The sequence below is a fragment of the Bombina bombina genome, chromosome 1, assembly GCF_027579735.1.
Source record: "Bombina bombina isolate aBomBom1 chromosome 1, aBomBom1.pri, whole genome shotgun sequence".
NCBI classification, from domain to species: Eukaryota; Metazoa; Chordata; class Amphibia; order Anura; family Bombinatoridae; genus Bombina; species Bombina bombina.
In genome coordinates this window covers 42039188-42111276 of record NC_069499.1, presented here as the reverse complement: position 1 = coordinate 42111276, position 72089 = coordinate 42039188, and the positions used below count along the sequence as shown (strand labels likewise).

General features: G+C 39.8%; 1 protein-coding gene across 1 annotated transcript; it reads left to right on the top strand.

The window, feature by feature from the left end:
* The first annotated feature begins 14464 nt into the window (after nt 1-14464).
* On the top strand, nt 14465-60243 carry PSMA3 (proteasome 20S subunit alpha 3). The gene is made up of 11 exons (XM_053697319.1): nt 14465-14580; nt 18329-18411; nt 18514-18637; nt 29636-29737; nt 30618-30691; nt 34034-34106; nt 53033-53098; nt 55887-55933; nt 56016-56083; nt 58987-59051; nt 60054-60243. Exons 1-11 carry the CDS (start codon nt 14560-14562, stop codon nt 60096-60098), a joined length of 768 nt encoding a protein of 255 aa, XP_053553294.1. The 5' UTR covers nt 14465-14559; the 3' UTR covers nt 60099-60243.
* Nucleotides 60244-72089: the final 11846 nt, after the last annotated feature.

Sequence of the window (72089 nt, the reverse complement as noted above, 5' to 3'; positions counted from 1 at the left end):
CGGATCGGGGGCCTCCCCTTCATGCTGTCTTAGGACCAGCAGTGGGTTTTTTGGATTGTTTACCCTTATTCCAGTTCTGATTGGGTCTCCAGACTGACTTAGACTTAAAACTTAAAAATTCCCTTCCTGCTTTGTGGAAGAAGAAGAAGCGGGGGGTCCTTTAAAATTCCGAAAGGAACGAAAATTATTCTATTTACCCCTCATTTTAACCGACCTATCCTGAGGTAGGGCATGGCCTTTACCTCCTGTAATATCAGAAATGATCTTCTTCAATTCTGGCCCAAAAAGGGTCTTACCTTTAAAGGGAATAGCTAAAAGCTTATGTTTTTACGACACATCAGCAGACCAAGATTTGAGCCACAATGCTCTACGTGCTAAAATAGCAAAACCTGCATTTTTTGCAGCTAATTTAGCAATTTGAAAAGCGGCATCAGTAATAAAAGAATTAGCTAGCTTATTAGCCTTAATTCTATCTAGAATGTTATCTAATGGAGTCTCAACTTTAAGAGACTCTTCTAGAGCCTCAAACCAAAACGCTGCTGCAGTAGTTACTGGAACAATGCAAGCCGTAGGTTGTAAAAGAAATCCCTGATTAACAAATAATTTCTTTAGTAGACCCTCTAATTTCTTATCCATAGGGTCCTTGAAAGCACAACTATCCTCAATAGGTATAGTAATACGCTTAGCTAGGGAAGATATAGCTCCCTCTACGTTAGGGACCGTCTGCCATGAGTCCCAAATGGTATCTGATATAGGAAACATTTTCTTAAAATTAGGAGAGGGAGAAAACTGTATACCTGGTCTATCCCATTCCTTACTAATAATTTCCGAAATTCTCTTAGGAACCGGAAAAACATCAGTGTAAGTAGGAACTTCCAAAAATGTATCCATTTTACACAATTTCTCTGGAGGAATCACAATAGGATCACAATCATCCAGAGTCGCTAAAACCTCCCTAAGCAACAGGCGGAGATGTTCAAGCTTAAATTTAAATGACATAGCATCCGAATCTGTCTGAGGCAAAATATTCTGTGAATCAGAAATTTCACCCTCAGACAGTAATTCCCTGATCCCCAACTCAGAGCACTGTGAGGAAACATCGGAAATATCTAACAAAGCATTAGAGGATTCAGTATTAACATTAATACTTGACCTACTGCGTTTACCCTGCAACACTGGTAATTTAGACAATACCTCTGTAAGGGTAGTTGACATAACTGCAGCCGTCTCCTGCAGAGTAAAGGAATTAGACGCACTAGAAGTACTAGGCGTCGCTTGTGTGGGCGTTAAAGGTTGTGACACTTGGGGAGAATTGAATGGCATATCCTGATTCTCTTCAGACTAAGAATTATCCCTAGGCACACTTACTTTATTTAAAATATGCTTTTTACATTGTAAAGCCCTTTCAGTACAAAAGTTACACAATGTTAGAGGGGGTTGCACCATAACTTTTAAACACAAAGAACAATGAGAAACCTCAATGTCAGACATGTTGAACAGACTAGTAGTACCACAAAAGTCGTTTAAACACTTATTTATAGCATAAAATAAGCATTAGAAAAAATGTGTACTGTGCCTTTAAGAAAAGAAAAAATTAAAAAAATTTCCAAAATGCACAAAAAACGTTAAATTATTCCCAAATTTAACTTAATATCGTTGGTTAATCCAAAAATTACTGCACCCAGAAGCAAAGGCAGAAATAAGGCTTTAGAAGTACTTATATCAACATCTAGTCAAAAGATAGATAAAAATACCCCCTGCACCACGCCACAGCTCCGCTGCCCCCAGAGTACTTTGAATCAAGTTTCCAACCCTTCAGACCAGCTACACAGTCCAGGATCCACCGAGTTACTGTTTGCTGCTGCTATGCCTCAAGGAAGTGTGCCAAAATAGGCTCCGCCCCTTCAGGTAAAAAAATCAGAGTAGGCCCAAACAACACCACATGGGAATGTGGTTTTGCACTAAAGTAGAAATACACACACAATACAACCCTCAAGCATAAAACCAATAAGTTTTAAGTGCCAAAAGAATAAAAAACATAAAACATCGTTTTTTACATTGTCTCCCATGTCACATAATGCCCAAATATCAACTAATGATAAATAAAATATAGGGAATCCAGTATCACCCCTCTTATTAAAATAGGATTACTGCTTACCCCATTCCCATAATGCCAGCCAGTTCTGATACACCAAGGCGGCACATACCTTAATGCTGCTTACAGAATGAAACCGGTCTCCACACTGAAGATTTCTCATGGTTACCTTCAGAAGTCTTGTGGGAACCAGCGTGGATCTTAGTTACAAATGCTAAGATCATCAAACCTCAGGGCAGAAATCTTCTTCCATATCCCCCTGAGGAAAATAGTACGCACCGGTACCATTTAAAATAAAAAACTTCTTGATTGACGAAACTAAAACTAACACCTCACTTTACCATGTCTTCCTAGTATAACACAGGCAAAGAGAATGACTGGAGGGGAAAGGAAGGGGCTATATATACAGCTCTGCTGTGGTGCTCTTTGCCACTTCCTGTCAGCAGGAGGTTAATATCCCACAAGTAAGGATGAAATCCATGGAATCATCATATCTTTGTAAAAGAAAGGGACATAGCACAGTAAGTGCCAATAGCCGACTAATAACGTAATAGCCTCATAACAATGTCTAGTTTCCTAGTGATCAAAGCCTAAAGACACATACAGAAGATTTATTAGTCATTTCAGCTGCAGGGGAAGATATGTCTGTTTGCAGATGATGCAAAAATCTGTAGTAGAGTTGATGTTTGGAGAGGGGACGAATCTAATAAGAAGTGACATAAAAAATGGGAGGAATGGACAAATTACATTACAAAGTCCAAAATTATAACTGTGGGGAAGAAAGATCCAAAGGATAATGAAAGAGTTAAAGGGACAGTACACTTTAAAAAAAAAAAATTATATTAATTTATTTTCAATGACTTGTTATACCAGCTGTGACGACCAAGGTTAACCAACCCTGTGCCAGTCACTTGTTTGGCACCGAAAGTGTTATCAGACCCCTTCTACTGTCACTAATAATCGGTCACAATCTAGCCACGCCAGGCAAGCTTGTGACGTAGTTCAGTGGGTGCAAGGGTTAACAACACTCTCTAGTCTGTACTAGACGTAAAAGAAATGCCCAACACTCCCCTTTAATGCCACCCACACTAAACTAAAAACCATATAGCTCCAAGCTGCCACCACTTATGATTTATTAAAGGGAAAATCCTAAGGAAAAACCCAGACTTACACATTAACTCTCAGAATACAATTTAGCAGTCTATTTCCGTAACGTGGTTCAAATATTAGACAAAGGCCAAAGCTTAATAAATGAATTATTTATTATGCCAAACATTATTATGCACAATGCATTATTAATAAAAAGTTGTTACAAATAAAATTACACACAAGCAAACAGTTTTTTAAAATAAAAAGAAGAAAATAGAAACCTTATACTGTACTAGTCTTTGGAATCTGTGCCCGGGGGATGGCATGAAGCAATTGGTCCTTACTCTGTAGAACCGCTTCCCTTGTAAGAATGACAATTTCATTGTTAAAACACAGGATTCTTATACATATTTTCCAGAGATCAAGTTGCCTGACCCCACCCCCTTTGCAGGGGCTGGGAAGCCCACTATCTTTTACGACAGTCAATAAACTCTAAGTCATTGCCTGAAATTAGAGAACACATTATAATTTCTGCTAGATACATCCATTTTCATATAAGCAGAAAAGGCAATCTCTTAGTTACATTGTGAGAATCAGTTTGATACCAAATATGACAGGGTTGTCCTATTTCCCTTCATCTAATGTCATAACCTGTTTTAAACACATCTTACATTGTACCAATGTCCTTTTATTGGCCATATCAGGATCTGGGGAGAGGGCACTGCTTATTGACTCTGGAACTGACACTTTTATGTGCTTGCTGCCTTAATGACTATACAATAACAGTTATTCAAGTGGAACTCTGAAACAATTTATAATGGGGTCTGGTTTTATCACAAAAAAAACAAACAACATAAACACAGGACACAGTTCTTGAAAAAAACAGTATAAAATGTATGTGAAATTGCATTTTCGGGTTTTATTTGTGCTTTTAAATCACAGCCTATTACAATGGGTTGAGCTTCAGGTAATATCATATCTCATTATGTTATCACTTTGTGTATACACACTAGCTTCCTTATCTTATATTTGTCTGGAAACCAAAGCTCAATACTTAGAGAGAACAATAGAAAATTATAATTGTATTACTTAACTATCCTGCATCCCACTGAGAGTGTCATTTATTCTGCTGGCTGTGTTTACTTAGGCTATTCAATAGCTGAGACTCCAGTATCAAAACTTTCAGTATAGTTTGGGATACCACAGGCTAAAGCAGCTATTTCAAATGACAAAATAGGGGTAAAGGAGCTACTAACAATTTAATACACTCCAGCAGGTAAAATGGATCATTGGGAACAATTTAAAGGGACAGTCAAGTCCAAATTTTTTTTTCATGATTTAAATAGGGAATGTAATTTCTTCTGTTATGTGTGATCAGTCCACGGGTCATCATTACTTCTGGGATATAACTCCTCCCCAACAGGAAATGCAAGAGGATTCACCCAGCAGAGCTGCATATAGCTCCTCCCCTCTACGTCAGTCCCAGTCATTCTCTTGCACCCAACGACTAGATAGGATGTGTGAGAGGACTATGGTGATTATACTTAGTTTTTATGACTTCAATCAAAAGTTTGTTATTTTACAATAGCACCGGAGCGTGTTATTACTTCTCTGGCAGAGTTTGAGGAAGAATCTACCAGAGTTTTTTACTATGATTTTAACCGGAGTAGTTAAGATCATATTGCTGTTCTCGGCCATCTGAGGGAGGTAAAAGCTTCAGATCAGGGGACAGCGGGCAGATGAATCTGCATTGAGGTATGTAGCAGTTTTTATTTTCTGAATGGAATTGATGAGAAAATCCTGCCATACCGTTATAATGTCATGTATGTATACACTTCAGTATTCTGGGGATGGTATTTCACCGGAACTACTCTGTTAAAAGTCACTAATCCTTTTAATAAGTATTTATCATGTTAAACGTTTTTGCTGGAATGTAGAATCGTTTACATTTCTGAGGTACTGAGTGAATAAATATTTGGGCATTATTTTCCACTTGGCAGTTGTTTGGTTTTAATTATGACAGTTTCGTTTCTCTTCACTGCTGTGTGTGAGGGGGAGGGGCCGTTTTTGGCGCTCTTTGCTACGCATCAAAAAATTCCAGTCAGTTACTCTTATATTTCCTGCATGATCCGGTTCATCTCTGACAGATCTCAGGGGTCTTCAAACTTCTTTAGAGGGAGGTAGATTCTCTCAGCAGAGCTGTGAGAATTTTATATTGACTGTGAATAAAAACGTTGCTCTGTAATTTTTATGTCAAATTTAATTATTGTTATTTTTCTAATGGGAACAAACCTTTGCTAAAAGTTGTGTTGTTTTAAAGTTTGATGCTATAACTGTTTTTCAGTTCATTATTTCAACTGTCATTTAATCATTTAATCGTTTAGTACCTCTTTGAGGCACAGTACGTTTTTGCTAAAAAAGATTATAACCAAGTTGCAAGTGTATTGCTAGTGTGTTAAACATGTCTGACTCAGAGGAAGATATCTGTGTCATTTGTTCCAATGCCAAGGTGGAGCCCAATAGAAATTTATGTACTAACTGTATTGATGCTACTTTAAATAAAAGTCAATCTGTACAATTTGAACAAATTTCACCAAACAGCGAGGGGAGAGTTATGCCGACTAACTCGCCTCACGCGGCAGTACCTGCATCTCCCGCCCGGGAGGTGCGTGATATTATGGCGCCTAGTACATCTGGGCGGCCATTACAGATAACATTACAAGATATGGCTACTGTTATGACTGAAGTTTTGTCTAAATTACCAGAACTAAGAGGCAAGCGTGATCACTCTGGGGTGAGAACAGAGTGCGCTGACAATACTAGGGCCATGTCTGATACTGCGTCACAGCTTGCAGAGCATGAGGACGGAGAGCTTCATTCTGTAGGTGACGGTTCTGATCCAAACAGATTGGATTCAGATATTTCAAATTTTAAATTTAAATTGGAGAACCTCCGTGTATTACTAGGGGAGGTCTTAGCAGCTCTCAATGATTGTAACACCGTTGCAATACCAGAGAAACTGTGTAGGTTGGATAAATACTTTGCGGTACCGGCGAGTACTGACGTGTTTCCTATACCTAAGAGACTAACTGAAATTGTTACTAAGGAGTGGGATAGACCCGGTGTGCCGTTCTCACCCCCTCCAATATTTAGAAAGATGTTTCCAATAGACACCACCACTCGGGACTTATGGCAAACGGTCCCTAAGGTGGAGGGAGCAGTTTCTACTTTAGCTAAGCGTACCACTATCCCGGTGGAGGATAGCTGTGCTTTTTCAGATCCAATGGATAAAAAATTAGAGGGTTACCTTAAGAAAATGTTTGTTCAACAAGGTTTTATATTGCAACCCCTTGCATGTATCGCGCCGATTACGGCTGCGGCAGCATTTTGGATTGAGTCTCTGGAAGAGAACCTTAGTTCATCTACGCTAGACGACATTACGGACAGGCTTAGAGTCCTTAAACTAGCTAATTCATTCATTTCGGAGGCCGTAGTACATTTAACCAAACTTACGGCTAAGAACTCAGGATTCGCCATACAGGCACGTAGGGCGCTGTGGCTAAAATCCTGGTCAGCTGATGTTACTTCTAAGTCCAAATTACTTAATATACCTTTCAAGGGGCAGTCTTTATTTGGGCCCGGTTTGAAAGAAATTATCGCTGACATTACAGGAGGTAAGGGCCACGCCCTACCTCAAGACAAAGCCAAAGCTAAGGCTAGACAGTCTAATTTTCGTCCCTTTCGGAATTTCAAAACAGGAGCAGCATCAACCTCCACTGCACCAAAACAGGAGGGAGCTGTCGCTCGTTACAGGCAAGGCTGGAAGCCTAACCAGTCCTGGAACAAGAGCAAGCAGGCCAGGAAACCTGCTGCTGCCCCAAAGACAGCATGAACCGAGAGCCCCCGATCCGGGACCGGATCTAGTGGGGGGCAGACTTTCTCTCTTCGCCCAGGCCTGGGCAAGAGATGTTCAGGATCCCTGGGCGCTAGAGATCATATCTCAGGGATACCTTCTAGACTTCAAATTATCTCCCCCAAGAGGGAGATTTCATCTGTCAAGGTTGTCAACAAACCTGATAAAGAAAGAAGCGTTTCTACGCTGTGTACAAGATCTGTTATTAATGGGAGTGATCCATCCGGTTCCGCGGTCGGAACAAGGACAAGGGTTCTACTCAAACCTGTTTGTGGTTCCCAAAAAAGAGGGAACTTTCAGGCCAATCTTAGATTTAAAGATTCTAAACAAATTCCTAAGAGTCCCATCGTTCAAAATGGAAACTATTCGGACAATCTTACCCATGATCCAAAAGGGTCAGTACATGACCACAGTGGATTTAAAAGATGCTTACCTTCACATACCGATTCACAAAGATCATCACCGGTATCTAAGGTTTGCCTTCTTAGACAGGCACTACCAGTTTGTAGCTCTTCCATTCGGATTGGCTACGGCTCCAAGAATCTTCACAAAGGTTCTGGGTGCCCTTCTGGCGGTACTAAGACCGCGAGGGATTTCGGTAGCTCCGTACCTAGACGACATTCTAATACAAGCTTCAAGCTTTCAAACTGCCAAGTCTCATACAGAGTTAGTTCTGGCATTTCTAAGGTCGCATGGATGGAAAGTGAACGAAAAGAAGAGTTCTCTTTTTCCTCTCACAAGAGTTCCATTCTTGGGGACTCTTATAGATTCTGTAGAAATGAAGATTTACCTGACAGAAGACAGGTTAACAAAGCTTCAAAATGCATGCCGTGTCCTTCATTCCATTCAACACCCGTCAGTAGCTCAATGCATGGAGGTGATCGGCTTAATGGTAGCGGCAATGGACATAGTACCTTTTGCACGCCTACACCTCAGACCGCTGCAATTGTGCATGCTAAGTCAGTGGAATGGGGATTACTCAGATTTGTCCCCTACTCTGAATCTGAATCAAGAGACCAGAAATTCTCTTCTATGGTGGCTTTATCGGCCACACCTGTCCAGGGGGATGCCATTCAGCAGGCCAGACTGGACAATTGTAACAACAGACGCCAGCCTACTAGGTTGGGGCGCTGTCTGGAATTCTCTGAAGGCTCAGGGACTATGGAATCAGGAGGAGAGTCTCCTTCCAATAAACATTCTGGAATTGAGAGCAGTTCTCAATGCCCTTCTGGCTTGGCCCCAATTATCAACTCGGGGGTTCATCAGGTTTCAGTCGGACAACATCACGACTGTAGCTTACATCAACCATCAGGGAGGGACAAGAAGCTCCCTAGCAATGATGGAAGTATCAAAGATAATTCGCTGGGCAGAGTCTCACTCTTGCCACCTGTCAGCAATCCACATCCCGGGAGTGGAGAACTGGGAGGCGGATTTCTTGAGTCGCCAAACTTTTCATCCGGGGGAGTGGGAACTTCATCCGGAGGTCTTTGCCCAAATACTTCGACGTTGGGGCAAACCAGAGATAGATCTCATGGCGTCTCGCCAGAACGCCAAACTTCCTCTCTACGGGTCCAGATCCAGGGATCCGGGAGCGGTTCTGATAGATGCTTTGACAGCACCTTGGAACTTCGGGATGGCTTATGTGTTTCCACCCTTCCCGCTGCTTCCTCGATTGATTGCCAAAATCAAACAGGAGAGAGCATCAGTGATTCTAATAGCGCCTGCATGGCCACGCAGGACTTGGTATGCAGATCTAGTGGACATGTCATCCTGTCCGCCTTGGTCTCTACCTCTAAGACAGGACCTTCTGATACAGGGTCCATTCAAACATCAAAATCTAACTTCTCTGAAGCTGACTGCTTGGAAATTGAACGCTTGATTTTATCAAAACGTGGTTTTTCTGAGTCGGTTATTGATACCCTGATACAGGCTAGGAAGCCTGTTACCAGAAGGATTTACCATAAAATATGGCGTAAATACCTATACTGGTGCGAATCCAAAGGTTACTCCTGGAGTAAGGTTAGGATCGCTAGGATATTGTCCTTTCTACAAGAAGGTTTAGAGAAGGGTCTATCAGCTAGTTCATTAAAGGGACAGATTTCAGCTCTGTCCATCTTGTTACACAGGCGTCTGTCAGAAAATCCAGACGTCCAGGCCTTTTGTCAGGCTTTAGCTAGGATCAAGCCTGTGTTTAAAGCTGTTGCTCCGCCATGGAGTTTAAACTTAGTTCTTAAAGTTTTACAGGGTGTTCCGTTTGAACCCCTTCATTCCATTGATATAAAATTGTTATCTTGGAAAGTTCTGTTTTTAATGGCTATTTCCTCGGCTCGAAGAGTCTCTGAGTTATCAGCCTTACATTGTGATTCTCCTTATCTGATTTTTCACTCAGACAAGGTAGTTCTGCGTACTAAACCTGGGTTCTTACCTAAGGTAGTCACTAACAGGAATATCAATCAAGAGATTGTTGTTCCATCCTTGTGTCCAAATCCTTCTTCAAAGAAGGAACGTCTTCTACACAATCTGGATGTAGTTCGTGCCCTCAAGTTCTACTTGCAGGCAACTAAAGATTTTCGCCAAACTTCTTCCCTGTTTGTCGTTTATTCTGGACAGAGGAGAGGTCAAAAAGCTTCTGCTACCTCTCTCTCTTTTTGGCTTCGTAGCATAATACGTTTAGCCTATGAGACTGCTGGACAGCAGCCTCCTGAAAGAATTACAGCTCACTCCACTAGAGCTGTGGCTTCCACTTGGGCCTTTAAGAATGAGGCCTCTGTTGAACAGATTTGCAAGGCTGCAACTTGGTCTTCGCTTCATACTTTTTCCAAATTTTACAAATTTGACACTTTTGCTTCTTCGGAGGCTATTTTTGGGAGAAAGGTTCTTCAGGCAGTGGTTCCTTCTGTATAATGAGCCTGCCTATCCCTCCCGTCATCCGTGTACTTTTGCTTTGGTATTGGTATCCCAGAAGTAATGATGACCCGTGGACTGATCACACATAACAGAAGAAAACATAATTTATGCTTACCTGATAAATTCCTTTCTTCTGTTGTGTGATCAGTCCACGGCCCGCCCTGTTTTAAGGCAGGTAAATATCTTTTAAATTATACTCCAGTCACCACTTCACCCTTGGTTACTCCTTTCTCGTTGATTCTTGGTCGAATGACTGGGACTGACGTAGAGGGGAGGAGCTATATGCAGCTCTGCTGGGTGAATCCTCTTGCATTTCCTGTTGGGGAGGAGTTATATCCCAGAAGTAATGATGACCCGTGGACTGATCACACAACAGAAGAAAGGAATTTATCAGGTAAGCATAAATTATGTTTTTAAATAACTTTCCAATTTAATTTTATCACAAATTTTGCTTTGTTCTCTTGGTATTCTTAGTTGAAAGCTAAACTTAGGAGGTTCATATGCTAATTTCTTAGACTTTGAAGACTGCCTCTAATCTGAATGCATTTTGACCACTAGAGGGCGTTAGCTCATGTGTTTCATATAGATAACATTGAGCTCATGCATGTGAAGTTACCCTGGAGTAAGCACTGGCTAAAAGGCAAGTCTATCAAAAAACTTTAAATAAGGGGGCAGTCTGCAGAGGCTTAGATACAAGATAATCACAGAGGTAAAAAGTATATTAATATAACTGTATTGGTTATGCAAAACTGGGGAATGGTAATAAAGGGATTATCTTTCTTTTTAAACGACAATAATTCTGGTGTTGACTGTCCCATTAAATGGGAGAAGAGAGACAATGCAAAGGGTATGGTTCTACTGGATAGACAGACAAGAACAAACACCTAAAGTCTGAAACTCACATGAGCAGATGCGGGGTTGACGGGGGTGCGCCGTGGGAAGAAGTGTCTCTACTTTTCAGGTACGGTACTACTTTCAGAGAGAGATACTGTTTTATATGAACAGGGGAGAAGAAGCTGGTTTAGTTATAGTTGTTGTTCTGGTCATCGACCTTATTATGTTTGATGTGATTATTACTCATCCCACCACTATGCAGCCCGTTTATATGGAGGTACAAGAGTGGTTAAGTATAAGAGAAAAATACGCTATGAAATGATAGACCCACTCAGCAGTAGATATTCTGATATGGGGGAGGGTATGCATGCGGGTGGATGGATTATTGATATGTCTTAAATATCTGTATTTCAGAAGGGATGAGAATGTAAGGATAAAAGTACTTTTTTCTTTGTATGTAAACTGCTAAAATTTTCAATAAAAAGCACTTTAAAATAAATGGGAGAATTTTTTGGGTAAACTGTCCCTTTAATGACACTTTTCTGTTATAAGAGAGAGCTAGGACTAGGGAATGAATGAGCTTTGGTAAACAATGCCAGGGGCAGAACTACCATTGGTGCAGCAGGCGCAGTGGCACCAAGACTCAAGTGCTGGGGGGGGGGGGGGGGACCACATAGCAATTAGTCTATACATAGGTGTGTGTCTATGTGGTCATCTGTGTATAGATACATTATACGCATTAGAGTTAAATACTAGTCAGATTTATAGGAGTGTACTGCCTGGGATAAGCATAAGGCTATCCTACACACTAATGCATGGGATAAGCATAAGGCTATCCTACACACTAATGCCTGTGATAAGCATAAGGCTATCCTACACACTAATGCCTAAGATCAGCATAAGGCTATCCTACACACTAATGCCTGGGATAAGCATAAGGCTATCCTACACACTAATGCCTGGGATAAGCATAAGGCTATCCTACACACTAATGCCTGGGATAAGCATAAGGCTATCCTACACACTAATGCCTGGGATAAGCATAAGGCTATCCTACACACTAATGCATGGGATAAGCATAAGGATATCCAACACACTAATGCCTGGGATAAGCATAAGGCTATCCTACACACTAATGCCTGGGATAAGCATAAGGCTATCCTACACACTAATGCATGGGATAAGCATAAGGCTATCCTTCACACTAATGCCTGGGATAAGCATAAGGCTATCCTTCACACTAATGTCTGGGATAAGCATAAGGCTATCCTACACACTAATGCCTGGGATAAGCATAAGGCTATCCTACACACTAATGCATGGGATAAGCATAAGGCTATCCTACACACTAATGCATGGGATAAGCATAAGGCTATCCTACACACTTTTAACCCCTTATGCGGTGCATTGCCTATATAACGTACATATACATTGCAGCTTTAGGAAGCTACGGCAGCCTTGGCTGTACCTGAGCTGCAGGCATCTCTCTTCATATGGTAACGATTCTCACAATTGGTAGAGCATGATCAGTACAGCAAGATCGGTGCTCCGGTTCCATATGAAGGCAGATACCTGATCATTACACACTGTGTGTTTGTCTCCGTCTGTAATGATCATCTGCTGGTGTTGGCGTAAAGGTATAGAAGGGAAGGTGGGAGGCGGGTGGTCGGTCCAGCGGCAGTGGGGGGAGGGAGAGGCAGGGACTCTACTTACAGAAAAAAACTTTTGAAGGGAGAGGGAGGGATGGGGCACTGCACTACAGAAAATAAATGAAATAAGGGGTTGGGGGCGCCCTACATAATGATCCGAGAGAGGGGGAGGTGGGGGAGCACTACACTACAGAGAAAAGATATATATTTATTAAATTAAAGGACCATTAAACTTGACATTTCAACAACGCATAAAATGTTTCATTATTGCAATGTACATTCATTATATTTGCAGTAAAATACATATAAAAATGTGCATGTTTTACTTTCTCCCAGGGAGGTTTGGGTTAATACTTTTAGGCAATTTATGCAAGCTTTTGTTTACTTCACCATCCCCCCCGAAGGTATCAGTTTTGCATCAACAATCATAAGAGAAACATTTGTTGCAATAGTAAATATGTTGAATCAGTGCTAAGCCACCTTAAGGGAAGAGATAAGGGAAGGCTCTACAGTCTCTCTCAACTGCACATAGGGTTACCACCAAGCCAGTATTTTACCGCCACAGCTAGTAATCGGCGATTAGGAGCTGGTGCTGGCATTAGTAAAATACCGGCAAAACAAAAGCCGATTTTTGTTGTTTTGGGTTTTTTGCAGCTTTTTATTAAGTGACCATCCGTGGTGCGTGCCGGATGCGCATTGCACGTGTGCCGTCAGTGCCAAATAAGTCCAGGGACTCCTTTCCAATTTAGTGGAGCATCTTAGAGCAAAATAAATTTTGGCCGTGTAACCAATTAACAGTTTTTCCGCTCAGGTTTCAGCTTGCCCTTAGGTGTGTTCCTTTACTACGTACAGCCAATCAGATTCCACATCTGCGTAACGTTATGACGTCAATAGATGTTGCGCAAACCAAGGTAGTTTTGATTTTATCTCCATATTAGTAAAAGTAATTTGTGTATTGGAAATGTGTACAGGTGACTGGTTCTCAATTGTTGTCAACATAAAATTAATTGGATTTAAACTAAATCAATACATCCATATAGTGTTTGTACATGTGCTTAAAGGGACAGTATACACCAATTTTCAGATAACTGCATGTAATAGACACTACTATAAAGAATAAGATGCACAGATACTGATATAAAAATCCAATATAAAACTGTTTAAAAACTTACTTAGAAGCTCCCAGTTTAGCTCTGTTGAAAAGGCTAGCTGGAACACCCACTGAAAGTGGTTGTATACCAAAAAGAGAAGACATTCCCCAACTCCCCCTTCCTCTGTATATGAAAATACCCTTTACATAAATAGGAGCAAGCAGGAGTAGGTATACATCAGTATACTTCTAAAACTTTGGGGCTTGGTTAGCGTCTGACAATCAGCGTAATGTTATTTAAAAATAAGCAAAACTGTCCATTTATACAAAAACACTACCAGGTGTGCGATATAAATGGATCATCTACAAAACATTTATGCAAAGAAAAAATCTAGAGCATAATGTCCCTTTGAAGATGCTCTGGAACTTTGGTTACTTCCCTTAGTTTTATCAAATTTTGAATACAAATATACACTTTACACTTTTTGTTTTACAGTTCGTATGTGTTGTGAAATATAAATAAAATAATTATATTAATCTGCTGGGTATGCTGAAAAAACCCAATATATAATTTGTTGGTTTCTCCTTCAGTAAGGGTTAAATGTATGCAGCATCTAGAAACTCCAAAACAGCTTAGCAAAGGGTGGACATGGCTCAGCAGTTAAGTGGTTAAACAGGGGACAACATAGGATAAGTCTAGTAGAGGCAGGTGATGATCCCCCTGTTAAACTAAATGTGTCCCTACTATAACATGGTGCGTTGCGCTACAATGTTAGTGCCACTGGGGTCGCTGTCACCTATGGGCATTGGGCATTTATTTTCTGGTATTTCCGCCCTGTGTATAGATTGAACGCATGCGCAGCTAAAGTCGGTAGCTGATTGGCTCTCTCAGGTCTCGCGTTGTTAGTCGACTGACGTGAGTTAGAACTCCATCCACAAAGTGCAGTCTCACTACTAGCCGGTGCGCATTGTTAGCGGAGAGATGAGTTCCATCGGTACCGGGGTGAGTAAGAGCTGATGTGCGGGGTGACCGAGGGCCGCCACTCAGTGCACAGTCCCCACGCTCTGTTACTGCGCTGCCGCCTCTGGCTGGAAGCTGAGTCATTGCCGAGTGTGAAAATGAAAGTGGCTGGACCCGAAGGCCCATTCTAATGAGAAGCTGCAGCTTTATTTAACAGGAATGGAGGCATCGTGCAGCCCTTCTGTGTGACTATTTAGTCCTGTCAGGCTGTGGCAGAGATCTAGTCCGCCTGTCTGGCTGAGGCAGAGATCTAGTCCCCCTGTCTGACTGAGGCAGAGATCTAGTCCCCCTGTCTGACTGAGGCAGAGATCTAGTCCCCCTGTCTGGCTGAGGCAGAGATCTAGTCCCCCTGTCTGACTGAGGCAGAGATCTAGTCCCTCTGTCTGACTGAGGCAGAGATCTAGTCCCCCTGTCTGACTGAGGCAGAGATCTAGTCCCTCTGTCTGGCTGAGGCAGAGATCTAGTCCCTCTGTCTGGCTGAGGCAGAGATCTAGTCCCTCTGTCTGGCTGAGGCAGAGATCTAGTCCCTCTGTCTGGCTGAGGCAGAGATCTAGTCCCTCTGTCTGGCTGAGGCAGAGATCTAGTCCCTCTGTCTGGCTGAGGCAGAGATCTAATCCCTCTGTCTGGCTGAGGCAGAGATCTAGTCCCTCTGTCTGGCTGAGGCAGAGATCTAGTCCCTCTGTCAGGCTGTGGCAGTGATCTAGTCCATCTGTCTGGCTGTGGCAGATATCTAGTCCCTCTGTCTGGCTGTGGCAGTGATCTAGTCCCTCTGTCTGGCTGTGGCAGAGATCTAGTCCCCCTGTCTGACTGAGGCAGAGATCTAGTCCCCCTGCCTGGCTGAGGCAGAGATCTAGTCCCTCTGTCTGGCTGTGGCAGTGATCTAGTCCCTCTGTCTGGCTGTGGCAGTGATCTAGTCCCTCTGTCTGGCTGTGGCAGAGATCTAGTCCCCCTGTCTGGCTGAGGCAGAGATCTAGTCCCCCTGCCTGGCTGAGGCAGAGATCTAGTCCCTCTGTCAGGCTGTGGCAGTGATCTAGTCCCTCTGTCTGGCTGTGGCAGATTTCTAGTCCCTCTGTCTGGCTGAGGAAGAGATCTAGTCCCTCTGTCTGGCTGAGGCAGAGATCTAGTCCCCCTGTCTGGCTGAGGCAGAGATCTAGTCCCCCTGTCTGGCTGAGGCAGAGATCTAGTCCCCCTGTCTGGCTGAGGCAGAGATCTAGTCCCCCTGTCTGACTGAGGCAGAGATCTAGTCCCCCTGTCTGGCTGAGGCAGAGATCTAGTCCCCCTGTCTGGCTGAGGCAGAGATCTAGTCCCCCTGTCTGGCTGAGGCAGAGATCTAGTCCCCCTGTCTGGCTGAGGCAGAGATCTAGTCCCCCTGTCTGACTGAGGCAGAGATCTAGTCCCCCTGTCTGGCTGAGGCAGAGATCTAGTCCCCCTGTCTGGCTGAGGCAGAGATCTAGTCCCCCTGTCTGACTGAGGCAGAGATCTAGTCCCCCTGTCTGACTGAGGCAGAGATCTAGTCCCCCTGTCTGGCTGAGGCAGAGATCTAGTCCCACTGTCAGGCTGTGGCAGAGATCTAGTCCCCCTGTCAGGCTGTGGCAGAGATCTAGTCCCCCTGTCTGACTGAGGCAGAGATCTAGTCCCCCTGTCTGACTGAGGCAGAGATCTAGTCCCCCTGTCTGACTGAGGCAGAGATCTAGTCCCCCTGTCTGACTGAGGCAGAGATCTAGTCCCCCTGTCTGACTGAGGCAGAGATCTAGTCCCCCTGTCTGACTGAGGCAGAGATCTAGTCCCCCTGTCTGACTGAGGCAGAGATCTAGTCCCCCTGTCTGACTGAGGCAGAGATCTAGTCCCCCTGTCTGACTGAGGCAGAGATCTAGTCCCCCTGTCTGACTGAGGCAGAGATCTAGTCCCCCTGTCTGACTGAGGCAGAGATCTAGTCCCCCTGTCTGACTGAGGCAGAGATCTAGTCCGCCTGTCTGGCTGAGGCAGAGATCTAGTCCGCCTGTCTGGCTGAGGCAGAGATCTAGTCCGCCTGTCTGGCTGAGGCAGAGATCTAGTCCGCCTCTCTGGCTGAGGCAGAGATCTAGTCCGCCTGTCTGGCTGAGGCAGAGATCTAGTCCGCCTGTCTGGCTGAGGCAGAGATCTAGTCCGCCTGTCTGGCTGAGGCAGAGATCTAGTCCGCCTGTCTGGCTGAGGCAGAGATCTAGTCCGCCTGTCTGGCTGAGGCAGAGATCTAGTCCGCCTGTCTGGCTGAGGCAGAGATCTAGTCCGCCTGTCTGGCTGAGGCAGAGATCTAGTCCGCCTGTCTGTCTGACTGTGGCAGAGATCTAGTCCCTCTGTCGTGCAGGTACCTGCAGAAGCCATCACCTGACAAGACCCAGTGCAGTATTGAGGTGTCAGACTTTGACGTGTGTGTAACTTTTTTAGGGATAGTGCACACCTGTACAGTAAGTCTTCATGTGAACAAACTGAAAACACAAAGGGACATAAACCTACATTTTTTCCTTTCAGATCTTATTTTAAACAACTTTCCAATTTACTTGTATCTATTTTGTTTTGTTCTCTTGATACCCTTTGTTGAAATGGATACCTAGGTAGACTCATGGGGGGCCAATTTATCAATGTCCGACAGACATCGTTGAATACTGTCAGCATTTATCATTGTACAAGCAGTTCACCAGAACTGCTTGTGCAATCCCGCCCCTGCAGATTCACGCCCAATTGGCCGCTAGCAGGGGGTGTCAATCAGCCTGACCATATAGGATCGGTCGGATTGAAGACCGCAGCCTCAGAGGCAGCGGATCAGTTATGGAGCAACGGTCTTTAGTCCGCTGCTTCATAACTGCTGTTTCCGGCGAGCCTGAAGGCTCATGCAGAAACAGGGGCATCAAGCTCCATTCCGAGCTTGATAATTCGGCCCCATGGGCTGCTGATTGGTGGCTGCATAATTATGCTTTTTGTCATTGGTACTCAGCTAGCTCCCAGTAGTGCATTGCTGCTTCTTCCACAAAGGGTACCAAGAGAATTAAGCAAATTAGATAATAGAATTACATTGGAAAGTTGTTTAATAGCTTTGAGAAATGTTTTTTAAGTTTCTGCATACACCTGTGTACATTGCTGTGTACGTTCACACCTGTGTACATTGCTGTGTACGTTCACACCTGACACAATATACATTTTTTTGAACTATTTTTCTTTATGAAGAGCTGTATAGTGATAGTTAAATGGTTTGTGTTAAACACCAACCCTAGCTATTCTGTGAGGATATGATGCAGTATCTGTAATATGTTTTTACTTTATTTTACTGCATTCTTTTTTATGGGGATGGTTAATACAGAGGCTTTTATAAAAAAAATTGGAAATAAAGCTAATGTGCTTCATGTGTGAAAGTTTAAAGTTCTGATAACTGTATGTGTAATGTAAGCACCTGGCGGCTGCATGTGGCCCTATCTTGGTTATTGATACAAGATTTGGGTTTTACCTCTAGTATATAGTTGTCTGTTTTGCCTCACAAAACATTTAGTTCTTGCTGTCTTTCTGCTTTTTAAACATTATTAATTTTCTCTCAAACACAACAGTTTATACTACATGACCAGTGAGATAAATGCATCATATTTAAGAGATGGTCACATATTAGTGTGGTTGTTATCCTATTAACAATATGTCATTCTGTTAAATACAGACACATTTTCTTGTGATTAATTTACCTGTGTATGATTTTGTTTTGCTACAGTATGATCTATCAGCTTCCACGTTCTCTCCAGATGGCAGAGTGTTTCAGGTTGAATATGCAGCTAAAGCAGTTGAGAACAGCAGGTAACGTATTTCTTTACGCTGTACACATGCTTACTAAAACCATATACAATTAAACAGCTGATTGCTACAGAGAATACAATGTGTGCTTTGTTTGCTTTGCAGCACGGCCATTGCTATCCGGTGTAAGGATGGTGTTGTGTTTGGTGTAGAGAAACTTGTCCTGTCTAAGCTCTATGAAGAAGGTTCAAACAAAAGGATCTTTAATGTTGATCGACATGTTGGAATGGTAATACTTTTTTTAAATCAATTTAGAAGTTGTTGTATGTTGACCTTTTAATTTTATTTTCTTAGCTAATGTTGGCATTCAACAAACAAGTTGGTTATATTTTGTTATGCCAAATTAGCCCATTAATTGTCAGTAGTAGGCAGATCTCAGTCTTGTCCTGGTGAATCTCTGGTTTTCATATTAAATATTTAAAGGGACATCATACCCAAATGTTGAATCACTTGAAACTAATGCAGCATATCAGTCTAGAAACCTCAGTTTACTCAGTAGCCACATTTCACTGTAAAGGGACACTGAACCCAATTTTTTTCTTTCCTGATTTCAGATAGAGCATGCAATTTTAAGCAACTTTCTAATTTACTCCTATTATCACATTTTCTTCATTCTCTTGGTATCTTTATTTGAAATGCAAGAATGTAAGTTTGGATGCCGGCTCATTTTTGGTGAACAACCTGGGTTGTTCTTGCTGATTGGTGGATAAATTCATCCACCAATAAACAAGTGCTGTCCATTGTTCTGAACTTAAAAATAGCTTAGATGCCTTCTTTTTCAAATAAAGATAGCAGGAGAACGAAGAAAAATTGATAATAGGAGTAAATTAGAAAGTTGCTTAAAATTGCATGCTCTATCTGATTCATGAAATAATTTTTTTTGGGTTCAGTGTCCCTTTAAGGAAATTGTGCAAGATGACAGTGAAAACAAAGTGTGAGCTCAGCACTGGTGACCTTTTTCCCACCATGCTGATGACTGTAATAAAGCGTAGCTCTGGAGCACTTACTGTAATGAACTAAATACATTTTTATGTCAAATAACATAATTTATGTAAGAACTTACCTGATAAATTAATTTCTTTCATATTAACAAGAGTCCATGAGCTAGTGACGTATGGGATATACATTCCTACCAGGAGGGGCAAAGTTTCCCAAACCTTAAAATGCCTATAAATACACCCCTCACCACACCCACAAATCAGTTTAACGAATAGCCAAGAAGTGGGGTGATAAGAAAAAAAGTGCGAAGCATATAAAATAAGGAATTGGAATAATTGTGCTTTATACAAAAAAATCATAACCACCACAAAAAAAAGGGTGGGCCTCATGGACTCTTGTTAATATGAAAGAAATGAATTTATCAGGTAAGTTCTTACATAAATTATGTTTTCTTTCATGTAATTAACAAGAGTCCATGAGCTAGTGACGTATGGGATAATGACTACCCAAGATGTGGATCTTTCCACACAAGAGTCACTAGAGAGGGAGGGATAAAATAAAGACAGCCAATTCCTGCTGAAAATAATCCACACCCAAAATAAAGTTTAACAAAAAACATAAGCAGAAGATTCAAACTGAAACCGCTGCCTGAAGAACTTTTCTACCAAAAACTGCTTCAGAAGAAGAAAACACATCAAAATGGTAGAATTTAGTAAAAGTATGCAAAGAGGACCAAGTTGCTGCTTTGCAGATCTGGTCAACCGAAGCTTCATTCCTAAACGCCCAGGAAGTAGATACTGACTTAGTAGAATGAGCTGTAATTCTCTGAGGCGGAATTTTACCCGACTCAACATAGGCAAGATGAATTAAAGATTTCAACCAAGATGCCAAAGAAATGGCAGAAGCTTTCTGGCCTTTCCTAGAACCGGAAAAGATAACAAATAGACTAGAAGTCTTACGGAAAGATTTCGTAGCTTCAACATAATATTTCAAAGCTCTAACAACATCCAAAGAATGCAATGATTTCTCCTTAGAATTCTTAGGATTAGGACATAATGAAGGAACCACAATTTCTCTACTAATGTTGTTGGAATTCACAACTTTAGGTAAAAATTCAAAAGAAGTTCGCAACACCGCCTTATCCTGATGAAAAATCAGAAAAGGAGACTCACACGAAAGAGCAGATAATTCAGAAACTCTTCTAGCAGAAGAGATGGCCAAAAGGAACAAAACTTTCCAAGAAAGTAATTTAATGTTCAATGAATGCATAGGTTCAAACGGAGGAGCTTGAAGAGCTCCCAGAACCAAATTCAAACTCCAAGGAGGAGAAATTGACTTAATGACAGGTTTTATACGAACCAAAGCTTGTACAAAACAATGAATATCAGGAAGAATAGCAATCTTTCTGTGAAAAAGAACAGAAAGAGCGGAGATTTGTCCTTTCAAAGAACTTGCGGACAAACCCTTATCTAAACCATCCTGAAGAAACTGTAAAATTCTCGGTATTCTAAAAGAATGCCAAGAAAAATGATGAGAAAGACACCAAGAAATATAAGTCTTCCAGACTCTATAATATATCTCTCGAGATACAGATTTACGAGCCTGTAACATAGTATTAATCACGGAGTCAGAGAAACCTCTATGACCAAGAATCAAGCGTTCAATCTCCATACCTTTAAATTTAAGGATTTCAGATCCGGATGGAAAAAAGGACCTTGTGACAGAAGGTCTGGTCTTAACGGAAGAGTCCATGGTTGGCAAGATGCCATCCGGACAAGATCCGCATACCAAAACCTGTGAGGCCATGCCGGAGCTATTAGCAGAACAAACGAGCATTCCCTCAGAATCTTGGAGATTACTCTTGGAAGAAGAACTAGAGGCGGAAAGATATAGGCAGGATGATACTTCCAAGGAAGTGATAATGCATCCACTGCCTCCGCCTGAGGATCCCGGGATCTGGACAGATACCTGGGAAGTTTCTTGTTTAGATGAGAGGCCATCAGATCTATCTCTGGGAGCCCCCACATTTGAACAATCTGAAGAAATACCTCTGGGTGAAGAGACCATTCGCCCGGATGCAACGTTTGGCGACTGAGATAATCCGCTTCCCAATTGTCTACACCTGGGATATGAACCGCAGAGATTAGACAGGAGCTGGATTCTGCCCAAACCAAAATTCGAGATACTTCTTTCATAGCCAGAGGACTGTGAGTCCCTCCTTGATGATTGATGTATGCCACAGTTGTGACATTGTCTGTCTGAAAACAAATGAACGATTCTCTCTTCAGAAGAGGCCAAAACTGAAGAGCTCTGAAAACTGCACGGAGTTCCAAGATATTGATTGGTAATCTCACCTCCTGAGATTCCCAAACTCCTTGTGCCGTCAGAGATCCCCACACAGCTCCCCAACCTGTGAGACTTGCATCTGTTGAAATTACAGTCCAGGTCGGAAGAACAAAAGAAGCCCCCTGAATTAAACGAAGGTGATCTGTCCACCACGTTAGAGAGTGCCGAACAATCGGTTTTAAAGATATTAATTGATATATCTTCGTGTAATCCCTGCACCATTGGTTCAGCATACAGAGCTGAAGAGGTCGCATGTGAAAACGAGCAAAGGGGATCGCGTCCGATGCAGCAGTCATAAGACCTAGAATTTCCATGCATAAGGCTACCGAAGGGAATGATTGAGACTGAAGGTTTCGACAGGCTGTAATCAATTTTAGACGTCTCTTGTCTGTTAAAGACAGAGTCATGGACACTGAATCTATCTGGAAACCCAGAAAGGTTACCCTTGTTTGAGGAATCAAAGAACTTTTTGGTAAATTGATCCTCCAACCATGATCTTGAAGAAACAACACAAGTCGATTCGTATGAGACTCTGCTAAATGTAAAGACTGAGCAAGTACCAAGATATCGTCCAAATAAGGAAATACCACAATACCCTGTTCTCTGATTACAGACAGAAGGGCACCGAGAATCTTTGTGAAAATTCTTGGAGCTGTAGCAAGGCCAAACGGTAGAGCCACAAATTGGTAATGCTTGTCTAGAAAAGAGAATCTCAGGAACTGATAATGATCTGGATGAATCGGAATATGCAGATATGCATCCTGTAAATCTATTGTGGACATATAATTCCCTTGCTGAACAAAAGGCAATATAGTCCTTACAGTTACCATCTTGAACGTTGGTATCCTTACATAACGATTCAATAATTTTAGATCCAGAACTGGTCTGAAGGAATTCTCCTTCTTTGGTACAATGAAGAGATTTGAATAAAACCCCATCCCCTGTTCCGGAACTGGAACTGGCATAATTACTCCAGCCAACTCTAGATCTGAAACACAATTCAGAAATGCTTGAGCTTTCACTGGATTTACTGGGACATGGGAAAGAAAAAATCTCTTTGCAGGAGGTCTCATCTTGAAACCAATTCTGTACCCTTCTGAAACAATGTTCTGAATCCAAAGATTGTGAACAGAATTGATCCAAATTTCTTTGAAAAAACGTAACCTGCCCCCTACCAGCTGAACTGGAATGAGGGCCGTACCTTCATGTGAACTTAGAAGCAGGCTTTGCCTTTCTAGCAGGCTTGGATTTATTCCAGACTGGAGATGGTTTCCAAACTGAAACTGCTCCTGAGGACGAAGGATCAGGCTTTTGTTCTTTGTTGAAACGAAAGGAACGAAAACGATTGTTAGCCCTGTTTTTACCTTTAGACTTTTTATCCTGTGGTAAAAAAGTTCCTTTCCCACCAGTAACAGTTGAAATAATAGAATCCAACTGAGAACCAAATAATTTGTTTCCCTGGAAAGAAATGGAAAGTAGAGTTGATTTAGAAGCCATATCAGCATTCCAGGTCTTAAGCCATAAAGCTCTTCTGGCTAAGATAGCCAGAGACATAAACCTAACATCAACTCTAATAATATCAAAAATGGCATCACAGATGAAATTATTAGCATGCTGGAGAAGAATAATAATATCATGAGAATCACGATTTGTTACTTGTTGCGCTAGAGTTTCCAACCAAAAAGTTGAAGCTGCAGCAACATCAGCCAATGATATAGCAGGTCTAAGAAGATTACCTGAACATAGATAAGCTTTTCTTAGAAAAGATTCAATTTTTCTATCTAAAGGATCCTTAAACGAGGTACCATCTGACGTAGGAATGGTAGTACGTTTAGCAAGGGTAGAAATAGCCCCATCAACTTTAGGGATTTTGTCCCAAAATTCTAACCTGTCAGGCGGAACAGGATATAATTGCTTAAAACGTTTAGAAGGAGTAAATGAATTACCCAATTTATCCCATTCCTTAGAAATTACTGCAGAAATAGCATTAGGAACAGGAAAGACTTCTGGAATAACCGCAGGAGCTTTAAAAACCTTATCCAAACGTATAGAATTAGTATCAAGAGGACTAGAATCCTCTATTTCTAAAGCAATTAGTACTTCTTTAAGTAAAGAGCGAATAAATTCCATCTTAAATAAATATGAAGATTTATCAGCATCAATCTCTGAGATAGAATCCTCTGAACCAGAAGAGTCCAAAGAATCAGAATGATGGTGTTCATTTAAAAATTCATCTGTAGAGAGAGAAGATTTAAAAGACTTTTTACGTTTACTAGAAGGAGAAATAACAGACAAAGCCTTCTTTATGGATTCAGAAACAAAATCTCTTATGTTATCAGGAACATTCTGCACCTTAGATGTTGAGGGAACTGCAACAGGCAATGGTACATCACTAAAGGAAATATTATCTGCTTTAACAAGTTTGTCATGACAATTATTACAAACAACAGCTGGAGGAATAGCTACCAAAAGTTTACAGCAGATACACTTAGCTTTGGTAGATCCAGCAGGCAGTGGTTTTCCTGTAGTATCTTCTGGCTCAGATGCAACGTGAGACATCTTGCAATATGTAAGAGAAAAAACAACATATAAAGCAAAATAGATCAAATTCCTTATAAGACAGTTTCAGGAATGGGAAAAAAATGCCAAACATCAAGCTTCTAGCAACCAGAAGCAAATGAAAAATGAGACTGAAATAATGTGGAGACAAAAGCGACGCCCATATTTTTTGGCGCCAAATAAGACGCCCACATTATTTGGCGCCTAAATGCTTTTGGCGCCAAAAATGACGCCACATCCGGAACGCCGACATTTTTGGCGCAAAATAACGTCAAAAATGACGCAACTTCCGGCGACACGTATGACGCCGGAAACGGAAAAGAATTTTTGCGCCAAAAAAGTCCGCGCCAAGAATGACGCAATAAAATGAAGCATTTTCAGCCCCCGCGAGCCTAACAGCCCACAGGGAAAAAAGTCAAATTTTTGAGGTAAGAAAAAAAATATGATAATTTAAAGCATAATCCCAAATATGAAACTGACTGTCTGGAAATAAGGAAAGTTGAACATTCTGAGTCAAGGCAAATAAATGTTTGAATACATATATTTAGAACTTTATAAATAAAGTGCCCAACCATAGCTTAGAGTGTCACAGAAAATAAGACTTACTTACCCCAGGACACTCATCTACATGTTTGTAGAAAGCCAAACCAGTACTGAAACGAGAATCAGTAGAGGAAATGGTAAATATAAGAGTATATCGTCGATCTGAAAAGGGAGGTAAGAGATGAATCTCTACGACCGATAACAGAGAACCTTATGAAATAGATCCCGTAGAAGGAGATCACTGCATTCAATAGGCAATACTCTCTTCACATCCCTCTGACATTCACTGCACGCTGAGAGGAAAACCGGGCTCCAACTTGCTGCGGAGCGCATATCAACGTAGAATCTAGCACAAACTTACTTCACCACCTCCCTTGGAGGCAAAGTTTGTAAAACTGATTTGTGGGTGTGGTGAGGGGTGTATTTATAGGCATTTTAAGGTTTGGGAAACTTTGCCCCTCCTGGTAGGAATGTATATCCCATACGTCACTAGCTCATGGACTCTTGTTAATTACATGAAAGAAATCTTCATTTTCTTAGATATTCAGGTGATATTTTCTGGTTTGCTTTTCACAGTTATGCTGCATCACTTTCAACATTTTGTGTATCATGTTCCTCGTATATATCCTTACTATTGGCTTCCTTATAATTTATATTAATGAGGAGACAGCAGTGTGCAGGATACAGCTTGTAGCTCTGGAGCTAATCTGTCTGGTATGATTCCTGGTTAGCCCTTCACTTCTATGAAGAGTGGGCCCATGTGTACCTGTGTCGCAACTTCCCTTTAAGTTCTTTCAACTGCTTACATGTGCATGACGAGCCCTTCTCATCATGCAGGGGGATCGCAGATCAAATGCTATTTTAGACAATCTTCCTCGCTACAGGCCTGGGATCATTGGTGGTCTAATGGGCAGCACTCCCAGGCTTCATGGGATTGTTGGTAACTTCACCAGAAACATATATGGTGAAGTCACTTAGGGGGGCAGAACCAGGACACTTAGTGTAGCTGAAAAGGAGCAGGATGGGGAGGGCTTCAAACCCCTCAATCTCAGCTCCCTTAGCAGCTACAAACATACAAGACCCCTTGTTTGAAAGAGAATTGCCTTCTCTTTAAAATTGGCATTGGAGCAGTAATACAAAGATGTTTAAAAATAAAGTCGGAAATAAAAATATACAGGGATTTGCTTGGGAATGGGACATTACATGATCAATAAAAAAGTTTATTTTCTATTAGACAAGTCCCTCTCTAAAAAAAAAATAATATGAATTTTGGTTGTATAGTCAGTGTGACGACCAGGGTTAACCAACCCCTCACCAGTCACTTGTTTGGCACAGAAAGGGTTAACAGACTCTCCCCACTTTAACCAATCTGTCACAGTCTAGCCACTCCAGGCAAGCCTGTGACTTAGTTCAGTGGGTGGAAGGGTTAACAACTCTCTAGTCTATCCTAGACTTAGAAATAATGCCCAAAACTCCCCTTTAATGCCACCCACACTAAACTGTCTCTAAGCTGCCACCACTTTAAGATTTATTATATGGGAAAACAAAGACTAACAAATTTAAATCCCAGAATACAATATAGCAAAACAATAATCTAAAAACACAGTATAAATACTACCAGTCTCTTTCAGTAATGTGGTTCAGATATTAGACAAAAGCTTAATAAAGGAATTATTTATTATGCAAAAAATGATGCACAGTGCATTATTAATAAAAATGTTAACAAATAGAATTATACACAAGCAAACTGTTTTTAAAAATAAAAAGGAGAAACAGACCTAATACTTTTGCTAGCTTTAGATGTCTTTGCCAAGGAAATTGTCTGTCTGGAAAAGATGGTCACTCACTCTGTTGGTATACAGCCTCCCATGTAGAATGAACAACTTGTATTGTTAGACACATTTTATACCTGTTTCTCTGATATCAAATTGCTTCACCCATCCTTATTACAGAGGGACCAGAAATATCCACTCCCCTCTTTTTACAACGTCAGAAAGTTGTTGGCTGAAATTATAGAACACCTTATAACTTCTGTTATGTATATCTAACCCATACATGCAGATAGAAAATCCTTTTTTGATGTCATTAGAAGTATTTTGATACCAAACACCATATATTTTGCATTCTTTATGTTTCTGAGGCATCAAGACTTGTAAAATTATATTTATTTGCAAGGCTGGTTGTCCTGTCAATGACCTCAGGCTAGTTCCTGGATAGAGGCACTGTGTTCAATCATCCTCTGGGCTGAAAGGTTGCGGCCAATAAATTGACCAATTAGACCATAAAGTTCTCTCTTGTGGATCTTAAAACTATGAGGCATTGGCTTATCTAAGGGAAAACACAGCAACACATTTCTTCTAAAAAAACAAACAAATGTTTTTAGCACACAAGCTAAAGGAAAATAAATTAACCCATTAGCATCTAAATAATGAGGTGTTCATGACAGTCAGGTGATAACTGTGGTAACAAGGAACACCTTGCAAGTACTGTACTGTACAATGGGGCTCTCTAATCTATATTATAACCCCCAGAAGTTCGGATGGGACCCTATTTGACATGTGACTATCCTTGATGACAATTTAGTACAGTGACCACAGGCACACGCAAGTTTTTGTTGCAGCTATCTCACATGTTGTGAATTAGAGGTATAATGGTATATTGTGAATCTGCTGGGCTGCTGAAAAGAAACTAAACAATATATCATTTGTGGGGATAGTAAACACCCAAAATGTTTAAAAAGATAATCCCTTTTATTTACCATTCCCCACCAACGCTGTTATAGAAATATTCTTTTTACCTCTGTAATTACCTTGTATCTAAGCCTCTGCTGACTGCTTCCTTATCTCAGATCTTTTGACAGACTTGCATTTCAGGCAATTAGTGCTGAATCTTAAATAACTTTATGTGCGTGAGCACAATGTTATCGATATGAAACACATTAACTAATGCCCTCTAGCTGTGAAAAACTGTCAAATGCATTCAGATAAGAGGCGGCCGTCAAGGGCTTAGAAATTAGCATATGAGCCTACCTAAGTTTAGCTTTCAACTAAGAATAACAAGAGAACAAAGCAAATTTGATGATATAAGTAAATTAGAACGTTGTTTAAAATTACATTCCCTCTCTGAATCATGAAAGTTTAATTTGGACTTTACTATACATTTAAATGTAGGTAGTAAAAAGGCTCAAAAAGACTTGGCAACAAAAGGGTTCAAATGTGGCACAGTGTGTGACGATAATCTTAACTTAGTAACCCAGTAGCTCTAGCATTTTCCAGCCAATCAATCACTCACCAGCCATTTTATTAGTACACCTTGCTAGTACAGGGTTGGACCCCCTTTTGCTTTCAGAACTGCCTTAACTCTTCGTGGCATAGATTCAACAAGGTGTTGGAAACATTCCTCAGACATTTTGGTCCATATTGACATGATAGCATCACGCAGTTGCTGCAGATTTGTCGGCTGTACATCCATGATGTGAATCTCCCTTTCCAACACATCCCAAAGGTGCTTGATAGAGATCTGGTGGCTGTGAAGGTCATTTGAGTACAGTGAACTCATTCTCATGTACAAGAAACAAGTTTGAGATGATTTGAGCTTTGTGACATGGTGCATTATCCTGCTGGAACTAGCCATCAGAAGATGGGTACACTGTAGTCATAACGGGATGCACATGGTCAGCAACAATACTCAAGTAGGCGTGGCGTTTAAACGATGCTCAATTGGTGCTAAGGGGCCCCAAAGTGTGCCAAGGAAATATCCCCACACCATTACACCACCACCAACAGCCTGAACTATTGATACAAACAAGGCAGGATCGATCGATGCTTTCTTATTTACGCCAAATTCCGTTCCTACCATCTGAATTTCGCAGCTAAAATCGACTCATCGGACCAGGCAACGTTTTTCCAATCTTCTATTGTCCAATTTTTGTAAGCCTGTGCAAATTGTAGCCTCAGTTTCCTGTTCTAAGCCAACAGAAGTGGCACCCGGTGTGGTCTTCTGCTGCTGTATCCCATCTGCTTCAAGGTTCAACGTTTTATGCGTTCAGAGATGTTATTCTGCATACCTTGTTTGTAACGAGTAGTTATTTGAGTTACTGTTGCCTTTCTAACATCTCAAACCAGTCTGCCCATTCTCCTCTGATCAACAAAGCATTGTCGTCCACACAACTGCCGCTCACTGGATATTTTCTCTTTTTCTGACCATTCTCTGTAAACCCTAGAGATGGTTGTGCGTGCAAATCCCAGTAGATCAGCAGTTTTTGAAATACTTAGACAAGTCCATCTGGCAACAACAACCATGAAATGTTCATAGCCACTTAAATCCCCTTCCCCATTCTGATGCTCGATTTGAACTTCAGCAAGTTGTCTTCACCACATCTAGATGCCTAAATGCATTGAGTTGCTGCCATGTGATTGGCTGATTAGCAATTTGTGTTACCAAGCAATTGAACCGGTGTACCTAAGATGAAAGTGGCCGGTGAGTGTATATGTATGTATAATAAATATTTCTTACATTTCCGGTCTAATGGAAATTGCCAGTCATTTTGTGTTAGTAAATACATCGTTTTGCAATATAATTATAAAGGCAAAATGCTTCTAGCAAAACCTCTTTCGGCAACGTATGCTCCACATTCATACACATTTACTACACAAATTGCTTCCTGTTACATGTACAAGTGTGCTGCTTAAATAAAGGTGCAGTGGGCACTAGCAACAAATGCTTCTGAAACTGTAATACCTGGTTGTGCTTAAAACAGGACAGAAAGCACCTAGCTATCTCCCCCAACATGTGAATCTTTTGATGCACTTTAATATTACTTTTTTTGGTTATGTTTTAGGCAGTGGCCGGACTCCTTGCAGATGCCCGATCCTTAGCAGATATAGCTAGAGAAGAAGCTTCCAACTTCAGGTCAAACTACGGTTATGATATCCCATTAAAGGTGAGTTTATATATAGCCCATTAAAGGTAAGTTTATATATAGCCCATTAAAGGTGAGTTTATATATAGCCCATTAAAGGTGAGTTTATATATAGCCCATTAAAGGTAAGTTTATATATAGCCCATTAAAGGTGAGTTTATATATAGCCCATTAAAGGTGAGTTTATATATAGCCCATTAAAGGTAAGTTTATATATAGCCCATTAAAGGTGAGTTTATATATAGCCCATTAAAGGTGAGTTTATATATAGCCCATTAAAGGTGAGTTTATATATAGCCCATTAAAGGTGAGTTTATATATAGCCCATTAAAGGTGAGTTTATATATAGCCCATTAAAGGTGAGTTTATATATAGCCCATTAAAGGTGAGTTTATATATAGCCCATTAAAGGTGAGTTTATATATAGCCCATTAAAGGCGAGTTTATATATAGCCCATTAAAGGCGAGTTTATATATATAGCCCATTAAAGGCGAGTTTATATATATATATATATAGCCCATTAAAGGTGAGTTTATATATAGCCCATTAAAGGTGAGTTTATATATAGCCCATTAAAGGTGAGTTTATATATAGCCCATTAAAGGTGAGTTTATATATAGCCCATTAAAGGTGAGTTTATATATAGCCCATTAAAGGTGAGTTTATATATAGCCCATTAAAGGTGAGTTTATATATAGCCCATTAAAGGTGAGTTTATATATAGCCCATTAAAGGTGAGTTTATATATAGCCCATTAAAGGTGAGTTTATATATAGCCCATTAAAGGCGAGTTTATATATAGCCCATTAAAGGTGAGTTTATATAGCGTATCAATAAAGAAACTTATTGATTGTACAAATAAAATGAATCCTTTTTCACTACTATTCCCATTTTTGGCAGCACCTTGCGGACAGAGTAGCTATGTACGTGCATGCGTATACGTTGTACAGCGCTGTCAGACCATTTGGCACAAGGTAATATTTCTAAAAAAATGTTTTCTAAATGCTATGTAAAGTCACTTGTTTTGATTTATATTATGTTTTTTTATTTGTTTTGAGGGTAGATAATTGTAGTTGGTTATAAGGATCATATATAGCAAAGGGAAGTGGAAAGGGCACGTCAATATAGCAGTGTCATTAGGCATTATTGTACAAAGGTTATGTCCCCATTCTATGGGTTGGGACAGCAGCTTATGTTTGTGTTTAATGTCTGAAGTAAAATAAACTACACACTAAAGTGTCTGGAGAATTGATAGGAGCCAGTGTTTTACGTCCCCTAAATTCTTAAAGGGACAGTTTACTCAAATGTTCTCCCCTTTAATTTGTTCCCAATGATCCACTTTACCTGCTGGAGTGTATTAAATTGTTTACAAGTATTTCCATTACCCTTATATTTGCATTTGAAATAGTTTATTTAGCCTGTGGTATTTCCACCCATCCTGAAGGTTTTTGGCCACTAGAAGAAATTACACTCCCAGTGGGGTATAGAAGAGATAAGGTAACAAAATGTTAATTTTCCATTGTTCTCTCCAAGTATTAGTGATTGGTTTATGGACAGATATAAGATACAGAAGCATGTATATGTACACAATGTGATAAAGTAATGAGATCTGATTATACCTACAAGTTTAACCCATTTTATTAGGCTGTGGCTTCAAAACACAAAATCAGAGCTTTAATATACACAAATAAGCCTTAAAAAAAGCAAATCTCATACATTTTATACTCTGCAGCTGGTAATAAAAGTAATTGGAAACACATTAAGGGAAAAACTATTTTACAGTATACTGTCCCTTTAAAGGGGAATTAAAGGGTCACTGGACTATATCTCTTCCGACCCTCCCCCCCCCCCCCCCATAATGTGCTCACTCTGACTTGTTATACCTGCTGTAGAGTATTAAAGGGACAGTCTACTCCAGAATTGTTGTTGTTGTTTAAAAAGATAGATAATCCCTTTTTAGCCATTCCCCAGTTTTGCACAACCAACACTGTTATATTAATACGTTTTACCTCTGTGATTACGTTCTATCTAAGCCACTGCAGATTGACCCCTTATCTCAGTTCCTTTGTCAGACATGCAGTTTAGCCAATCAGTGCTAACCCTCAAATAACTCCACAGGAGTGAGCACAATGTTATCTATATAACACACACAAACTAGCGGTGTGTAACTGTCAAAATACACTGAGATAAGAGGCAGTTCAATGTCTTAGAAATGAGCATATGAGTCTATCTAGGTTTAGCTTTCCGCAAAGCAAATTGATGATGATAAAAGTAAATTGGAAAGTTGTTTAAAATTGCATGCCCTATCTGAATCATGAGTTTAATTTTGATTAGACTGTCCCTTTTTTTTTTTTTAAATGCATTTTAAATTTTATCTTTATTCTTGTAGGTGAATTAACTTTTTCCTAATTGAAACCCCATCCATATGTAGCTGGTTCTGGCAATTTGCAGTATACGTTGACTTCAACTATTAGACTGTTCACAGACCAGCAAATTAGTTTGAGTATAATGTCCCTTTAATTTAACTAAACATTCTATGATGCATATAATAGAGCAGCATTCGCATATGGCAAAATAAAAAAATGTAGCGGGAGTGAGCTACATTCAGTTTAATGGTGCGATCGCTTAGGAAAAAAACGACCCGCTCAGTAGAGCCAGAAGCAGCGTTCTGCAAAATTGAACTTCATAATAAAATATCTCTGCAATACTTTGTTGTATAAAGTTAGCGCTAAGCTAATGTTATATAATTCTGCACTATGTGCAGCATTATATCACATTATGTTGTAGGTTTACTGGCCCTTTAAAAAAAAAATTATACAGAAAACCAAAAAATAACTGCAGTGTATTTTTAAAGGGACAGTCTACTTGAAAATGTTTGTTTTAAAAGATAGATAATCCCTTTATTACCCATGCCTTAGCTTTGCATAACCAACACTGTTATATTAATATACTTTTTACCTCTGTGATTACCTTGTATCTGACCCTCTGCAGACTGCCCCTTATCTCAGTTATATTAATACACTTTTTACCTCTGTGATTACCTCGTATCTGACCCTCTGCAGACTGCCCCCTTATCTCAGTTATATTAATATACTTTTTACCTCTGTGATTACCTCGTATCTGACCCTCTGCAGACTGCCCCCTTATCTCAGTTATATTAATATACTTTTTACCTCTGTGATTACCTTGTATCTAAGCCGCTGCAGACTGCCCTCTTATCTCACTCCTATTGACAGACTTGCATTTTAGCCATTCAGTGCTGACTCATGGGAGTGAGCACCGTGTTATTTATATGGCTCACATGAACTAGCGCTGTTTAACTGTGAAAAGCTAATAAAATGCTCTGAGATAAAAGCATTGTGCAGGGGCTTAAAAACAAGCAGAGATTTAGAGGTTATAAAGTATTTTAATGACACTGTTGTGCAAAGCTGGGGGTTTGCTAGTAAAACTGTTATCTATCTTTTTTTAAACAATAGAAAAATCAAGTAGACTGACCCTTTAAGGTCATTTTACACTCTTACTTTATTCCAGATCAAGGAACTGTTATCCACATATTCTAGATATTGTACTCAAAAGAATCCTATTATTATCAGTAGGTGCCCATCAGCCAGCAAGAATTAGTAGCAGGCGTCAGTGCGCATTATTAGGAAATATACAACTGTTGAGTTTAAACCGGTTTTACTTGACATTTTTCAGGCAAAACCATTTCAGTCTTTTAAATACTGTCTTTCATATGTCAGGGCTCGACAAACCCAGGTAGCCACTGACTCCTAGAATTTTACCCCTGGCTCCTAACTTTTTGGTTTATTCTCCATATTTCTATATACAAATACCACTGTCTGGCTTCTAAATTGTAACCAAATGTGTCGACCCTTGATATAAGTGATAGTAAAGTGTTTGATACAGTGTACAATGTCTCTTTAAGAGAGTAGCATAATGCTTTGCATCAGTCAGTATGAGAATATTATTATTATACTTTATTTATAAAGAGCCAACAAGTTTTGCAGTGCAGGGTGCATCTTCTCTTCCTTGCTGTGCTCCACTGGGCCGTTCCCAGGAGCCATGATCTTCATTTTGACCTCCAAATCCACATCATATTGCTTCAGTACACAATGTAGCACCAGCAGATAAAACGTTCTATTTAACCCATTCATGGAGACATTGTCTGGTTAAGACTCGCTGTGAGCCACTTTATATTTTTACATTTTAACATATTACATTTTCTTAATTTCTTTTAACCTGAGGACAAAAAGAAAAATACTGTATTATTCACTTATTTGTTTTCTATCATTTAAATATTGTATCTTTTTGTTCAGTTTCATGATGGGATCTTACAACGAAGATGATGGTTCTCAGCTGTATATGATCGATCCATCTGGTATTTCCTATGTAAGTAACAGCAATGTAAAAAAGATAACTTCTGTTTTGTCTGTGTGACTGTTGGTAGAAGATTAGTGAGAGATAAGTATTTTGTATAGACAGGTATGTTTAATATATCTAAAAATATATATTTAAAGGGACAGTGTATGTATATATATATATATATATATATATATATATATATATATATATATATATATATATATATATATATATATATATATATATATATATAAATAATATTATTGTTTAAAATATAGATAACGACATTACTACCCATTCCCCATATTTGCATAACTAACATTATTTTAATATACTTTATAACCTCTGTTTGCCTGTTTCTATTCCCCAGCAGGCTGCCCTTTTATCTCAGTGCTTTTGAAAACTTGCAGCTAGACAGCACTGGTTCATGTGTGACATATAGATAGCATTTTGCTCATTTCCGTGGAGAAAGCACTGAGATAAGTGGCTTAGATACAGGTAATCATAGAAATAAAAAGTATAAATTGAGGAATTGGAAATTAATTAAATATATTTCTAAACAATAGCAGTTTTCAATTAGACTGGCCCTTTAATTCATAACTTTTATGTATATATTTTTTTTATTTGTGCAAATCCCAGAACAGTTCAGGGATACACTTTCTTGAAAATCTGCTTCATTATTTTCCTGCTGTTTTTAGCTATGACCAGTCAGGGGCCAGGTATAATTGAGCTTGTGGAATAATCAATTGCAAGCAGCAATTGAGAGAATGTACATATTTAGCAATCAACAGCAAATAAAGGGTAAATGGCCATGAATACCTAGGTAGAAGGCCCAAGAAAGGCAAATTAAAACTTAACTTTTATTAATTTCTTCAAATAAAAAAAGGGGGGGTGAGGTATTTTAAAATTCCAACCAGTGTGAAGATAGGAGAATGCGACCAATAAGTGGTATGCTCTCCAAGTGATATACACTCAAGAATGGGGTAAGGTATATGCAATTATATATAGATATAGATTCAGGATATGCCCATAAATTCTGAAATTATATTAATTGCCAAGATATTGTACCCCCTATTTTTAGGTAATCTTCTTATATCGAGAGGATGAGTGATAATACTAGTATTTAGAGAACCACGGATTGAAATGTCCCTATTGGGTATTGTAGTATCAGAGTATTAAACCTAGGTGTAATGCTCTGAACTGTCCTGCAGTTGTGTGATCAGACCAAAGTAAATACACACTAAAGGTTACTAGGATCTTGTATTAATACATTAAGATAAATATTGTTGCAAGACTAGGAAATAGTAAATATGCCCTTGGTAATATATTTATTGGGTGCTGGGTACTGAAAGGTTTTTAACCTCTATATAACAAACTTACTCTAAATGCAGTAGCATATAGACTGCTTAACTTCTTGTAACATAACAGGCGGAGGAATAATCCAATGTTGTTTAGCTATATTCAGTATTGGTTGTGGTTTGTCAAATTATTGTATTAATTGTGTTCCTGAGAACGTTATAAAATTGGAAAAATTCACTCTGTATGTCCTCCCATTTCTATTTAGGTGATACTTTTATTATAGCATTGCACTCCGTTTGTGCTTTAGAATTTAAATAGACAACTGGTTATCCCCTGTTCAGGTGGGAAGCTGTTTTTGAAGCAGCAGCTATAATATCAGGATATTATTGAAATGTTTTCCTTTTACACAGCCCTCGTTGTGATACCGCCAATTTCTTGGATTAATACTGCAGATTATACTGTGCAAAGTCCGCTTAGCTATAAGAGGATTGAATTATTATTATAAAAAGTTAGTACCAGTATCTTTGTCAGTGTGTTTGGTGCACTGTAGAGGTAACCCCTGTATTATGGTTTAAGTAGTACTCCAGGATATTAAATAAAATATATACGTAATAGGATTATTTTAGAACCAATAAGGGACACTCCGGTATTAAAGTTAATATATTAATAATTACCGGTTTTGGAACTTAACAGGGTCTCTATACGATTGAGACCTAGAGAGATCAGAGCTGAACTTGCTCACGGCTTAGGATAAAAAGTACACATACTGAATCTCAAATTAGACTCCTATAGGTAAGGTACTTGTAGAAATATGTGGAATTGAGCAGCTCGGTTTCCCTAGGTAACACTCACACACAGAGAATTACCATTTTTAAATTAAATTCTAATAAAGCATTCTACCACAATTCACACAGTTGTTTAAAAATGGAGAATATTCTCCAGCTTCCCTGACATGTTTCGCCAAAAAAGGCTTTGTCAAAGGTGGGGCGCCCGCCATTCTTGGGACTTTATTGGCTGACATGTTGGAGGCTTGTCTCAATCGTCAGCATTGATTGGTTGCCTTCCCTGCTATACTATTGGTTTAGGGAAGGGTGTATATTCGTGACGTAGTCTGTTAGACATTCATCGGTTCGTGAGGCATATTCCATTACTTATTATATATACCATGAGCTAAAACCGATCTTCCTGCGTACATATGAAAATAAAGAAGGGATACCAAGGAGATAAAAGAGGGAGGTTACTGAGTTGCCGATTATATAACCCTCTTAAGGGACGTTATTCGAGTGTCTCAGATGTTCTCAGGTTGGGCATAGTAAGCAATATATTATTATCATTAGAGGAGCCTAGCAGTGTGATTGACCCAAATAAGGGAAAAACTTCCTTATAATTTTTGCATAGTGATTGTTGCACAAGTGAAAAAGAGAGGGGAGTGTCCAAATACGTGCTAAAGGAGAAAACCTTTTTAGGGTAATAGTGTAAAAAAATGTGAAAAGAACACAAGTGCGAGTAAAACAGTAATGAATTCATGGAGTGACATGTGATGAATAGTGCTAGCATAAAGGGTTTCTAGATCTAAAGGACCTTTTATTGATATTAGTATATTTGCCCCTGTTTATATTTAGGAGGTGAAAGGGGGAAGAGAACATTCTAGGATAATATACTATTTATCCTAATTCAATTGAAAATGACCGTGAAGGTGATAGGCTGGCACACTGATCCATATGGGATCATAGTTTAGCAATGGTGTACGTGATAAAAAGTGTGAGTGCTATTCTCGCATTTGGGCAGAAAAAGAATTATTGCCCTGTTTGATTACTTGTTTATTTAATGAGGGAAAATAAAATATATATTAGTGCTCAAAAAAGTGTGTATGACATCACTAAAAGTACGACTTTTGCATAACCGGCTATTTTATGAACAAGAAGAAAATTATATTTATTTACATTTCTTTAGTGTGGCTCCTACCCTTTGGATTATTTCTATTTTGTCAAAATTCTCCCGTCATGGACTTTATAGTATGTGTAATTCTATCCCACATTGGATAATGTTTGATATAATATATTTTAATACATATGTCCCTTGATCTTCTCTATCTGTGGTAACACTTCTGGGTTTGTTCTTTTTATAAAAAACAATAATAATTGTTTTGTTCATTTAATCCCTTTGGGTGTACACTATCTAATAGATAGATCCACCTGCACTCAGCTCTTAATAGTGCTTGTTCCATAATCCCCCCTCTGATACCCAGGGATATTTTTTCTACTCCTTGGCATTTCAACTCTTTCGGGTTTGCACGGTGATATGTTAGGAAGTGAGATGCCACTGAGGTTATAGTTTTTCCATCTTCCAAATCTTTTGCTGCATTTTTGATGTTTCTTACATGCTCCTGTAATCTGACTCTGAGTTGTCGGCTGGTCATCCCAACATAGATCTTACGACAGCTACAGGATAATACATATATTATATTCTCAGATGTGCAGCTGATATAATTCTTCTTCATTTTGTGTGTGCGGCCGAACCGATCCTGAATCATATCTGTTTTACGGATATATTTACAAGATGAGCAAGTGCCGCAAGGGAAACATCCTGCCTGTATGGCTTTCCTTGTTTTCCCCACTTGGTAATGGCTGCGGGAAACCATGTCCTTGATATTCTGGGTTCTCCTGTATCCTATTTGTATCTTATCCCCTACGATAGACTTCAGATCTTGGTCTAAAGTGAGAATATGCCAGTGCTTGTTTAGTATATCATTTATTAATTGTACTTGTGGATTGTAGGTCAGGATCAATCTAGTTTGTTCATCTTTCCTTTTGATCTTTTTGCAGAGTAACTCAGATCGGTTAGTTTGGATTGCCCTGTATTTGGCTCTTTTAATATTCCTTTTACTGTATCCTCTGTCCTGTAAACGCTTTTCCAGCAAATTGGCTTGGTCATTGAATAGATGTGTATTGCTGCAGTTTCTTCTTATCCTTAAAAATTCACCAACTGGTAATGATTTGGTGGTTCCGGGAGCATGAGAACTGTTATTGTGTAGTATGCTGTTGGTTGCTGTTTCTTTTCGATAGAGATTGGTCTGTATCCGTCCCTCCTGATCTTTAAATATCTTAAGATCCAGGAAATCTATCTCTGTTTGACTCATTGTATATGTCAATTTTATGTTCAGATCATTCTGATTTAAGTCCTGAAGGAAAATACCTAGTTCTTCCTTGGTTCCTTCCCACATAAACAGAATGTCATCTATGTACCTTATCCAAAAAGGTATTTTGTCTGTTTCAGTTGAATGGATATCATTGAATACCACATGCTTTTCCCAGAACCCCAAAAATAGGTTGGCATAGGTAGGGGCACAAGCTGTGCCCATCGCCGTCCCTTGAACTTGAAGGTAAAACTGATTGGCAAAAGTAAAGAAATTGTATTTAAGGACAAATTCCAATAACTTTAAGATGAACAAGTCATGATTTTAATTTTCAGAAGATCCTTGATTGAGAAAGAATTGGACTGCCCTAAGTCCCTTATCATGTTCTATGGAGGTATATAGGGACTCTACGTCCGCTGTGACAAGCCAGGTATCTTTTCTGGTGTTGATATTTTCTAATCTCTGTAAAACCTCCATGGTGTCTTGGACATAAGAGGGAAGGGCCTCCATGAATTCTCTCAGCCTGTGATCAACATACTGACTGGCATTTTCCGATAGGCACTCATTGCCAGAAACAATGGGCCTACCCGGAGGATTAGTAAGGTTTTTGTGAACCTTTGGTATAAGATAGAAGGTCGCAACCCTGGGGTGTTTAACTGTGAGGAACTTGATTTCACCCGCATTTATAATGCCTTTGCTGCTGGCTTCTTTAATGATCTTATTGTAGATTTCACTGTATTTCTCACTTGGGTTGTTAAATAGTTTTTCATAGCATTGGCGATTTTTTTAATTGCTTTTCCACTTGTTTTAAATACATAGGTAAAGGCCAGAGGACGATATTTCCGCCTTTATCAGCTTCTCTTATTATTATGTCCTTCCATGTCTGTATTTCTTTAAGGGCCAATTTTTCAGTTCTTGTCAAATTCTGATGCTGATAGCCAGTTTTTAATTGTGAAATTTCCTCACAGACCACCTGATTGAATATTTCTAGTTGGATCGATAGATTATATTTTGGTACGAAAGTAGATCTAGCTTTCAGTTTACACCTCCAAGACTTGGATTGAGATTCACTATCTTGTAATAGGCTCTCCATGTCTTGTAAACTTCTCCTATCATTCTCTGATAGGGTGGGATCCGATTTTTTTTTGGCAAAGAATTTTTTTAAATTCAATTTTCGTATAAACAACGGTATATCTTTGATCACTTCAAATTTATTCAATTGTCCCGTAGGACAAAAAGATAGACCTTTTGACAATACTGAAATGTGATCAGGCGACAATTGATGTTCTGACAGGTTGATGATTTTCAATGATTTAGTCTCATCTGAGAGAAAGGACTCGGGGCTCTTTGGTATTGTCTGCCCCCCCGGTGTGTACCTCTGGAGCGACCTCTTGATCTGGTTGGTCTTTTGTTTGTACTTCTGACCTCTCCTGGTGGTTCTGCCTCGTCTGATGTGCCCTCGTCTAAAAAATTATTTCTCTTATTTCTAGTTGGTAGGGAGAAAGTAGAAGTAGAGGTACTGGGAGTTTCTCCACTATTATCATTGCCTACAGTGTCCTCACCATCTGTGTCAGAAATGTCACTTTGTATTATGTTGGACTGATTGGTTCTATGTATATTTTTATAGAAATTTTTCCTTCTCCACTTATAGATCTTTTTTTCTTTGTAATCATTGATATCTCTAAATAACTTGCCTTGTTTCATGTCACGTAGTTCCTTTATGTACTGGTCTAATTCTCACATTTCAAAATCAGAATGTGATTCATATTTTTTGAGTTGTGTATATTGTTCTTGGATAGATGTTTCAAGTTTGTCATATTTCTCCTTATCATGTCGTATCAGAATGTTCATGAGTTTGACCGAACACTCTGACAGAGCTGTCTCCCAGTCATCTGTTAATACTGGGTTATCAAACTCGAATGCCGGGAACAGTTGAATTCTTAATCCTCTAGGGATTATTTTTTGTTGAATATACTTGTCAAAAAATTGTTGGTCCCACCATACTTTTTCTTGTTTAAACATATTTTTATGTACCTCCTTTAATAGTGTCTCGAGTGAGATGATGGGAGTGTATTCATCCGAAGTATTAGATTTAAACATGTTATCCAAGTCAGTAGCTCTTTTTAAGTGTCTGTCAGATCTATCTTTGCCAAAAGTGTCAGCCATGATTTTGTTAGATTACCTTGGTATAGTTGGCTCTAATAAAAATAATTTTTAGTGTTACTGATAGTTATTAATCTTGTTAGATTACACTAATAGTATTAATGTGTGCTCTGTCGTCTGGAAAACTGTGCAACCACAGTAACTCAACTTGAGAAACAGAAAGAGAAAAGACAACGGCACTACGGTTGCTGTGTCCCACTATATATCCTGTTCTCTTAGGTGTGAGAAATCTCAAAAAATGTATGAGTGGGGACTTAGGTGCTGTACATTAGAAGAAGCAAACTGGAATAATCAATTGCAAGCAGCAATTGAGAGAATGTACATATTTAGCAATCAACAGCAAATAAAGGGTAAATGGCCATGAATACCTAGGTAGAAGGCCCAAGAAAGGCAAATTAAAACTTAACTTTTATTAATTTCTTCATTAAATTAAAGATTAAATGAACAAAACAATTATTATTGTTTTTTATAAAAAGAACAAACCCAGAAGTGTTACCACAGATAGAGAAGATCAAGGGACATATGTATTAAAATATATTATATCAAACATTATCCAATGTGGGATAGAATTACACATACTATAAAGTCCATGACGGGAGAATTTTGACAAAATAGAAATAATCCAAAGGGTAGGAGCCACACTAAAGAAATGTAAATAAATATAATTTTCTTCTTGTTCATAAAATAGCCGGTTATGCAAAAGTCGTACTTTTAGTGATGTCATACACACTTTTTTGAGCACTAATATATATTTTATTTTCCCTCATTAAATAAACAAGTAATCAAACAGGGCAATAATTCTTTTTCTGCCCAAATGTGAGAATAGCACTCACACTTTTTATCACGTACACCATTGCTAAACTATGATCCCATATGGATCAGTGTGCCAGCCTATCACCTTCACGGTCATTTTCAATTGAATTAGGATAAATAGTATATTATCCTAGAATGTTCTCTTCCCCCTTTCACCTCCTAAATATAAACAGGGGCAAATATACTAATATCAATAAAAGGTCCTTTAGATCTAGAAACCCTTTATGCTAGCACTATTCATCACATGTCACTCCATGAATTCATTACTGTTTTACTCGCACTTGTGTTCTTTTCACATTTTTTTACACTATTACCCTAAAAAGGTTTTCTCCTTTAGCACGTATTTGGACACTCCCCTCTCTTTTTCACTTGTGCAACAATCACTATGCAAAAATTATAAGGAAGTTTTTCCCTTATTTGGGTCAATCACACTGCTAGGCTCCTCTAATGATAATAATATATTGCTTACTATGCCCAACCTGAGAACATCTGAGACACTCGAATAACGTCCCTTAAGAGGGTTATATAATCGGAAACTCGGTAACCTCCCTCTTTTATCTCCTTGGTATCCCTTCTTTGTTTTCATATGTACGCAGGAAGATCGGTTTTAGCTCACGGAATATACAATAAGTAATGGAATATGCCTCACGAACCGATGAATGTCTAACAGACTACGTCACGAATATACACTCTTCCCTAAACCAATAGTATAGCAGGGAAGGCAACCAATCAATGCTGACGATTGAGACAAGCCTCCAACATGTCAGCCAATAAAGTCCCAAGAATGGCGGGCGCCCCACCTTTGACAAAGCCTTTTTTGGCGAAACATGTCAGGGAAGCTGGAGAATATTCTCCATTTTTAAACAACTGTGTGAATTGTGGTAGAATGCTTTATTAGAATTTAATTTAAAAATGGTAATTCTCTGTGTGTGAGTGTTACCTAGGGAAACCGAGCTGCTCAATTCCACATATTTCTACAAGTACCTTACCTATAGGAGTCTAATTTGAGATTCAGTATGTGTACTTTTTATCCTAAGCCGTGAGCAAGTTCAGCTCTGATCTCTCTAGGTCTCAATCGTATAGAGACCCTGTTAAGTTCCAAAACCGGTAATTATTAATATATTAACTTTAATACCGGAGTGTCCCTTATTGGTTCTAAAATAATCCTATTACGTATATATTTTATTTAATATCCTGGAGTACTACTTAAACCATAATACAGGGGTTACCTCTACAGTGCACCAAACACACTGACAAAGATACTGGTACTAACTTTTTATAATAATAATTCAATCCTCTTATAGCTAAGCGGACTTTGCACAGTATAATCTGCAGTATTAATCCAAGAAATTGGCGGTATCACAACGAGGGCTGTGTAAAAACATAATTTATGTAAGAACTTACCTGATAAATTCATTTCTTTCATATTAACAAGAGTCCATGAGCTAGTGACGTATGGGATATACATTCCTACCAGGAGGGGCAAAGTTTCCCAAACCTCAAAATGCCTACAAATACACCCCTCACCACACCCACAAATCAGTTTAACGAATAGCCAAGAAGTGGGGTGATAAGAAAAAAAGTGCGAAGCATATAAAATAAGGAATTGGAATAATTGTGCTTTTTTTTTTTTTTTTTTTTTTTTTTATTTTTTTATATATTTTATTTTGGAGGACATTACAGTATATGCAAATTACATAATAAAACATAGTCAAAACAGTTATTAAATGAATTACATTTCTTATGCTAGAGAAGTAAAATATTCAGTCCTCATATTTTATCCCCTCAATTATTACCGGTCACTTTTGGACCTATAGTTAGCATACTGTTCCATGCTAGGGGTTATATAATAGGAGATAATACTTAGGCTTATTTAAGAAGTATAAAGGGAAAAACAAAGAAAAACTACATCTCCATAAACTGGAAAAATAAAACATGATAATAGCTTTAGGTATGGTGGAAATGTATGTAACTGGAAAAGGTCAAATCGTCATTACTGTCCACAGAGTTCCAATCAGCAAACATACACAGAGTAGATCAAATAAAACAATTATACACATTCTAGGCATCTAAAAACTGACATCTGCCCCGTCCAGATTGTGGGATTATAATGTATAGATGGGCCGGTGAGAGATTATATTCGTAAGCAGGGGTCATGTGCTGGCTCTTCCAATAGTAAAAGTGGGTCCCCAAAGCCGGGGTAGATTAGTTAAATATACTCAAGATGAATAAATCTTGCGTCAACCCTTTCAGACCCTTACATTAGCGTTATAAAAGTTAATAATTGTAATGGAAAATACATGGGCCAATAGAGGTAGGATTAACTACTATGACGGGACCCTGTGTTCTATATGTATTCGCATCCGAAAGCCTTACTATATATCTGCCATGGTATAATATTATAGGTGTTTTTGTCAGAGATCAGGCGTGAGGTCACTTCTATATTTAATAATTATGTATGGCGTCTTTGAAGTATCGTCTATGTGTTACCTCGATCCCCGCCGCTGCGGCCGTCAGCCGTGAGGGAGGCATACCTGCGTGAGTGAAATATATATGCGCCATAGGGGTAAATTATGTCTACAGCGTTATAGCGCTAAAGCTTACTGGTCAGTGACCCCATCCTCATCCCTATCTGGCCATAGCAGACATGAATAACCGTTAGTCCCATAAAATAAATTTATAACAGATGCACAAACAAACAGCGATAAACAGTGCTGCAGGGTAACTTTTTCAATACATGTAAATACACCATTGGGGTAATTTATAGATATCGTGGTATAGTGCCAAAGCTTTATAAACAGTAATCACAAGATATGAAGAAAAACTGAGAGCCACAAAAGAGCAACATTAAACTGAACTGCAAAATGACTTTTTAGCTAAGTGTCTATATGTGGATGGTCTTTACTAAGGTATTAACCCCCGCTTGCATTTGTTTGCCAGACAGTTCCAAACACTAAGCTAGTGGGTATATGCAGGGTCGTTATATAGGGTAATATACCAGTGTTCAATGCGCCTTTGGTATGCTGCTGCAAATAGAGGGCTTCATCCCTTCGGGCGGTAGTTATATTGTCCTTTGGACAGGCTGCAGAAAGTGTACCACTTATTTCTATAAAGTTCTCACTCAGTCTCCGCTTCATTGATGTATGCTCCGGGCGTCTCAGATGCGGGCTGGGAGTTAATCTTAGTTTGCCATTGCTGCCATATGCTAAACCTGTGCCCAGCGTCTTCTCTTCCTTTCTGATCGGCAAGGCGCCAGACGCCATATTGAAAGATGTAGTGGCGTATCTCCCAATCAAGGAGATCTGTTCCGTGCGTAGGAGATTGATCTGGGAGATAGGCCCACAAATACTCTGAGCTGCTATATGCTGAGCCGGTAAGTTTGGCAGCGACGAAGCCACCATATTACTTGGTTGCTGGGAGGTTGTATCTGCGTCCTGCTCCAATAATAGCGTGCTCGCCCCTGCCTGTAATATGGGCTCAGACTCCTCATCCAAAGGCTGCTCCAATGTAGCTGAATTGGTCTTGGATGCTGATGCGGTCCGCTCCATTAGCTGTTGAATATCCTTCTCCGATGGTACCTTATTTATTAGGGCCTGAAACAAAGCTTCCACTTTAGCCCAGCGATAGTCCCAGTTATCAGGGGGTACTTTGACCTGCATTGCTGTAGTTAAGCTATATAACGGTACACACTGCCCGAACGTGTCACCTAGAGTAATGTACCTACTCAGTCAAATGGTAGTTTTTATTCTGAAACTCCGGACAAAAGTGTGTTCAGATTGACCAAGTCCAGCAAGTAACCCTAGGATCTTCCTAGGGGGGGAAACGCTACCTGTATTGTAGCCGCCGCACCAGGTCTTTTATGTCCGTTTTCTACTCCAGGGTCATGAAAACAGCCTCTTATCAGGTGAAAACTATTGTAGAGATAATCCTACGGTAAAGTATTAGTAGAAAGCTGTGGTTTATAAGCAAAAAATCGGCGGATTCTATGCAACTCTCCCAGAGCTTGAAAAAGTGCGACTGCACCGAGCCGCTGCTTGGACACGCCCCCCGGAATAATTGTGCTTTATACAAAAAAATCATAACCACCACAAAAAAGGGTGGGCCTCATGGACTCTTGTTAATATGAAAGAAATGAATTTATCAGGTAAGTTCTTACATAAATTATGTTTTCTTTCATGTAATTAACAAGAGTCCATGAGCTAGTGACGTATGGGATAATGACTACCCAAGATGTGGATCTTTCCACACAAGAGTCACTAGAGAGGGAGGGATAAAATAAAGACAGCCAATTCCTGCTGAAAATAATCCACACCCAAAATAAAGTTTAACAAAAAACATAAGCAGAAGATTCAAACTGAAACCGCTGCCTGAAGAACTTTTCTACCAAAAACTGCTTCAGAAGAAGAAAATACATCAAAATGGTAGAATATAGTAAAAGTATGCAAAGAGGACCAAGTTGCTGCTTTGCAGATCTGGTCAACCGAAGCTTCATTCCTAAACGCCCAGGAAGTAGATACTGACCTAGTAGAATGAGCTGTAATTCTCTGAGGCGGAATTTTACCCGACTCAACATAGGCAAGATGAATTAAAGATTTCAACCAAGATGCCAAAGAAATGGCAGAAGCTTTCTGGCCTTTCCTAGAACCGGAAAAGATAACAAATAGACTAGAAGTCTTACGGAAAGATTTCGTAGCTTCAACATAATATTTCAAAGCTCTAACAACATCCAAAGAATGCAATGATTTCTCCTTAGAATTCTTAGGATTAGGACATAATGAAGGAACCACAATTTCTCTACTAATGTTGTTGGAATTCACAACTTTAGGTAAAAATTCAAAAGAAGTTCGCAACACCGCCTTATCCTGATGAAAAATCAGAAAAGGAGACTCACACGAAAGAGCAGATAATTCAGAAACTCTTCTAGCAGAAGAGATGGCCAAAAGGAACAAAACTTTCCAAGAAAGTAATTTAATGTCCAATGAATGCATAGGTTCAAACGGAGGAGCTTGAAGAGCTCCCAGAACCAAATTCAAACTCCAAGGAGGAGAAATTGACTTAATGACAGGTTTTATACGAACCAAAGCTTGTACAAAACAATGAATATCAGGAAGAATAGCAATTTTTCTGTGAAAAAGAACAGAAAGAGCGGAGATTTGTCCTTTCAAAGAACTTGCGGACAAACCCTTATCTAAACCATCCTGAAGAAACTGTAAAATTCTCGGTATTCTAAAAGAATGCCAAGAAAAATGATGAGAAAGACACCAAGAAATATAAGTCTTCCAGACTCTATAATATATCTCTCGAGATACAGATTTACGAGCCTGTAACATAGTATTAATCACGGAGTCAGAGAAACCTCTATGACCAAGAATCAAGCGTTCAATCTCCATACCTTTAAATTTAAGGATTTCAGATCCGGATGGAAAAAAGGACCTTGTGACAGAAGGTCTGGTCTTAACGGAAGAGTCCATGGTTGGCAAGATGCCATCCGGACAAGATCCGCATACCAAAACCTGTGAGGCCATGCCGGAGCTATTAGCAGAACAAACGAGCATTCCCTCAGAATCTTGGAGATTACTCTTGGAAGAAGAACTAGAGGCGGAAAGATATAGGCAGGATGATACTTCCAAGGAAGTGATAATGCATCCACTGCCTCCGCCTGAGGATCCCGGGATCTGGACAGATACCTGGGAAGTTTCTTGTTTAGATGAGAGGCCATCAGATCTATCTCTGGGAGCCCCCACATTTGAACAATCTGAAGAAATACCTCTGGGTGAAGAGACCATTCGCCCGGATGCAACGTTTGGCGACTGAGATAATCCGCTTCCCAATTGTCTACACCTGGGATATGAACCGCAGAGATTAGACAGGAGCTGGACTCCGCCCAAACCAAAATTCGAGATACTTCTTTCATAGCCAGAGGACTGTGAGTCCCTCCTTGATGATTGATGTATGCCACAGTTGTGACATTGTCTGTCTGAAAACAAATGAACGATTCTCTCTTCAGAAGAGGCCAAAACTGAAGAGCTCTGAAAACTGCACGGAGTTCCAAGATATTGATCGGTAATCTCACCTCCTGAGATTCCCAAACTCCTTGTGCCGTCAGAGACCCCCACACAGCTCCCCAACCTGTGAGACTTGCATCTGTTGAAATTACAGTCCAGGTCGGAAGAACAAAAGAAGCCCCCTGAATTAAACGAAGGTGATCTGTCCACCACGTTAGAGAGTGCCGAACAATCGGTTTTAAAGATATTAATTGATATATCTTCGTGTAATCCCTGCACCATTGGTTCAGCATACAGAGCTGAAGAGGTCGCATGTGAAAACGAGCAAAGGGGATCGCGTCCGATGCAGCAGTCATAAGACCTAGAATTTCCATGCATAAGGCTACCGAAGGGAATGATTGAGACTGAAGGTTTCGACAGGCTGTAATCAATTTTAGACGTTTCTTGTCTGTTAAAGACAGAGTCATGGACACTGAATCTATCTGGAAACCCAGAAAGGTTACCCTTGTTTGAGGAATCAAAGAACTTTTTGGTAAATTGATCCTCCAACCATGATCTTGAAGAAACAACACAAGTCGATTCGTATGAGACTCTGCTAAATGTAAAGACTGAGCAAGTACCAAGATATCGTCCAAATAAGGAAATACCACAATACCCTGTTCTCTGATTACAGACAGAAGGGCACCGAGAATCTTTGTGAAAATTCTTGGAGCTGTAGCAAGGCCAAACGGTAGAGCCACAAATTGGTAATGCTTGTCCAGAAAAGAGAATCTCAGGAACTGATAATGATCTGGATGAATCGGAATATGCAGATATGCATCCTGTAAATCTATTGTGGACATATAATTCCCTTGCTGAACAAAAGGCAAGATAGTCCTTACAGTTACCATCTTGAACGTTGGTATCCTTACATAACGATTCAATAATTTTAGATCCAGAACTGGTCTGAAGGAATTCTCCTTCTTTGGTACAATGAAGAGATTTGAATAAAACCCCATCCCCTGTTCCGGAACTGGAACTGGCATAATTACTCCAGCCAACTCTAGATCTGAAACACAATTCAGAAATGCTTGAGCTTTCACTGGATTTACTGGGACATGGGAAAGAAAAAATCTCTTTGCAGGAGGTCTCATCTTGAAACCAATTCTGTACCCTTCTGAAACAATGTTCTGAATCCAAAGATTGTGAACAGAATTGATCCAAATTTCTTTGAAAAAACGTAACCTGCCCCCTACCAGCTGAACTGGAATGAGGGCCGTACCTTCATGTGAACTTAGAAGCAGGCTTTGCCTTTCTAGCAGGCTTGGATTTATTCCAGACTGGAGATGGTTTCCAAACTGAAACTGCTCCTGAGGACGAAGGATCAGGCTTTTGTTCTTTGTTGAAACGAAAGGAACGAAAACGATTGTTAGCCCTGTTTTTACCTTTAGACTTTTTATCCTGTGGTAAAAAAGTTCCTTTCCCACCAGTAACAGTTGAAATAATAGAATCCAACTGAGAACCAAATAATTTGTTTCCCTGGAAAGAAATGGAAAGTAGAGTTGATTTAGAAGCCATATCAGCATTCCAGGTCTTAAGCCATAAAGCTCTTCTGGCTAAGATAGCCAGAGACATAAACCTAACATCAACTCTAATAATATCAAAAATGGCATCACAGATGAAATTATTAGCATGCTGGAGAAGAATAATAATATCATGAGAATCACGATTTGTTACTTGTTGCGCTAGAGTTTCCAACCAAAAAGTTGAAGCTGCAGCAACATCAGCCAATGATATAGCAGGTCTAAGAAGATTACCTGAACATAGATAAGCTTTTCTTAGAAAAGATTCAATTTTTCTATCTAAAGGATCCTTAAACGAGGTACCATCTGACGTAGGAATGGTAGTACGTTTAGCAAGGGTAGAAATAGCCCCATCAACTTTAGGGATTTTGTCCCAAAATTCTAACCTGTCAGGCGGAACAGGATATAATTGCTTAAAACGTTTAGAAGGAGTAAATGAATTACCCAATTTATCCCATTCCTTAGAAATTACAGCAGAAATAGCATTAGGAACAGGAAAGACTTCTGGAATAACAGCAGGAGCTTTAAAAACCTTATCCAAACGTATAGAATTAGTATCAAGAGGACTAGAATCCTCTATTTCTAAAGCAATTAGTACTTCTTTAAGTAAAGAGCGAATAAATTCCATCTTAAATAAATATGAAGATTTATCAGCATCAATCTCTGAGATAGAATCCTCTGAACCAGAAGAGTCCAAAGAATCAGAATGATGGTGTTCATTTAAAAATTCATCTGTAGAGAGAGAAGATTTAAAAGACTTTTTACGTTTACTAGAAGGAGAAATAACAGACAAAGCCTTCTTTATGGATTCAGAAACAAAATCTCTTATGTTATCAGGAACATTCTGCACCTTAGATGTTGAGGGAACTGCAACAGGCAATGGTACATCACTAAAGGAAATATTATCTGCTTTAACAAGTTTGTCATGACAATTATTACAAACAACAGCTGGAGGAATAGCTACCAAAAGTTTACAGCAGATACACTTAGCTTTGGTAGATCCAGCAGGCAGTGGTTTTCCTGTAGTATCTTCTGGCTCAGATGCAACGTGAGACATCTTGCAATATGTAAGAGAAAAAACAACATATAAAGCAAAATAGATCAAATTCCTTATAAGACAGTTTCAGGAATGGGAAAAAAATGCCAAACATCAAGCTTCTAGCAACCAGAAGCAAATGAAAAATGAGACTGAAATAATGTGGAGACAAAAATGACGCCCATATTTTTTGGCGCCAAATAAGACGCCCACATTATTTGGCGCCTAAATGCTTTTGGCGCCAAAAATGACGCCACATCCGGAACGCCGACATCTTTGGCGCAAAATAACGTCAAAAATGACGCAACTTCCGGCGACACGTATGACGCCGGAAACGGAAATGAATTTTTGCGCCAAAAAAGTCCGCGCCAAGAATGACGCAATAAAATGAAGCATTATCAGCCCCCGCGAGCCTAACAGCCCACAGGGAAAAAAGTCAAATTTTTTGAGGTAAGAAAAAATATGATAATTTAAAGCATAATCCCAAATATGAAACTGACTGTCTGGAAATAAGGAAAGTTGAACATTCTGAGTCAAGGCAAATAAATGTTTGAATACATATATTTAGAACTTTATAAATAAAGTGCCCAACCATAGCTTAGAGTGTCACAGAAAATAAGACTTACTTACCCCAGGACACTCATCTACATGTTTGTAGAAAGCCAAACCAGTACTGAAACGAGAATCAGTAGAGGAAATGGTAAATATAAGAGTATATCGTCGATCTGAAAAGGGAGGTAAGAGATGAATCTCTACGACCGATAACAGAGAACCTTATGAAATAGACCCCGTAGAAGGAGATCACTGCATTCAATAGGCAATACTCTCTTCACATCCCTCTGACATTCACTGCACGCTGAGAGGAAAACCGGGCTCCAACTTGCTGCGGAGCGCATATCAACGTAGAATCTAGCACAAACTTACTTCACCACCTCCCTTGGAGGCAAAGTTTGTAAAACTGATTTGTGGGTGTGGTGAGGGGTGTATTTGTAGGCATTTTGAGGTTTGGGAAACTTTGCCCCTCCTGGTAGGAATGTATATCCCATACGTCACTAGCTCATGGACTCTTGTTAATTACATGAAAGAAAGGAAAACATTTCAATAATATCCTGATATTATAGCTGCTGCTTCAAAAACAGCTTCCCACCTGAACAGGGGATAACCAGTTGTCTATTTAAATTCTAAAGCACAAACGGAGTGCAATGCTATAATAAAAGTATCACCTAAATAGAAATGGGAGGACATACAGAGTGAATTTTTCCAATTTTATAACGTTCTCAGGAACACAATTAATACAATAATTTGACAAACCACAACCAATACTGAATATAGCTAAACAACATTGGATTATTCCTCCGCCTGTTATGTTACCAGAAGTTAAGCAGTCTATATGCTACTGCATTTAGAGTAAGTTCGTTATATAGAGGTTAAAAACCTTTCAGTACCCAGCACCCAATAAATATATTACCAAGGGCATATTTACTATTTCCTAGTCTTGCAACAATATTTATCTTAATGTATTAATACAAGATCCTAGTAACCTTTAGTGTGTATTTACTTTGGTCTGATCACACAACTGCAGGACAGTTCAGAGCATTACACCTAGGTTTAATACTCTGATACTACAATACCCAATAGGGACATTTCAATCCGTGGTTCTCTAAATACTAGTATTATCACTCATCCTCTCGATATAAGAAGATTACCTAAAAATAGGGGGTACGATATCTTTGCAATTAATATAATTTCAGAATTTATGGGCATATCCTGAATCTATATCTATATATAATTGCATATACCTTACCCCATTCTTGAGTGTATATCACTTGGAGAGCATACCACTTATTGGTCGCATTCTCCTATCTTCACACTGGTTGGAATTTTAAAATACCTCACCCCCCCTTTTTTTATTTGAAGAAATTAATAAAAGTTAAGTTTTAATTTGCCTTTCTTGGGCCTTCTACCTAGGTATTCATGGCCATTTACCCTTTATTTGCTGTTGATTGCTAAATATGTACATTCTCTCAATTGCTGCTTGCAATTGATTATTCCAGTTTGCTTCTTCTAATGTACAGCACCTAAGTCCCCACTCATACATTTTTTGAGATTTCTCACACCTATGAGAACAGGATATATAGTGGGACACAGCAACCGTAGTGCCGTTGTCTTTTCTCTTTCTGTTTCTCATAATTGAGCTTGTGTAGTGCTCTGAAAAAACATTTCTGTATACAGAGACAATCGCAAGTAAAGTGCACAAAAATAGAGAAGCAGCCAATATAAATAATGTGCATTATAATACTTTTGTGTTCATTTATTCGATGCCTGTGTCTAATCACTCATTTAACCCCTTAGGAGCATCTGCCATACATGACAAGGCAGCAGTCACTAAGCCAGTTAACCCCTTCAGGACCTTATGTTTTATGCCGTCCTAACCTCACTGGGTTTTAAAGCCCTTAGGACGGCATAGAACTTTATCGCCATTTGGCTGTACTGAAGCCAAAGGCGCTTCCTGAATGGAATCGGGGGGGCTGGACTCTTTTTTTTTTTTTTTCTCTCTTTCTCTTTTTTTCTCTTTTTCTCTTTTTTTTTTTTTTCTTTTTCTTTCAAACACTACACCACCTCAGAGAGTAAGCCGTGACTTGATATGACACAAATTGAGCCTTTCTGGGCTTGAATACTGGTGCACATGATGCCTTTTCTAATGGAAGTTTATGCAAACATGCTTTTTACTTAAAATTTAAATGCACCCATAAACACTTCAGTTTTAAAGTGATGGTAAACTTTCCCCTTTCTGTAAACAGATCCAGAATGTTAGTGGCAAGGTAAAATCAAGTAATTAATGATTAATAAAATAGTAGGGACAATTGAGCATAATGTGTGTGTGGTGTAAATTCAGCCATCTCCTTCCTTTTACTGAATGTTTTTTGTTCATGTTTCAGGGATACTGGGGCTGCTCTATTGGTAAAGCTAAACAGGCAGCCAAGACCGAAATCGAGAAGCTTCAGGTGAGTGCAGTGAAAATCCTATTATATTATACAGGCACCTGCTACACAGCACATCAGGGGTTAATCTGTCAGTTGCACAATAGACTATACCAGTTAAATGCTCTTTATTTCCCCTTATAGGACAAGGCTGCAGATGAGCTCTGTACTTGTGTAAATCAACTTGATCAGGTCCAGAAAGTGCTATCAATAAGTTAGCGGAATAGTAATGTTTCTTCAGTACAGTGCGCGGTGTCAAGGGCAGCACATATTAATAAATCAGCGGTCCATGATCTTAAGATATTAGTTTTACTTACATTTGTATCATGCTGTGTGTTTCTATAGTCACTAGATACATACATTATCTATCAATTTTTTTTAAATTTTTTTTCTTATGCTATATACAGGGAGTGCAGAATTATTAGGCAAGTTGTATTTTTGAGGATTAATTTTATTATTGAACAACAACCATGTTCTCAATGAACCCAAAAAACTCATTAATATCAAAGCTGAATATTTTTGGAAGTAGTTTTTAGTTTGTTTTTAGTTTTAGCTATTTTAGGGGCATATCTGTGTGTGCAGGTGACTATTACTGTGCATAATTATTAGGCAACTTAACAAAAAACAAATATATACCCATTTCAATTATTTATTTTTACCAGTGAAACCAATATAACATCTCAACATTCACAAATATACATTTCTGACATTCAAAAACAAAACAAAAACAAATCAGTGACCAATATAGCCACCTTTCTTTGCAAGGACACTCAAAAGCCTGCCATCCATGGATTCTGTCAGTGTTTTGATCTGTTCACCATCAACATTGCGTGCAGCAGCAACCACAGCCTCCCAGACACTGTTCAGAGAGGTGTTCTGTTTTCCCTCCTTGTAAATCTCACATTTGATGATGGACCACAGGTTCTCAATGGGGTTCAGATCAGGTGAACAAGGAGGCCATGTCATTAGATTTTCTTCTTTTATACCCTTTCTTGCCAGCCACGCTGTGGAGTACTTGGACGCGTGTGATGGAGCATTGTCCTGCATGAAAATCAGGTTTTTCTTGAAGGATGCAGACTTCTTCCTGTACCACTGCTTGAAGAAGGTGTCTTCCAGAAACTGGCAGTAGGACTGGGAGTTGAGCTTGACTCCATCCTCAACCCGAAAAGGCCCCACAAGCTCATCTTTGATGATACCAGCCCAAACCAGTACTCTACCTCCACCTTGCTGGCGTCTGAATCGGACTGGAGCTCTCTGCCCTTTACCAATCCAGCCACGGGCCCATCCATCTGGCCCATCAAGACTCACTCTCATTTCATCAGTCCATAAAACCTTAGAAAAATCAGTCTTGAGATATTTCTTGGCCCAGTCTTGACGTTTCAGCTTGTGTGTCTTGTTCAGTGGTGGTCGTCTTTCAGCCTTTCTTACCTTGGCCATGTCTCTGAGTATTGCACACCTTGTGCTTTTGGGCACTCCAGTGATGTTGCAGCTCTGAAATATGGCCAAACTGGTGGCAAGTGGCATCTTGGCAGCTGCACGCTTGACTTTTCTCAGTTCATGGGCAGTTATTTTGCGCCTTGGTTTTTCCACACGCTTCTTGCGACCCTGTTGACTATTTTGAATGAAACGCTTGATTGTTCGATGATCACGCTTCAGAAGCTTTGCAATTTTAAGAGTGCTGCATCCCTCTGCAAGATATCTCACTATTTTTGACTTTTCTGAGCCTGTCAAGTCCTTCTTTTGACCCATTTTGCCAAAGGAAAGGAAGTTGCCTAATAATTATGCACACCTGATATAGGGTGTTGATGTCATTAGACCACACCCCTTCTCATTACAGAGATGCACATCACCTAATATGCTTAATTGGTAGTAGGCTTTCGAGCCTATACAGCTTGGAGTAAGACAACATGCATAAAGAGGATGATGTGGTCAAAATACTCATTTGCCTAATAATTCTGCACTCCCTGTATATATATATATTAATCCCTATGGCACATGTAAACTTCTTATGTATTAAAAGAGAAAATAGTTTACCGTTTTAAACTGTAAAGAGCTGTTCTACAATGTTTATAACACACAGGCTTATATTTCCATAGAAACAAGAGGTGTTAACTGGAATTCCAGTCGAGATGCATCGGGGTAAAATGGTAGATTGATAAATGAACACATCTCAGTTGATTTTACCTCTGTGGACAAGCGGCTCAGCCTATTGCTGAGCCTTTTAGGGGTTGACTTGGGTCCAGAAGTGATTTGCCAATGAATGGGGACACAAAGTGAAATGCGCATAAGTATATAAAGTTACTGCAGTTGCTCTGTCAGCATGTTTTTATAGCTATATAGTCTAACTCGCCAGAACTAGTACCAGTCTGAAACATTCTTAACCAGTAAGTGAGCGCATTCTGCAGCAGGCACAGGGTGTAGTCGCTTCATGTGCAGTAGATGGAAAGTTACCGTGTACCCAGTGACGCTACAGGTTACATGTTAAATGCTCAGGCTGCAGTGCACTGCTGTACATTTACAAAAACCTGTGTTTCCGTTTGTACTGTTTCTATCTCTGCACTGTAACTTGTGATTGAGAGAGAAGTTAGATTTAAAGCCATAAGACCGGTTGTGACTATTCCCATCCGTTTGCCAGGAACTATGGGTAATATTGCTTAATAAATGCTTCTATACATAATGCGCAAACAAAAGGTAGTAACTGTATTTAAAGCTATTGTCCATGCCAGTTACACACGTTTATTATCTGTGCACCCAGTGCCCGTCCCTTATTACATTTCAGTCAGTACTTTGCATATTTATTTTTCTGCCATAGATGAAAGACATGACCTGCCGGGAAGTGGTCAAAGAGGTGGCGAAAATGTAAGTATGAGACTGGCGGTTACCGTAAATATTTTAGTAAGTGCTGTTTGTTTAAGGTTGTAATTTATTATTTTCTCACTAGAATCTACATCGTACATGATGAAGTAAAGGACAAATCTTTTGAGCTGGAGCTGAGCTGGGTTGGAAAAAGTAAGGATCTTTACTCCTCGTTTCCTGAATATTTTAACCTTTTTACATTTTTTAAAGATCTCTTCTTGAAATGTTTTGCTTTAGAATAATACTGGGTAGCAGTTTCCTCATATTACAGTCAGCTGCATATTACTCTCATACATTCTCACATAGACCTAACTAAGCACAGGCTATTTGTATCATGATTAACTCCACAACCTAATGACCGCAAAGGCAACCGCTTATAGTGCTGGGCTCCCAGAAGGTCAGATTAGCAGTGCTAGTTACACAGCTGGGTCATGCCCCTAGCATTGCTAACTGGGTCAGTGGCCGCTTCCACTCTGGACCAGCAGTTCTCTGCGGCTCAGAAGGATATTTTAACTGTGTTTAACCCTTTTGTAGGGATGAAGTTCAGGGGTGCCCTAATGGTAGTCTCCCTATGTTCTGGAGTCACTTAACAAAGCACACTTTTGTGTGATGTAGACACAGATATGGATGTTTGTACGGCTTCCTCTATGCCAGTTACGTTTATGAACATAAAGCCTTCTTGTGTAGCGTTTATAGACTCATTCTACTTACATCCCTGCTGCTGATATGGATGATTACACCTTCCGTGCTTATTGCTATTTTTTTTGCAAGGCACAATCGGTGCAATCAGTGCAGCTAGTTTTGGTTTGGGTGCGTGAGGGGAGATCCCCTTTGTGTGGATATATTTTATTTGGTTTGCATGTCTCATGTTCCTCTGGAAAATGTTAATATTTATTATTTTTTTTATTACATAAAACCAGACTTTGGAATCCTTGCATTTCAAGTTTATACGGTCGTGTTTCTTTTCTAATGTTTTAACGTTTTTTGATAGTTCCTTGTTAGAGCTAGTGGTTTGTTATTTACATGAAATCTCGGCAGTAAAAAGGATTTTATGACTGGTAGTAACATTTTGTTTTATTGAAGACAACTGATTTTTCTATACATGGGACAAAATACTAATGTAGTAACTGAAAAATGTAAACCGCCAGCACCTTCTGTGATGTAAAATGACACCGGTAGGAAGTTTATCAACTTAAAGGGACATTAAACCCAATTTTTTTCTTTCATGATTCAGATAGAGAATACCATTTTAAACAATTTTCTAAATTACTTATATTATCTAATTTGCTGCATTCTCTTGATATTCTTTCCTGAAAAGCATAGCTAGATAGGCTCGGTGGCTTCCGATTGGTGGCTGCACATATTTGCCTCATGTGATTGGCTCACCCATGTGTATTGTTATTTCTTAAACAAAGAATGTCTAAAGAATAAAGCAAATTAGATAATAGAAGTAAAATGGAATGTTGTTTAAAATTGTATTCTCTGTCTGAATCATGAAAGAATTTTTTTTTTTTTTAATGTCCATTTAACTCAAAAGATTGACAGTTGGAGAATTGAAGATCAGCTCACCTAGAGTGTATATAGACAGTTATTGGTTATATTTTCAGTGTGTTTTTGGTGCAGATTAGGGCAGCAATTTCAAACAACTTTAATCATCAAAATTGCTTTGTTCCTTTGCTATTCTTGAAAGCTAAACCTAGGTAGGCTAAGATCTTGTAGGCACCCCTTCTCTCAGTGCGTTTTGACAGTTTTTCCCAGCTAGACAGTGCTAGTTCATGTGTCATATAGATAACATTGTGCTCACTCCTGTGGCATTATTTATGAGTCAGCACTGATTGGCTAACATGCAAGTCTGTCAAAAGAACTGAGATAAGGGGACAGTCTGCAGAGGCTTAGATACAAGGTAATCAGAGGTAAAAAGTATATTAATATAACAGTATTGGTTGTGCAAAAATGGGGAAAATGCAATAAAGGGATTATCTATCTTTTTAAGCAATAACAATTCTGGAGTAGACTTTCCCTTTAAACTTATTTTTCCAGCAAAGAGGACTTTGGCAAATAGATCTCTCAGAATAACTTTTTTTTTATTTTTTTTATTTTTTTAAATTATTATTATTTTGTTGTAAAAATGTCACTGTAACCCAATTTCTTCACTTATTAAAAGTGACTTTTTTAAATGGCTGCCTCTACAAACTGCATTGAGTATATTTTCTTGTCTTATAGGGGAACCTGCCGTCAGGGAATAGAAGCCCTGTAGGGATATTTGCAGCTATGAATTTAATTTCTCTCATTATTCAGATCGGGCACCGGTTTTTAAAGCTGTTCTCAGGCCTCCCTAGCAGGCCACAGTTAGAGCATATCTGATTTAGAGCACGGGAGAAATAATCAGCTGAATAGTTACCATGGTTATTGTATCTGCTCTCATCCAAGGTAATCCAGAAACCTGGCCTGCTGGGAGGCCGTAGGACATAAAACTTTCTAATTTACTTTGATTATCTCATTTGCTTTGTTCTCTTGGTATCCTGTGAAGTAAAGCATACCTAGGTAGGCTCAAGCTGATTGGTAGCTGCTGATTGGTAGCTGCACATATATTCCTCTTTTCGTTGGTTTACCAATGCTTTCAGCTAGCTCCCAGTAGTGATTTGCTGCTGCTTCAAATAAAGATACCAAGACAATGAAGCACAATTGATAATAGAAGTAAATTGGAAAACTGTTTATGCTCTATCTAAATCATGGGTTTGGGTTTCATGTTCCTTTAACGTTTGTGCCCTGACCCCAGGGAAAAAACAGAGGGTGGTTTTGTGCTGAGCAGCAGCCACTGTAGCCATCAGTAGGAAGCTAAAGGGTTAAATAAAACTGGTCAATAAAATGAGGTGTTCTTCTCCTTAATGTGGCTGTGGCAGCTCCGTTAGGTGAAGGCAACAGCAGTGGTATCAAGTGTTAACTTGTTGCAGCTCTCTGGCAGCCGAGGGGTTATATCTGGTAATTGGCTAATCCTAACCCTTAGGTAGTCATATTGTTTTCACTTAATATTAATTGTCTGTGCTTTTTAATAGTAACTAACGGAAAACATGAAGTTGTTCCCAAAGATGTCCGGGAAGAAGCAGAAAAATATGCAAAGGTAATGATTAAACCCCTCTGTTGTACACAGCGCTGGCAGCTGCTGATATAATAATGTATTCTGTGCGTAAGAACCACAGCTTCCCATTCATATTGGCTCTGGTACAATTAAAGGCAGTGTAGGGGTAATTTGCACACATACTGCAGTGTCTGTAGATATAGAATAAAGTCTCCTAAATCAGTTTGTGATCCCTTGTTCCCTCACCTGTAACAAACATCTAAAGTCATTAAAGAGGACATAATGGCTGTGATAAACCAGATGTTTCTTAAATGTCCTGTATTAATATACAAACATATAATTCCATGACCCTGACTTTACATGATCTGCTGTTGCACCCTTCACAATGTGACCCGCATCTTAGAAAGGGGCCGATCTCTCACTCTCTCTTGTCCAACAATCTGATGGCTATGTTGTTAGTACGTGCGGTCGCACTAACAGCATCTGATGGGTTGTGACGTGCAGGCATTGTTGGAGAGCATGCCCGGTGTGTATTTTTGATCAGACAGCTGACGGAATGTGGGGGTTTAATTTCGAGCTTAAAGGGATACTTTGAGATCTTAATACTTGTTTAATTATGCAACATAAAAACTTTGCATTACACTTTTTGTTCCCTTTTCCTGTAATTTAATGAAACCCCCACTTTTTTTTTTCTTTCATGATTCAGATAGAACATGTCATTTTATTCATCATTCCAATTTGCTTGATTCTCTTGGTATCCTTTGTTGAAAATACCTTGCTAGACTCAGGAGCAGCAATGCATTACTGGGAGCTAGCTGCTGATTGGTGGCTGCTCTTCTTTGCCTCTTTTCATTGGCTTACTCAATGTGTTGTACTAGCTCCCAGTAGTACATTGCTGCTCCTTAAACAAACGATAGAGAACAAAGTAAATGGGAAAGATGTTTAATATTGTATCCTGTACCTGAATCATGAAACAAATGTTTTGGGTTTCATGTCCCTTTAATTGTGAAAATAACTAATTCCTCTCTCCCTTTTGTAAAACAGGAATCTTTAGAAGAAGAAGATGATTCGGATGATGACAACATGTAACATTTCATAGCTTCAGCTGTACGAGAATTTTTTTTTTTTTGTATATAAATTTACAGCACTGGACAGATTGTGTCAAACTGTTTCTGGAAAGGTTTTGTTATTTGCTCATCTTTTTATCACACAAGTAAAAAACAAGCTAATGTGCCTTTTTAGTTTGGTTTTCTTTTCATGTGTAACAATTTCACATTACACCTACATTAATTTGCATATAAACCGGTTTGTTCAAATATTTAAAGGGACAGTCTAGTCAAAATTAAAATTACATGCCCTATCTGAATCATGAAAGTTTAAACAACTTAATAATTTGTTACACATTTTCAACCTCTCCCTCATCTCTGAAACATGCACTGGTCACACCTATCCTCAAAAAAATCTTCCCTTGATCCAACCTCCCCATCCAACTACCGCCCTATTACCCTCCTCCCTCTTGCCTCAAAGTTTCTTTAAAAGCTCGAATTTGCACGCCTATCCCATTTCCTTACATTACACTCCCTCCTTGACCCACTGCAATCTGGATTTCATCCCCATCACTCCACAGACAGCAATCGTTAAAGTTACCAACGACCTACTTACAGCAAAATCAAAAGGCCACTTCTCTCTGCTTATCCTCCTTGATCTGTCCGCAGCCTTTGATACTGTTGACCACCCTCTTTTGCTCTAAACCCTCCAATCCTTCGGCATTTCTGACACAGCCCTCTCGTGGCTCTCTTCCTACCTGTCAAACCGTACCTTTAGTGTAGCCTTCTCTGGGGCCTCCTCTGCCCCGTCACCACTTTCTGTTGGAGTACCGCAAGGCTCTGTCCTCGGTCCCCTTCTCTTCGCAATCTACATGTCATCACTAGGTTCCCTAATAAAGTCCCACAGTTTCAAATATTATTTGTATGCCAACGACAGCCAATCTACTTCTCTGCACCAGACCCATCTCCTTCCTTGCTAACCCGTGTCACTAACTGTCTTTCTAAGAAAAGGAAAGTGTGGAGTGATATGTAGATAGGACTCAACTAGCTTCCCCAAATCTGATATGCTCCCAATATCAGATGTATAGAAATGTGCGAATAGGGGTGGGTGTGGGGAGCGCTCTAAAAGAGCTGTGAGTATAAACTATGATTTGAAGTGTGTACACACTTCAAATCATAGTTTATACTCACAGCTCTTTTAGAGCGCTCCCCACACCCACCCCTATTCGCACTAACTGTCTTTCTCACATCTCTTCCTGGATCTCCTCTCACTACCTCAAGCTAAATCCCTCCAAAACTAAGTTCTTTATTTTCCCCCCTTCTTCCAAAATCTCCACCCCCAATCTCTCTCTAACTGTTGAACTCCATCATTACCCCTACCCCGCATGCCCGATGTCTTGGGGGTCACACTTGACTCAGATCTTTCTTTCACTCCTCACATTCAGTCCTTGGCTAAAGCCTGCCGCTTCCACCTTAAAAACATCGCTAAAATTAGACATTTACTTACACACGACACAACTAAGATTTTAATCCACTCTCTCTTTCTTTCCCACCTCGATTACTGCATCTCTGTCCTCTCTGGTCTCCTCACCTGCCGCCTAGCTCCTTTACAATCCATAATGAATGCCTCTGCCAGACTCCTCTTCCTTACACGTCGCTCTTCATCTCCTGCACCTCTCCCTTCACTGGCTTCCTCTTGCCCCTAGGATTAAACACAAAATCCTCACTCTGACATACAAAGCCCTCAACTGCACTGCTCCCCCCCTATATCTCAGACCTTGTCTCCAGATACTCTCCCTCCCGTCCCCATGCTCATGACCTCCTCTTTTGTTACTTCATCACACTCCCATTTACAGGACTTCTCCAGACTGGCTCCAATCTTGTGGAACTCTCTGCCTCGCTCCACAAGACTCTCCCCTAGTTTTGAAAGCTTCAAGCGCTCCCTAAAGACTCTACTGTTCATGGATGCAAAGAACCTACACTAACCTTTATTTATACCAGTTCCTCTCCTCCATTGCTATCCCCTGAACCCCCTGTTAAGCCTAAGAGTCCAGCTGTTTGTAGATTACCTTCTTAAGAGCTGACTACAACAGTGCGATTCTTGGCAGGGCCCTCTACCCGTTTGATCCCTATAAAAATTTTGTTGTACTCCGCCTTTGTTTATAGCGCTGCGGAAGATAATAATAATTGACTTATAAATCAAATTTGCTTTGTTCTCTTGGTATTCTTAGTTGAAAGCTAAACCTAGGTAGGCTCTGTGACGAACCAAGGTTATCCAACCCTGCGCCAGTCACTTATTTGGCACAGAAAGGGTTTTCAGCCCCCTTTTCTGTCATCTATAGGTCACAATCTAGCCACACCAGGCAAGCTTGTGATTCAGTTTAGTGGGTGCAAGAGTTAATTCGCACCCCCTTAATCTGTACTAGACGTAAGAGAAATGCCCAACACTCCCTTTCCAATGCCACCCACAATAAACTATAAATCCTATAGCTCAGATGCTGCCACAACTTAAAATTTATTAAAGGGAAAATCTTAAGGAAAACCCCAGACTTTACACATTAACAATTTTCTGCTAACAATTTAGCAGAAAATAACCTAAATTATACAGTTCTAATATTCCAGTCTCTTTCAGTAACGTGGTTCAATTATTAGACAAAGGCCAAACTTAATAAAGGAATTATTTATTATGCCAAAAATATTATGCACAATGCATTATTAATAAAAAGTTGTTACAAATAAAATTACACACGCAAACAGTATTTTAAAATAAAAAGGAGAAAAACAGAATTGAATACTTTCCTAGTCTTCAAGATCTGCGCCAGGGGCTGGCATGGAAAAGATGGCTCCTTACTTCTGTACAGCAGCTCCCCTTGTAAGAATGACAATCTTATTGTTAAAAAATAAGATTCTTAAACCCTACTTTTCAGAGATCAGGTTGCTTAACCACACCCTCCTGGGCGGGCTAAGAAACCCCCCTGTCTTTACAACCTTCAATAGACTAATTTCTTGCCTGAAATTATACAATCCAGTATCATTTCTGCTAGGTAAGAAATTTCTATATTTACATGTCTAGAACCTTTTAGGTTTATTGAGAGACTTGGTTTGATACCAAATATGCCATAGGTTGTCATATTTACCTGTCATTAAGGTTATAACACTTTTAACCCACATATGTACATAATATACCAATGTCCTGCCAGTGACCTGGTCAGTTTTTGTAATGAAGGGCTTGTTTTGCATCAGGCATTCTATTGACAGCTTAAGCCATAAACTTTATCCTGTGTATCTCTGTGACTAAGAGTTTCAGTGACTTTATGACCCAATGCATACACACTAACATTTGGTGGCTATTTAGGGGGTTCTGGCACTTCAAAGAAAATACAAACACAATTCTTCTTGAAAACAAATAACTGTTTTGAGTGCCAGCTACACAAAGTTAACTCCTTAGCAGCTGAATCCTGAGATATTTGTGACACCTCCCCCAATAAGATACGCAAAAGGGGGTGGCTACGAGCCACTCCCGATGCGTATCAAAAGGAGCTTCCCCTTGCGGTGAGAACACCATTGCCAGACAGATTGCACCTAGCAGTTTTGGCAGCAGGATGCCCTCCTTTTAAAAGTAACACACTAGTTGCTCTACCCAACTGATTGAATATATTGCAGGGCCCCTCCCATGCAGCCTCTAGTTTGTTCTGTCTCATGGGCGTGAGTACAAGAACATTATGGACCATCTCACACACTCTCTCTCTGGCAGTAAACTCCTGCAACTGTTTTTGTGCGAATATGGCATCTCTGGGTTTTGCAGGTACCTCCCCCAATAAGGTTTGCATCTTATCCATGGATAACACATCATCCCCTGTTACAGAGGTGCCTGTGAAACCTAGTGTCTTGCTACCTATGGTGTGCTCTCTAAACATATTGTGTGCTGTCAGTTGCTGCTTAACTACCATAGGCTCTTGCCCTCCCACTGGAGTAGAATTCCTGTACTCCTGCACTCTGTTATGGTTGGTAGGGGGTTGACTAACTGCCCCCCTCCTCCTGACTGTGGGTTCTAACTGCTGGGGACACTAATGCTGCACATCTATCAGTGTATTTGCTGAATGGCACTGTGGGGCTGTGTAAATACACTGCTCTGTACTCCTCCCCCCTGTGCCTGCAGTCTGTGTCAGTCTCTGTCCCCTAGCCTGTGCAGTCTGTTTATAGGTCACAGCTGAGGTTACTGGGGTCTCTGTCACCCACAATCTTTCACACTCACTCTGGGGGTCCCTCAAAGAGTATCCTGTACCCTCCTCCCCCACACAGTCTGAAATCTGTGGCTTTGCTGCTTCTGTCATAGAGTGGGCTAGTTTGCCCCCCTGCTCTCTCTCACAGTCAGTCTGCCACTTTGCATAATCACACAGAATCTGGTATCCTTTTGACACTGGTGCAGACAAGCACACATCTTCCTTCTGCCATTTATCCCAACTATTGTGTCTTTTCACAGGGTACGGAATTGTCCCTGGCAGAGACTGGCACACAACATCCAGCGGCCCAGTCACCCAGTCATTCTCTCCCCCGTCAATCTCACCTACTTCTATAGAATCCACTGATTCAATCACAGGCAGACACGCACCCCTCATCTGCCTTCTCTCACAAACAGCTTCTCCCTGTACAGGTAAACTCAGTTCAGGCACAGACAGACCCACACGGTCTATCAGCCTTTCTCCACCATCAGTTTCTCCTCTTACAGGGTCACCTCTCAGCACAGACACCCCCAGTTCAGGCACAGCCCTTCGCACACCTGCACGCTGTCCTCCCTCCTGGTCATAATGTCTCTGAGCATTTTTACACAGAGCCCTTTCCACATAAGGGTCTGCAACTAATGTCACTAGGTCACATGTAGCATTGTCAGGCACATAGAGAGATAACAATCTACCCAAATCAGTACCCAGTAAGACATCATTAGGAATATTTTCAGATACCCCCACATTTCTTAAACCTCTCCCCACTCCCCAATCAAGATATACACGTGCCATAGGCACTGCAAGTTTCATTCCCCCAATCCCTTTAACTGCTAGAGTCTTTCCAGGGATAATGTTCTCAGAGTTCACTAGCTTTGGATGCACCATAGTCACTTCTGCACCTGTGTCCCTTAGACCTAAGGTTACCTTATCTCCAACAGTCACAGGTTGCAAGTTCTCATGGTTGTTTTCCTCTGGACAGGTAACAAACAAAATAGATGCTGGTACTTCTGAGGGATTACTTCCTCCAGCTGATTGCCCCAAGTTAATCCTCTCTGGGCAAGTGGAGCTGATGTGGCCCACTTTGTTGCAAACAAAACATCTGCAGGTATCCCCCTGCCCAGATGCAGCACTCGCCCCTCCTTTCCCAGAGGGAGCAGACACACTGGATAAAGGCACAGCAGGTTTTGTGAAGGGGGGTCGTGCAGCAGCTCCTTTACAGGTGGATCCCCCCTTACAAAAGGATTTCCTGCCATTCTCTGGAGACCTGTTAGCTGTGTAAAAATCAGCCAGCTCGCCAGCTTCCAATGCTGTTATGGGCTTCCGATCTAAAACCCATTCTTGAACTCCGGCTGGGCACAGCTGCATAAACTGTTCCTTCACAATCAAATCTTCCAGCTCCTCCATAGTGGCAACTTTTAATCCTCTGACCCACTGTTTAAAGGCTGTCCTCAAGTTCCCAACAGCTGTAATATAGCTCTCTGACAAACCTTTCTGCAGAGAACGGAATTTCTTTCTGTACACCTCAGGAGTAAGATTGTATCTTCTTTGCAGTGCAGCTTTAATGGAATCATAGTCCTGATCAAACTCTGGGGGTAGTTCAGCAAACGCCTCCAGTGCAGGACCTTTCAGGCCAGGGGTAAGGTACTTGGCCCACTGCTCCCTTGGCAACTGGAACTGTCTGCAAACTTTCTCAAAGCTACGCAGGAATACATCCACATCTCCATCTTTCTCCAGGGTGGGAAAATTCTCTGCACGCACTCTGGGAGCAGGGGGGTCTCTAGGTTCACTAACAACAGGTGAGACCATCCCTCTCTCCAACCGTGCAAGCTGTAGTTGATACTCTCTCTCCGCCTGTCGTTCAGCAGCCTGTCTTTCAGCTGCCAGAGCCTCTCTCTCAGCTGCCAGAGATGCCTGTCTTTCAGCTGCCAGAGCCTCTCTCTCAGCCACAGCAGCCTGTCTTTCATAAAACTTTGTAATCAGTTCCATGCGCAAACTTGCATCCACTGAGCCCATATGTTTAAGAACAGTTTGCAAATAACAGTCCAATGGATCCCCAGATCCTGATGAATCACCGCCCACAGCTGCAGACATCTCTCCTGAGACTTCAACTGGTGTGATTTGGCTGTTATCATATTCAACAAGAGCTTGTATTAGTAAATCTTTGTTCTTTGAACGTATTGGAATATACCGCTCCTGGCATAGGAGTATAAGTGCCTCTCTGGATCGCTGCTCGTATGCCTCCATAGCAAAAATAAAATAGAAAAGAAAAGCAGAGAATAGGGAAGGGGACTGTTTGCAATTTGTGACTATATAATGCACTGAGTTTTAGCCTTTGGATATTGTAAGGAACAATTTTTTTTAGTACCCGGATTTTCACACTAGCAAATCCACAAGCACTAAAATCTAATCATAAAAAAAATGATCTACACCGCTGCCCACCAATTTGTGACGAACCAAGGTTATCCAACCCTGCGCCAGTCACTTATTTGGCACAGAAAGGGTTTTCAGCCCCCTTTTCTGTCACCTATAGGTCACAATCTAGCCACACCAGGCAAGCTTGTGATTCAGTTTAGTGGGTGCAAGAGTTAATTCGCACCCCCTTAATCTGTACTAGACGTAAGAGAAATGCCCAACACTCCCTTTCCAATGCCACCCACAATAAACTATAAATCCTATAGCTCAGATGCTGCCACAACTTAAAATTTATTAAAGGGAAACTCTTAAGGAAAACCCCAGACTTTACACATTAACTCTAGAAATACAATTTAGCAGAAAATAACCTAAAATTATACAGTTCTAATATTCCAGTCTCTTTCAGTAACGTGGTTCAATTATTAGACAAAGGCCAAACTTAATAAAGGAATTATTTATTATGCCAAAAATATTATGCATTATTAATAAAAAGTTGTTACAAATAAAATTACACACGCAAACAGTATTTTAAAATAAAAAGGAGAAAAACAGAATTGAATACTTTCCTAGTCTTCAAGATCTGCGCCAGGGGCTGGCATGGAAAAGATGGCTCCTTACTTCTGTACAGCAGCTCCCCTTGTAAGAATGACAATCTTATTGTTAAAAAAATAAGATTCTTAAACCCTACTTTTCAGAGATCAGGTTGCTTAACCACACCCTCCTGGGCGGGCTAAGAAACCCCCCCTGTCTTTACAACCTTCAATAGACTAATTTCTTGCCTGAAATTATACAATCCAGTATCATTTCTGCTAGGTAAGAAATTTCTATATTTACATGTCTAGAACCTTTTAGGTTTAATGAGAGACTTGGTTTGATACCAAATATGCCATAGGTTGTCATATTTACCTGCCATTAATTAATGGTTATAACACTTTTAACCCACATATGTACATAATATACCAATGTCCTGCCAGTGACCTGGTCAGTTTTTGTAATGAAGGGCCTGTTTTGCATCAGGCATTCTATTGACAGCTTAAGCCATAAACTTTATCCTGTGTATCTCTGTGACTAAGAGTTTCAGTGACTTTATGACCCAATGCATACACACTAACATTTGGTGGCTATTTAGGGGGTTCTGGAACTTCAAAGAAAATACAAACACAATTCTTCTTGAAAACAAATAACTGTTTTGAGTGCCAGCTACACAAAGTTAACTCCTTAGCAGCTGAATCCTGAAATATTTCTAAGCCCTTGAAGGCTGCCTCTTATCTGAGTCCATTTTGACAGTTTTTCACAGCTAAACAACACTAGTTCATGAGTGCCATATTTAACATTGTACATACTCCCCTGGAGTTATTTATGAGTCAGCACTGATTGGCTAAAATGCAAATCTGTCAAAAGAACTGAGATAAGGGGCAGTCTGCAGAGGCTTAGATACAAGGTAATCACAGAGGTAAAAAGTATATTAATATAACTGAGATAAGGAGCAGTCTGCAGAGGCTTAGATAAAAGGTAAACAGTATATTAATATAACTGAGATAAGGGGCAGTCTGCAGAGGCTTAGATACAAGGTAATCACAGAGGTAAAAAGTGTACTAATAGAACATTGTTTGTTATGCAAAACTGGGGAATGGGTAATAAAGGAATTATCTATCTTTTTAAACCATAAACATTTTGGTGTAGCCCACTGGTTTTCAAACCTGTCCTCACGCCTCCCTAACAGGCCACATTATGAGGATATCTGAACTGGAGCACAGGTGAAATAATCAGCTGATTAGTAAACATGGTTTTTTTACCTGCTCTCATCCAAGGTAATCCTGAAAACCTGGCCTGTTGGGGAGGCTTGAGGACAGGTTTGAAAACCAGTGGTGCAGGCTGTCCCTTTAAGTTTAAATATAATACCGTACGTGCTCTAGGATATGTTCATTTTTCCCATCAATAGCAATTCTAAGAAATTATTAAAGCAGCAGATTAGAGTTCATTATATTTAATGCAAATGCTTGTCGATGGCAGGTCTTTTCCTCACCTACCCCCCGGGGGGTTGATTTCTACTGATGTTTCTTTTTTACATAGCATTTCTGTAGCTATTATTGCAGAATTGAAAATTTTAGTACAGGTGGTTTCAACAGAAAAGGCAGTTCTTTCAAATGAAAAAATAAAGATAAACGTGCTATTTGTAAACCATTTAATACACTGCAGCAGGTAAAATTAATCAATTAAAATGGGAGATACATTTTCAGTACACTGTCCCTTTAAATATGGCAAATCATGAAATACAGAGGAAAAACACATTAAGGAAAAAGGGTGTGTGTACAAGCGCTAAGGTAATCCCCAAGCTGTATCCAAACAGAGATCCTAACCAACCTCCAAAAAATATGCACAAGTAGTAAGAAGTGAATACAGCGCCAACAAGAGGCCAAGGGATAAATATACTCACAGAGAGATAAAAGAAGATTATTTAATGAACCATGTTAAAAAGCATCAGTAATAAAAGACTATATATAAAAAATGTAAAAAGACTATATTACATTTTTTATATATAGTCTTTTATTACTGATGCTTTTTAACATGGTTCATTAAATAATCTTCTTTTATCTCTCTGTGAGTATATTTATCCCTTGGCCTCTTGTTGGCGCTGTATTCACTTCTTACTACTTGAAAAACACATTAAGACCTGCATTTATCATGGTGCCGTGTTTGTATTTATTTCTTGTTTTTTCTTTATGGGTTTTCCCTCTCCACTAACAGATCTATGGGAGTTTACTTTATTACCCAATAAGCAATTGATCCTGGAGTACACATACGGCTCAAACATCATCTGACAACTCTCTTTACATTTGTTATGCAAAGAATTATATTTTTATTTTTCTGCTGTAAGCTGCAAAATGTAATTCCCATTTAAGGAAGTTTATAGAGCTGTGTGTGTATAGTTCGCTATGGGACAAAAACAATATTAGTCAATTCGTTCCTGATTTGACATTGAGCTTTAATTCCATTTCTTGAAGAGTGTTGTGTGAAAAAAAAAAATATATATATATATGAATAAATCTGCTGGTGCAGCACCAGATTTTCTTGCATGGTGTGGCCATAATTAAATGACCTTGCGCTGTATAAACATATTAAGTGCTTTTGGTTCCTTTGGTCCCATTTGCTGGGTATGAGGAGCTGCTGGTGTTTACATTTATTATACAAATCTGCAGAGGGTGCAAATCAGGGGAGATGAGAGAATGGTTGAGTAGGGTTTTGATTGTTTGGTCATCAGTATGTGGTGCAACCGATGTAGCATTTGCTAAATAAAGCTACACTAGTGTTTTTTTATTTAAATACCAGTTATTTATTGTTTTTATTTATGCGAACGTGCTGCATTATGCGGCAGTAGCACAGCATTTTTTTACCATTATGTGCTCAGTACAGCACCCTCACACTCATGCCTAAATGGGACACACAACCTTATAACCTTATTTATTTCCTTTTGTGATTCAAATAGAGCATACATTGGTTATTATTATCAGTTATTTGTAGAGCGCCAACAGATTACTCAGCGCTATAAACAAAAGGGGGAGTACAACAAAACATTTATAGGGATCAAATGGGTAGAGGGCACTGCCAAGAGTTGCACTGTTGTAGTCAGCTCTTAACAAAGTGATCTACAAACAGCTGGACTCTTAGGCTTACATGCTAAGGGGGTTCAGGGGATAGCAATGGAGGAGAGGAACTGGTATAAAGTAAGGTTAGCATAGGTTGTATGCATCCCTGAACAGTAGAGTCTTTAGGGAGCGCTTGAAGCTTTCAAAACTAGGGGAGAGTCTTGTGGAGCGAGGCAGAGAGTTCCACAAGATGGGAGCCAGTCTGGAGAAGTCCTGTAAACGGGAGTGAGATGAGGTAACAAGAGAGGAGGAGGTCATGAGCATGGGGAAGGGAGGGAGAGTATCTGGAGACAAGGTCTGAGATATAGGGGGGAGCAGTCTTCTCCAGAATTTGTATTGTTAAAAAGATAGATAATCCCTTTATTACCCATTCCACAGTTTTGCATAACTGTTATATTAATACACTTTTTACCTTTGTGCTTACCTTGTATTTAAGCCGCTGCAGACCTTATCCCTGTTCTTTTCTCAAACTTGCATTTTAGCCAATCAGTGCTGACTCATAAATAATAAACTTTATGGTTTAAATGACATGCCCTATCTGTATCATGAATGTTTAATTTCTGTCCCTTTAAAAGGGCCAGTGCAAACATACTGGGCAAATAAACACAATTTAGACATCAAAGGAAACAATGTTTTTTGCATTGTTACTTGTAGTAAAGTGCCATCAGTTTCCAGAGTGATATAAACATAGATACAATATGCAAAGGTAGCATTTATAGGGAACAATATTGAGAGAGTGGTTCGCCCTGGCCCTACACTGTTTTGGGCATGCTAAGTAATGCCAACCGCAACATTGCTGTATTTTTCAACTTTTAGATGGGGAAATTCCTACAAAAAAACTAATTCAGGTGGTGCGAGGTTTTATTTAAACATTTTCTTGTAATAATCTGAGCTGATAAGAAGAATTTATTTTTCTTTTTTTCAGTATTGTAGTACGTCAAATAGACTGAATACCATAATGGTGACGTCAGTGTTCTAGAGGCCAATACTATTGTTTGTTACAGTATTTGTCCACCCGGGGCGCTATAACACAACTGTAAACATTTGCACTTTTCTTACTCTGGTAGCAATTTTCTGGCATTTCCGCCCTCTCTGCATTATACGCATGCGCAGGGCATCTCGGCTGATGATGATAGGCTCACTGATAGTTCATAGCCGCCGCCCGCCTGAGGTAGAGTGAGGTAGCGCTGCTGCTATAAGTTGTCTTACTGGCCGGGTCGGGTGCGCCTTGTTGCGGAGAGAAGACCTCTGTCAGTACCAGGCGAGTTAGTGCCACCATGTGTCAGGGATACGACGTCTGAACAATCATTGCTGTTGAATAAAGTGTGTTAGAGATAAGTGACTGCGGGGACATTATTTTGAGAAACTGCATTGTCCTGTATATAGTGTTTCCCTCATATGTCCGCACGTCATGTACGGAAGTGTGTTCTATATTATCACCGTTTCCGCCTACCAGTTGCCTCTTTATTTGTAATGTGCGCACACATTCCCCCCACCCACATTGGTTATTTTTTTTTATGTACATACAGGGCTGTGCCACCCATTAGCTCCTCCTTCATAAGACTGTACCACCCATCTGCTCCTCCTCCTTCATAAGACTGTACCACCCATCTGCTCCTCCTCCTTCATAAGACTGTACCACCCATCTGCTCCTCCTCCTTCATAAGACTGTACCACCCATCTGCTCCTCCTCCTTCATAAGACTGTACCACCCATCTGCTCCTCCTCCTTCATAAGACTGTACCACCCATC

Coding starts and splice junctions, on each gene's coding strand:
- PSMA3 (XM_053697319.1), top strand. CDS start 14,560: ATGAGTTCCATCGGTACCGGG. Junction 56,084..58,986: donor GCTGAGCTGGGTTGGAAAAA/GTAAGGATCTTT, acceptor GCTTTTTAATAG/TAACTAACGGAAAACATGAA. Junction 59,052..60,053: donor AAGCAGAAAAATATGCAAAG/GTAATGATTAAA, acceptor TTTGTAAAACAG/GAATCTTTAGAAGAAGAAGA.